The sequence below is a fragment of the Muntiacus reevesi genome, chromosome 2 (genome assembly GCF_963930625.1).
Source record: "Muntiacus reevesi chromosome 2, mMunRee1.1, whole genome shotgun sequence".
NCBI classification, from domain to species: Eukaryota; Metazoa; Chordata; class Mammalia; order Artiodactyla; family Cervidae; genus Muntiacus; species Muntiacus reevesi.
In genome coordinates, this window is record NC_089250.1 from 238,363,184 (window position 1) to 238,431,776 (window position 68,593).

Here is a 68,593-nt window from a genome sequence, read left to right on the forward strand (position 1 = left end):
AGAACTGCTGCTGCCACCTTGGGTGACTCGGGCGAGTTCCAGCCCCTCTTGGGGGCTTGGGTCCTGGTCATCACTGGGTGAGGCTGTGCCAGGACTCCAGAAGGCCTCCCTCGTGTTCTTCCTCCGTGTAGGCTGGTGACTCGCCATGGCAAAAACATTTGTGCAAACCCCAACGACAAAAATGTGAAGAGAGCAATGAAGTACTTCCAGAAACACAGGAAGTCACCTGATCTGGCCGTCTAGTAGCAATGACCTCTCCCTGGACTTCTTGTAGACCTCCTGCCTCAATGTTCATGACCCCAACCCCCAGCTGCTGGAGCCAGAGGAGGCCCTACAAGGACAAAGAGGCCCCTTGTCCCCTTTTCTGATTAAAATCTTTCTCCCCCAGTCTGGGTTCAGCGTGTTCTGTCCACCCTGGCCTGTTGCCCTGGAAGGGCCCTCCGAGAACTAGTCTCATCCTGTTCATATTAGAGGGGGAAGCTGAAGCTTCGAGTGCAGACCACCCTCAGGGAGAGAGATGCGGGCTGGGGTGGGGCTGAGGGATGTGAGATGAGCAGGGCAGGGGTGACAAGAGGCCGGTTGCCCCTCCCCTCTGCTGCATTTGAACAGGAAGAAGCCCTGCGAAGTGGCTTCCAGCTCACCTCCCATCTGATCGGCCCCTGGCATCCTCCCAGGCCCGCCTCATTCTCTTCCGTGACGCCACCTGCTGATGCGGAGCTGAGGACACACTTCCCCTTAAGCATTTGATCCCAGTTCCACGAATGTTTCCAGGATTCTTTCCAGGCAGGCTGGGGTTCTGCCAAGTACTGGGGAGCTCCCTGGGGCCAGGGACTCCTGCAACCCCTTTTCCATCTTGCCTACCTCTCAGCCCCCAACCACACACTGCAGCGCAGACAGTCCCAGAGGGTCTTTGTAAGCCCAGCTGCGCCCCCCTCTCCTGGCTCCAACTCCAGGCCAGCCGGCTCCCAAGGCTGGAGTTACTCCTCCTTGTCCCGAGTGCCCCGCCCCTGCCTCACCCTTGCACCCACTCATCCCCGTGGCCCCCAGCCCTCATCTCCCACCCCGATCAGGCTGCTTCCCGCATGGTCCCGTGATTCCTGCTGACCTGAAGGTGAGCCCCTCCCTACCAGGTGACATCGCACCCAGCCTCAGCCCAAGCCAGTCTGCGGGAAGCCATCCTGGCTGCCACCCCTCCCGCCTCTCCTGCTCTTAGGGACGGTAGGGCAGCCCACGGGGGTGGTTTTCCTGTTGACTCCTGTGAGGGTCTGTAGTCCTGATCCCTCCATCATATTGGGAGCTCAGTGAGTCCCCCTAGAGAATCCACATCCCATGTGCTCAGAAGGATGGAGAAGGATCCATCCCCAAACCCCTCTGTCCAGGCCCAGCTGAGGACTGGAGTCATGGGGAATGGACAGAAGTTAGGATCTTCAGATTCTAGATCTGTCTCACTCTCCGCACCAGCTGTGGGCCTGTGGCTTCTCTCTCTGGGGCAAAGTCTAGGGACAGGGGCAGTGCATCCTTCTCTCCTGGAATTGGCTTTATTTGGCTGGGCTGCAAATGAGAGTTCTTTTCAGGCAAAGTTTAAGCCTTCTGCTGTCCCCTTGTGGCCAGTTGTTTTATCAATGGGCAGATATCAGACCCAAGCCAACTTTGAGGATGGGCACCAATAAGTGATGATAATAATGAGGTTGATGATGGTGGTGAATTATCTTATCCGTGACCCCAGGGTCTTCTCAGCCACAGGTGGGCTCTTTCTCTGCCCCTGGTCCCAAAGAGTATCTTTCAAACAATCACCTCTGATCCAGAGTCTTTGGGGACAGCCCAGTCTGAGTCCTTTGTGGGAAAATGTCGTCTGGATCCACAGTGTAAGGAGTGGGGAAAAGATGACCTTGAAATGAGGGGAGGCAAAGAGGAGCCCCTGGGACAGCAAGGAAGAACAAGGGCTGAGCCTAGACCTCCTCATCCTGCAAGAAAGACACTCAGGGAATTCCTTGATGGTCCAGTGGTTAGCTCTTGGTGCTTTTGCTGCTGTGGGCCTGGGTTCAATGGTTGGTCAGAGAACTAAGATCTTGCTAAACCATGCAGCACAGCTGGAAAAAAAAAAAAAGAAGAAGAGAGAGGCACCCAGAGATCATGCATGTAATCCCAGTGCGTTGCAAACTCGCCTTAGAAGAATAAGAACTTTTCTTCCTAGTGAAATCTTCCTAGAGGCCCTTATTGTGAACGTGGATAAGTAGTGAACTGTGAACAGGTAAGGGGAGGGGCCTGAGGGTCACAGAGCAAGGGGTTGGGTGGCTTAAAGCTCCCTCAGTGGAGGAGGGGTGGAGACAGGACTGGCAACAACATGCAGGATTTGGAACCCAAGTGTTTATTAGCAGGGTCGGGTGCAAGATGGGTGGGGGAAGAGGCAGGAGATGGAGCCAGCCACCATGTCCCCACCCCCCCCCCACCCCCCGCCACCGGGAAGAAGCCGTTTTAAGGAATCATGACAGGGAGACTCGCCCAAAAGTAGGGAGGCAGGAAGCAAGAGGACAGGGCAGGGGCCAGAGAACACGGAACAGTTGGGAGGCGCAGTGGCCTCTCATTGTCCCTTCCACCTGGAAGGTGCTTCGTCTCTTCCACATCTGAAATCCAGCCCCCCTTCTGAGCTCAGCCCAAACGCTGCCTCCCTCAGGAAGCCCTCCCTGATCTCCTTGGTTGCAGTTGATGTACCACTCGGCGTCCTCCTCCAGCTTCTGTCTTTCGCTTTACCACACTGTCCCCTGTGTAGTTACTTGCTTGTTTGACTCCCTGATGAGCTCCTTGGGGCAGGTATTTCTGACAGGCAACCCGGTACTTCCTGATTCATTCATGAGAGGGGGGAAGTCCTTTGTGCGTAGTGGACATTTGAGATATATATTTTCACCAACAAGCCCCCATGTGAATCCCATGAGGAGCACGTCAAGAAAGAAGCTCCCAGAGGAACGGTGCCGGGATAAGGTAACTGCGCTTCAGTCTCGGCATTGACGTGGAATTCACAATTGCGCTGCTCTTCAGTTGCCCACCAGAGGGCGCTCCAGCTCTCAATAAAGATGGACGTGCCTGGTCACCAGGGCCCTGGCCTCAGCGCGGTCCCCAGGGGCTGAAGTCACCCACGTCGGATTATAGCTGCTATAGGCCTCGGGTCAGCGTGTCTGTGACTGGCCAGCTCTTCTCCTGAGAGTGCTGGGCAGGGAAACACTGCCAGGGGTTAACAGGATGAAAAGGAAGATGGAAAACCACTGCTAGGAATTGCAGGGCCACTAATTCCAGATGCAGCGTAGGCAGTGCTGAGAGCACTGAGCTAGGGGCTTTTTCACCGTGTTTTTTTAGATTCTGAATTTGTCTATTTGGCATACATTTGTCACAAGTTACACCTCGCCTGTGACCTGGCTCTCGAAGGGACGCAAAAATCATACTGCAAACTCTTCAACCAATCCCGAGTCCCCCCAGCCACCTCCTTTATATAACTCACTTCCTAAACCACTATTTCCCCAAATCACCAAGTGCTGGGTACCAGACCATGAGGTACAGCGCCCGCGCTCCAAAACCCGCTGTCACGACTCCCACAGTCCGGCCCTCAATCGGTGCCCCACCCCTGCCGTGCTTTTTCCATGGAAACCCAATAAGGGCTGTGGCCTCCGCATTCCCCACGCTTCTCCTTCGGCCCTGTGTGGGCTGGCATGGCCCCTCCTCTTGGGAGAGGTAAGTAATAATGACATTGAGTCACCTACAAACATTTAAATCCCGTGAGTACATTTTATTTATTTATTTTTATTGAAGTATAGTTGATTTATAATGTTGAGTTACTTTCCACTGTTCAGTAAAGTGACTGTTATTTATACATGTGTGTGTATATATATATATATATATATAATATACACATACATTCTTTTTTATTCCATTCTTTTCCATTATGGTTTATTCCAGGACAAGGAATACAGTTCCCTGTGCTGCACAGTAGGACCCTGTTATCCATCTATTTTATTTGTAACAATTTGCATCTACTAACCCCAAACTCCCAGCCCACTCCTTTCCCACCTCTTCTTCTCCTTGGCTACCACAAGTCTGTTCTCTGTGCTTGTTTCTGCCTCATAGATAGGTTTATTTTTGTCGTATTTTAGATTCCACATGTAAGTGATGTCGAATGGTCTTTGTCTTTCTCTTTCTGACTTACTTCACTTAGTATGATAATCTCTAGTTGTATCCATGTTGCTGCAAATGGCATTATTTTATTCTTTTTTATGGCTAAGTAACATTCCACTGTACATTTATAATCTTTATTCATTCCTCTGTTGATGGACATTTAGGTTCCTTCCATGTCTTGGCTATTGTGAATAATGCTGCTATAAACATAGGGGTGCATGTATCTTTTTGAATTTATAATTTTATCCAGATATATGGCCATCCTCCCATCAGCTTCCAGAGGTGTGTTTGTTCCTGAGTTTAGTGTTTATTATTCTCAATTTTGTTTCATTTGTCACATGTGTGTATATACATAATACACGTGCACATGTGTGTATTCTTAATGATATATTGATGTATCATGTATGTTTTTCAACTCCTGAACTTTATGTAAATGTAGCACATCTCACACCCGTGCTCCTCTGTGACTTGCTCATGGAGCTTCTGTGGCTGCATGTTCTCTTCCCACTGACATGCACGGACAGCTGTGACTCATCTTTTTCTCCCACGTGATGACCAACCCTTCACCCACTCGCTTGGTAACCACTTGGATTATTTCCAGGTTCTTGCTATTACAAATTGTACTGCTTTAAACCTTTTTTGGCTTGTGTTCTGGTACAGGTATCAAAGAATTTCTCTAGGGCGGTGGTTCTGGGGGACACTTGCCTGGGGAAGCTTGGCCAAAATGGACCGCCTACAGTCCTATTCCAAAAAGCTGACTTAATTAGTCTTTGGAAACAGAGGATTCCTGGCAATGGTGTTTTTGTTGTTTTTTGGAGGTGGAAGGCTACCCAGGTGATTCTAATATAGGGTCATTATTAAAACTGATAGGGCTTCCCAGGTGGCGCAGGTGGTAAGAATCCACCTACCGGTGCAGGAGACATAAGAGACTCTGGTTCGATCCCTGGGTCGGGAAGATCCCCTGGAATAGGAAATAGGAGCCTGGAGGGCTACAGCCCATGGGGTCGCAAAGAGTTGGACACGACAGAGCAACTGAGCACACACCTTGAAACTGACACTCTGGGGGTAATGGCCTAAACCAGCTCCAGCAGCCTTGGTGAAAAGTCCCCACCTGGCCGAGCCCTCGCCCATACTTGGAAGCGGATCCACATGTTGCTTCCCCCCCCCCCGCCACAGGAAGCAGGCGGCTGTAGGTGGATCGCAAAGCTAGGTCTCTGATCTCCTGCCAACAACCGGAGCTGGCCAGGGGTGCTCCGTGGGATGCTTGCTTGCACAGGAAAGCCCCTGCTTGATGTTGTAACTCAAGTGCAGCCTTCAGCTTGGAGCAGGTCTGGGCCCTCACTTCCTCTCTTCCTCCCACTCTCCAGCTCCAAAGGCCCTGCCTCCAGCGCCCTTCCGGCTCTCTTGTGGTTCCCCTTGGGGTTCCATTTCGGCTGTGTCTTAACCCCAAGGAAGGTGTGGTTTGCTCGGCTGCCCACACCACTAGGTGCTTTAAAGTTGACTTCAAAGAAAAGGGGAACGCCCCGACTGTTTGCTGTCAGATTTTGGAGATGACCTTAGAAGGAGTTCACTGAAAAATGATTCCCCAGCCCCACTCAGGTCCACTGACAAAATGTCCAAGGACCTGGGTCACCTGTACCTTTAAAGGTCATCAGGTGATTGATGGTTGTAGCTTATTCTCTGGGTCTCACCCAGTCTCCAAATGTAAATTGTAGTTTTCAATGATATCTGAGACTGTTTTGGCTCCAAAACCTCCCCTCAGAGTTGCTGTCTTCTAAAGTCCAGAGGTGTGAGGACCCGTGTACCTTCCATGGACTCACTGAGCCGAGTGGCATCTGGGCAGCAAGGCCACGTGTGCACTGCTGGCCAGCCAGGCCGCTCTGCAGCATGTTGGCCCCAACTCTGAGCCCTCATGTGGAGCGACCCAGCAGTGCTGGCCCGCGACTATTAATTGCCAGACAGGAGGTAGCCTCACCCACTTTGCCAGCAGTGGTGGAGACGCAGAACAAGAATCAGGTCAGCAAGAATTGGTGGCACTTGCCCAGGGTTCTGCTAAACCCAGCCCAGCTCTTTGGCTCAGGATCTTCTCTCTTCAACCTGCAGGTAGAGATTTTCCTCCTTCACTTTGGCAACTGCAGTGGGAGCCACTAACAGCATCCTGTCCCGTGGCTTGACTTGATAAATATCTGTTCACTTTAAGCCTAGTTGGGTGCTGGAGTGGGCACCATGGGTGTATGACAAACCACCCCAAATCTAGTGGCTTAACACCACACACATTTGTCATCTCAGATTCTGTGGCTTGGAAGTCCAGGCACCTAGAAGTTGGGCTCCCATGTAGAGTCCCACCAGCTGGGTCTCATCAGAAACCCGGGTCTTCTGAACTCTCCTGATTATTCAGATTTCTGTTTTCAGGTGTGATTGCAGGGCTGAGGGCCTGTTTTCTCTTTGACAGTCATTGGGTCCTGCTCCCTGGTCCCAGAAGTTGCTTGTGGTTCCTTGCCTGTGGATCCCTCATAACACGGCAACTCAAGGCCAGCAAGAGAAACTCGTTCTCCAGTTCTCATAAAGGATAAACTGACTAGGTCAGGCCCATGCAGAATAATCACCCTCTTAAAAGGCTGAAGGTCCATGGAGGATGTTTTCCCCATATTATTATTTTTATTGAAGTATAGTTGCTGTATAATACATTACAGGTGTACAATATAGTGATTCATGATTTTTCAAGGTTATACTCCATGTAGTTATTATAAAATATTGGCTATAGTCCCCATGTTGTACAATAATATATCTATGAAGTTATTTTATACCTAAGTTTATACCTCTTACTCCTCTACTCTTATAATGGCCCCCACCCCCTAAACTGAGTTTGTTCTCTGTGACTTCTGCTTTTTTGTTATATTCACTAGTTTGTTGTATTTTTTAATTTCATATATAACTGGTATCATTGTTTCTCATGTCAGCCTAATGCCCTCCAAGTCCATCCATGTTGTTGCAAATGGCAAAATTTCATTCCTCTTTATGGCTGAGTATTATTGCATTGTATATATATACCACCTTCAGTGTTGATGTTTATTATTCATCTGTTGATGGACATTAGGTTGCTTCCATTCTTGGCAACTGTAAATAGTACTGCTGTGAACACTGGGGTGCATATATCTTTTCAAATTAGCTTTTGGTTTTTTGGATATAAATCCAGGAGTAGATTTGCTGGGTCATATGGCAGTTTTATTTTTAGAGAAACCTCCATATTCACAGTGGCTGCACCAGGGTTGTACATTCCCACCAACAGTGTATGAGGGTTCCATGAGGGACTTTATCTGCAAATCCTTTCACATCCACCACACTATATAACCTAATCACAGCAGTGATGTCCTGTCATACTCACAGGCCCTGCTCGGCCCACCACTGGGGCTTCAGAGTCAAGCCACACCCACAACTAAAATCCATCAGAACAGACAAATACCAATGGGCACTTTTCTTTATTGTTGAAACAGAAAAACCTGGGTATCTTATAGCCACACAATCTCTCTTGCTATCTGGCAAGATCAATTCCATGTTTGTGTCGGCGGGGAACAAGAACAGAGGGGCTCCTACTCAGATTTACTGTTGGTTCCGCTTCTGTCCTGTTTCTCTATGAATGCTCACCAGCATGGACTCTTCTAAAGGCGATGGAGGTCGGTCCTGATCTCTAAGTGCAGGAATGGCTCCCTGTGGTGTGACTCAGTCTCTCCAAAAATGGTTGTGGTCCCAGGTGAGCTTAGAGGGCTGTGTCAGACATCACAGACACACACAGACAGACACACAGACAAAGCCCCTCTTCACAGTGAATATGCCTAAGTACATACATTTTAATACCTGCTGATGAACAGAAATGAAATAGGACACAGATGTAACACATTAACACTGGGATGAGGGGAGAGGAGTGGAGGGAGCAGGACACTGGATATGATCACAGCAACTCATGAGTGATTCCCTTGGCGCTCTGAGGTCACAAGACCCTCGCTTCATGTCACCAAAAACCACATGGTGAATAAACCACCAACTCTGGGAGATGAGCTGTGGGCGCCGCTGCGGAGCTTAGAATGAGACAGGGCCCTCCCTGTCACGGTGTCAATACTCAAGGGCGGCGGGATCCGAGAGTGTCACAGTCAGCACTGATGCAGGGAGCTCGGCCTCCTGGAGATGAGCACCGTTCGCCTAACTCTGGGTGAAGGAGGGCCCCACTCAGGTGGCGGGGCCCCAGGACACCTTGGTCTTGACCTATGGCAGCACTCCACACCACCGCACCCCGGCCAGATCCACTCTGCCCCGAGCACCCTCCCTGCCAGGGACCTAAGTCAGAGGAGATGGGGGGAACCATGTGGCGGGATGTGAGGGGCGGGAGCTGGGGGAGAAGCAGGCGTGTCCCAGGCCAGGCTCTCCTAGGCGTCGTGGAGGTTGCTGTCACTCAGGAGCACCTTCTCCCCAGGTTTGAAGGCCGGCATCCCAAGGTAGGGGCAGCTGGCACAGCGGAAAGCATCGCCCAGGTAGCACTGTTGAGAGAAGAGACCATCACCCATTAGCGAGAAGCCGAGTGTCAGCTCTCCCAGAGATATGGGCTGGAAGATAATATCATATATGGATGGCCACAGCAGCCTGAAGAGAATAAGCGCGAGAATCTGTAGGTCCAGTTGAGACCCACAGACTGAGTGTTTTTAAGATCTCTGATTTCATGAAAGACAAAGGTCTAGAGAAAGCTCCTTAGGTAGACATACTTCTGGATTCTCAGCAGTTCAAATCATAGCCACACATAGCAAATGGTTAGGTAGCTTCGGGCCCAGTATGAAGCACAAAGAAAGGGGCCAGAGATAAGAAACGACAGGCACCTGCCTCCCTATGGGCCTGAGCGTGCTACCCACTCTCAGGCGATAACCCGTCTTCCCACTACTACCTGGAGACACAGTCTCGCAGTCCACCTATTGTTACAGTACTTGGGCAGTAGCTTCTGTAAAGCTGAAGTTGGTCTGTGTATGCGTTAGTCCTTTGTGAATACTGAGTAACCATCCAGATACTCACATTTCCACAAGCCGACTTGGGCTGAGAGCTTATCTGGTCCCTCGACTTCTCTCTTTCCAGTTCTTCTGCGAGGCCACAGGTGCTGGGGGAAGTCAGGAGCTGATGAGTGAGATTTCCCACCACCCAAATCCTTGACAGACCTCCTTTCCCCTTGAGTCTTCACAGATGCAGACATGGACCTTTCCTGGCCTAGTCAGGTTTGGGCTTCACAACTCAATAAGGTATTGTTTGGAGATTCACACAGACATAGTAAACTATGGAAAAAGTCAGGAAGGAGGAACCCAAGCTAGGGAGAATGCAGACTCTTGGGAGGAGAGGGAGGGAGATGCGACTGAGGAAGCAGGCGGAGGCGACGTCTAAGGTTCCCGATTCTTAACCTGGGTGGTCAGTACCTTGGTGTTCGTTTTAGTATTCTTTAAAATGTACCTGTTTAGTAAACTCTTCTATACATCTGACACACTTTCCAATAAGATATGTTTAGTAGCAAGGTGACCCCGGCTCACCCCAAGGCTTACCAGTTCTTACAGGCTTTCCTCTTTTTACCTTCCCCACAGGAAGGGGCCCGCAAGGAAGCTGGGTCTGGCTTCTTCAGATCTTCCGCATCCAGCAGTTCATCTGAGTCGATAAGATCCTGGAGAGTGTTGGAGGCTATGAATGACACAGTCGTGCTCTCTGCTAATGAAGAGCTGACGTGGTCATGGGCCACGGCCGCAGTTTACCCTTGTGTGTCAGAAGGCGTCCACCGTCCTACCCAGGACTGGTCATCACACCCAAGCCACCCACACAGCAAGTAAACTACAGGCATGGAAGCTGTACTGGGTTGTGAGGGGCCTGGGAACTCATTTATGATGTGCAGAGAATATGTGTGTGGAGGGTGGGAGGGAGCAGGAAGAACAGGGAAGTGTTATACTTGAATATATAAGGGCTGTCACGTGAGAAAAGGGGATGGAATATTTTCTATATAATTTCAGGGGAAAAGGCAATAATAATATATACACTTTGTGTGAGGACAATTAATCTGTAAGTTCTATGAGGACACAAACCATCACCTATTTTGCTTACCACTAACCTCGATAGTTGCAGAAATGAAGCATTTTATTACAGAAAGCACAGATCTGAGATTTTAAGACAGTGAGCATTTGCTATCTTGTCCAGATGAAGAAACCAAAAAATATTTTATCTGACAAACTCTTTTTAGGTTTACACATGCCTACAAGAGTCTTCAGTATATCACATGAAGTGAGAACAGGAAAATCTGTGGGGAAAGATGCTGAAAAGGAAATGTAAGATGCCACCAATGTGGAGTTTCCTTCTGAGTCAAAAACATCAGTGTCAGGCACCACCACAAGGCTGGGTTTTAAATGCTTCCACACTTACAAATTCAGAGAGTCCATTCCAAACTATGACCACTCAACCCAACATGAACATGAAAGTCGCTCAGTCATGTCCGACTCTTTGCAACCCCATGGGCTATACAGTTCATGAAATTCTCCAGGCCAGAATACTGGAGTGGGTAGTCTTTCCCTTCTCCAGGGGATCTTCCCAACCCAGGGATCAAACCCAGGTCTCCCGCATTGCAGTAGGATTCTTTACCAGCTGAGCCACAAGGGAAGCCCAAGAATACTGGAGTGGGTAGCCTATCCCTTCTCCAGCAGATCCTCCCAACCCAGGAATCGAACCAGGGTCTCCTGCATTGCAGGCAGATTCTTTACCAACTGAGCTGAGGGAAGCCTAAAAGAAAGCAATCAGGTGACCACAGAGCTGACTCACCACGCTCTCATCCTCCATATCATTGGCCGAGAGGGTCCAGAGCTTGGCAGCTGCAGGGTCCACAGCAGGCTTCCCTGAGTTCAACCAATAAAAGAAAACGAGCTTCAGAAAAGCAGCCGGAAACAAGGTCCACACACACATAAGTGCTTTCCTTTGAGGCTGTGCAGGGAACACACTGGGCTGGGAGTCTAAAGACGGGCTCAAAGCCCGGCTCAACCACTCACGAAGGACCCATCGCTTCATGGTAGTAAAAGTCATCCTTTGTTAAGCACTTGTTTTGCGCCAGATATTAATACTACATATTAAACACTTTACATATGTTATCTGATTTAGTCTTGCTAACCACCTCATGAGGAAAGTTATCTGTCATCCTAATCTTATAAGGAAACAGATTTAGATACTTGGGCCAGTTCCATAAAGCCACAAATACACACAAATACAGACACAGTCTGCCTAACGCTTTAAGCTTTCACTCCAGCTTACGTTCTCCTCCTCCTCTTAGTTTCAGCACAGGGCTTAATAGTATTCCCTATACCCACAGCAAGAGATTTGCAGATTAAATGAGAAAGTGTGCCAAAAAGCATTGTGAATAGCAAAGCTTTGGTCTCATGTAAACCTGTTATAGACAAGAAAACGGCTCTGGAGCCGATGGTGGTAGTGTAAGAACGAATCAGTGACAATTACACCTGATTCCCTTTCCGGGGGCTTCAGTGTGGGCTGGCTCATGGAGGGGGCTTGGGGGTAAAGTGTACCCTCTGTGATCACTGTCACAACTGGATACTCAGACCCCCACAGGGCAGGTCATCTAAGCAGATCCTAGCTGCCCTGGAACTTTGAATCCAAAGGTTAGGGTGCCAAGGAATCTCTTAAAGATACAGGTTGGACAGCCAAAACAGCAGTGTGAATGCACCTGTAAACGTCTGTCTGCCTCACAGCTGGGACAGTTCTTCTCAACCTGGGCATTAAAAGACAGGGCTAGGAAGGGTGAGAAAGACATAAAGGACTGGGTGTAATCTTCTAAACAGAAGAGCTATTTCTGTAAGTGTCTTAAGATCCTCAAAGCAAGAAAAGCAGACTTCAGTGGCACAGAGAAAAGGACACACAGGAAGAGGAACAGGGCAGTCTTATCTGCCATGACCGCCCCTGGGAGGTCTTCACAGGGTAAGTGTCATGATTCTGGGGTCTGGAAGTTACAGGACTCAGGACTCTGGAACCTGGAGGCCTCAGCATCCTCTGGTGAAGAAGGAGGGGCTGAACTAGGTAATATCTATGTGTCACTTCAGTTTCAGATTTGAATATGCCCAGGAGAGCAGTACATTAAGCATCCTTCTATTTGGAAATGAGAGAAATTAAGGAAGGAGCTGATCCTATAAAGTTCTTACCACCTCACTCAGATCTCTGGCTCAGTTTCTAATAGGACCTCCTTTAGCCACTCAGACAGACACGTCCCTAGACCATCTCACCGGAAGATTTCTTGGCAGTAGAAAGCTTAAGTTGGCTAGAAGAACCCACTTCAAAGTTGGGCTTTTTGCCTGTGATCTGCACAGAGAGCAGGCTGTCGCTGTGGTAAGCCAGGTGTTCTCGGACAGACTGAATCTCCTCAGGGCTCAAGGTCTCGCGCTGCAGCTGGAATTCAAGACATCAGCGATTAGGGCACATCACAGTCCTTCCGACAGTGTGACACTGTACCATGTCCCCCCACGGATGTCACATGCTCGCGTCTGGAGGAAGCACGCGACAGAGGGAGATCACAGACAAGGCCTCATGCCTCCCGTTCTCCAGTGCGTAACTTCTGTCTACGTGTTTACAGTTAGCCCATTCCATGGAGAGTTTTAAAGTATTTATCAGATAGCTGTCTATTGGGTACAAGGTGCTGTGCTGTGCAAGGCATTGTGGGGACTGTAATGATTATAATTATCAAGATGAATTGGGCATGTTGAATAGGATCAAAGCCTATAGCGGGGAAGCATGCCCACATAAAGAGGCTAGAAATGAAATATGTAGTAGAGAAAGAGAACCAAGGGGGAGGGAAACGCTTTTTATGTTCCTTGAGACGAAGCAGCAGGCAGTAAAGGTAGGAAAAACGGTGGGAGGTGCTGCCTCTACATCCAAGAATTAAGGAATGGTCACAAAAATCACAGTCCATTTATACCACTGAATGTTGTTCCATCATTAATAACCAAGTGGGGAACACACTGATATGGATAAACGTTGAGCGTATCTAAAGGTGGGGAAAAGAGCTAGTGACTGAACAATGTATAGTGTGACTTGATTTACATTAAAAATGTGGAGACATACACACACAACACTCATAAATGCATAAAATGTCTGAACAGCTACACCAAAAAATGTATTGGTGGCTTCCTCTAGGGAGGGGAGTGTAAGCAAGGTCTGAGATGTCACTTTAAATTCTTTGGTCCTAATTGAAGTTTTATGAACATCCTGTATTTTAGAATAAAAAAAAAAAAAAGAACTTTAACTAAAAAGAAAAATAAAAAAGGGAAAGTATAAAGACACTGAGGCCCGAGGCCATGTACAGATCCAAGTATAACAACTACTGTGATATACCACCTACCTCTCACACAAGAACATCTGGGCATGGGAGAATGCAGAACCATGAATACCTCTATTTAACATTAATGTTTCTACTGAATTGTCAGAAAAGGATTTCCCCTCCAACCTATTCCAGCCTCCCACCAAAAAGCTGAGGAAAATAACTGTGTAAGATTTGTGTAATAATTGTGTAATAATTACAGGCGACTGCCTTCCACGGGGGCCTAAGACTTGTGTCCACTGAGATGTCTTGCTCCCTTTCTGCCTCGGGCGTCAGCAGCAGCACCGAGGACAGAAAACGGCCCCCACGTGGGCCCAAGCTGAGCCTCTCCAGAGGAGGCTGCTTTTAGAGGTCTCATCCTTCGAGGCATCAGGTATCTTCTCTACTTGCTTGCTAGTCTAAGTGACGCCGCTCACCTCACCTCAGGGTTGTTATTTCTCCCAGATTCTTTCTGTATCGTCTGACAAAGAGACACTGGGTTTAGTCACCCAAGGCTTAAATTCCTAGCGAAGAAGGTCATCTACAAACATACCTCTTTTACTTCCACAAGACCAGAAAGAGTCAGGGCTGAACACAGCTTAGATGCCGTCTTCACTTTGCTATTGTTAACTGCTAAGAGGAAAACCCCAATTAGTAGCTTTATAGGCCAGTGCAGGAAAAATTATAAAGGCTCTATTCTAGTCGAGTCAACAGGGCATTAAAATAATAACAACCTATTCTGTTCAATAGAATATAAATATATTTATATACAATATAAATATGTATATATATTTTAAATGATATTTTAATTAGAGAAATCCTTTTGGTTGTTCAAAGTGCTCTTATACAATAAATCCTTTATTATTGTTTCTTGTCACCCTCTGTTTCTGAGAAATACTTAACCTTACAGGGGCTGCTGGATAATGACTGAGAAAGAGGATTAGAAACTGTATTCAAGTATCTTTGTATGGTTCTGGTAAGACGCTGTGGTTAGCCACTCAAGGTTTACCTCCTGGCAAAGAAGGCTATATCTGCTCCTAACATCACAAGTTTGTGTTTCCACATAAACACCTCTATATGTTTCAAAATACTTTCATTTCTATTATCATAATTGATGAAATAATACATCACATTTTGATAGAAAGTCTAAGTTAAAATGCTAAAACTCTAGAATGACTCTGACAGCTTTACCACTAAGCAAAAAAAATTTAAAAAGGTTTTTATTTCTTGGATTCTATCTTTAGTTTCACATGAATCAATACTTACCTCATCACTCTAGGACTATATTTTAATTTTTGAGTTTGAAATACTATAGATGTACAGTAAATTTAAAAAAAGTTCAGGGAGGCTCGGAGGACCCTTCCCCTCACCTCCCCATGGTAATATCTTATACAATTGCTATACAGTAAGAAGGCTGGGAAACTGTCACTTATAGTCCACAGAGCTTATCCTGATTTCAGCAGTTTTACATACACTTGTGTGTGTGTAGTCTTCATCACCACAAGGAACCCTCGCACACCCCCTTTATAGCCTCATGAACACCCTTCCCTCCTGATCCTAACCGCTGACAGTGGCCACCCTGTTCCCTGTCACTTAAACTTTGTTTATTTCAAGAATGTTCTGTGAATGGAATCATACAGCATGTAAGCTTTGGAGACTGGATTTCTTTCACTCAGCATGATTCCCTTGAGATTCATCCAAACTGCTGCGTGTGGCAATCATTTGTTCCTTTTTTTTTTTTAACTGCTGCATAGTTTCCCATTGTGTGGATGTACCAGCTAAACCATTCACCTGTTGAAGGATCCAGCCATTTTCAGATGAGCAGTTTCCTTCTATTTTACTACCAAGCGGGTCAAAGATCACAATTTATTCAGATGTGTGGTTCAGAGTTTTACAATAACTTATCCCTAAGGATAAGGTTTAGTATAGGAATACTGATCTCCAAATGATACCTGCTACTCAGAGAGATGCAGCGAACATACCTAAGATTCAACCCTGTTAAATCTTAGGGTTTAAGTGGGTCTTTCAAGTGAAGATCTAGTCTTTTAAGTGAAGCTCTCCTTACCTACAGCTGTCTCTACCGGCTCCTTCAGAAAAAGACATCCACCAGGCCGAAGAATCCGGGCCATCTCAGCCAAAATCTCAGCACTGTGCAGAGTGGTGCTTCCAGGAATTACACCCGACAAAACAATGTCAAAGCTAGATTCTTTGTGGGCAGCTGAAAAGAAGGAAAACTCTAATTAGTGGTCACCTGGGCCCCAGAAGTCATCGACCAAGCCCCCACAAAAGCTACATGCATGGCCCCATAAAATAAACACCTACCTGTTCTGCAAATGCTATTATACCACTGTTACTACCAAGTGAGCTAAGGATGCTTGTTCTCCCGCAGTCTTACTAACTTCTTTTTTTACATGCTCAGGGGGAAAAGAAAAAAAGGAAGGTGGATGAAAAACAAGCTTTAAAAAAAAAGATGTGGAATGGGTTCAATGGGTAAAGAACCTGCCTGCAATGCAGGAGACATGGGTTCAATCCCTGGGTCATGAAGATCCCCTGGAGAAGGAAATGGCAACCCACTCCAGTATTCTTGCCTGGAGAATTCCATGGACAGAGGAGCCTGGCAGGCTACAGTCCAAAGGGTCACAAAAGTTGGATACGACTAAGCAGCTAAGCATGAAGTAATAAGAAATAAGAAGCTGATTACACAAATCATCAATAATATCTAAGTCCACTATACCTCAACCGAAACATACTATCATGTGGCACCTGAAACAAAAACCCAGCCGCCAAGGACGGCAGAAAAGCAGCACCCCCAGCATAACTGTCTGCCCTGAAAGGCAACCTGGGCAGGTACTTACATTGCAACAGCTGGTTGATATTTTCCACAGACACTCGGCCCTCATCGCCAGTTAAGGCTTGAAGCTTATCCACCAGATCTTTCAGAGCCTCCACCTGGGATGACTTATCCCAGATCACTGCCACAAACTGGCCAGTTGAGATCCCAAAATCTGCCATTCCCGCCGTGCTGTGGACCTAAAAGCTATGGGCCAAAAAAGAGTCAAAGCTGAGCAGAGGCAAACATGCAATGATTAGAATTACACCTAATTTTGACCTCCCATTAGAAAATCTCACTGTAGACAGCAGAGTGTGATTAAGTAAACCCATTATCCAAGGTTTCATAACCCCAACATTCCCAAACATGGTAGGTGGCTTCCTCGGTGAGAATCCTGACTGGGGAGTCAAGAAAGGAGGTTGAAGGCACAAAGATTATTTTCTCTTTGATATGAAAACTCAGCTTGAACAGAATATAAAACACACAGGACATTAATTAAGCAGAAGTAGGACTCAGCAAGGGAGGCAAATAAGTTGGTTGCCATATCCTAACCACAAGCTGAGATGTTTTTAAAAAGAGACAACATATGTAAGTTTAGTAAATTGAATAATGATATTTCCCCATTCATCAAGATATGAAAATTCAATTCCACTGAGTTTGCAGTGATCAATAATGGTATCTACCATGTCTTTAACAATACTAGCAAAACTTTTCAAAGCTTTTAATATACATTATCTCAACTGAACCCAAGTATAACCTTAAACTAGGTAATACTCCCACTTTACAGTCAGGACACAAGCTGTTGACTTTGCCCAGGTCACATAACTGGTAAGTGTTGTGTGGATACAGAAAGAGCTGGGATTTGAATCCCAGCCTGTATGACTGTAAAACCCATGCTATCAACCTACAGAAATTTCCTTCCACCGGAGTCAACTTTCTCTTTCACTTGATACTCAGACGGAGTATACAATGTCCTCACGATGCACTCAGGTCAGCAAGATAGCAGCCTACTTATTTCCCCTTTTCTTTCTTAAACATTAATGATGCTGAGTCCCTGCCTGCAGATAGCTCTACCAAATGACACGAAGATAGAAGCTGTAGGAGAGAGGTCATGCGTGGATCGGTCTTAAGCGGAACACTTCTGTCTTCTCAGAGGTGGCTAAGTGAAGTGAAGTTGCTCAGTCATGTCCGACTCTTTGCGACCCCATGGGCTGTAGCCCATCAGGCTCCTCGGTCCATGGGATTTTCCATGAATACTGGAGTGGGTTGCCATTTCCTTCTCCAGGGGGTCTTCCCCGACCCAGGGATTGAACCCAGGTCTCCCTCATTGTAGGCAGACACTTTACGGTCTGAGCTACCAGGGAAGCCCGAGAGGTGGCTAACCCAGTAACAATTATGTCACCACAAACATTCTGGGACTGACCTTAAGCCAGGCACACACACTCTTCCTTCTTTCAAAATGTTCCCTTCAAATGACTTGCCTTTCAGCCTATTAAAACATGCTGATGTTAGCCAGGCATCCTTAAATATGATAGTACTTTTGATTTGGCCGTTCATCTTCTAAAGGAGTTACTAAGGCTTTTATTTTCTAAAGCAAAGTCAAATCTCCTCAGTCTTCTGGATCCAGGTGCTCTGTAATCTCCTACCTCCCCTTGTTCAATGGAAAATCCTGGCATTTTTCACTCCATCATGCCTTTTATCTGATTCCTTCCTTGTGGAATACCTTTATTATCCCAACCTGCCTTCAAGGCACAGTAAAAGGATGCCAAGTGTTATTAGACAAACAGGACTCCTTATTCACTAAATTGTGGTTTTTAAATCCCTAAAAAGCACACAATCAAGAACTGAAACTTTAAGCTGTCAACTGTAACATGATGTTGAGGAAGAACCCTTACAAGTCTTTCAAGTGAACAACTTGGGATCTCACATTTAAGAACCAACTGCAAAAGACAGGAATATGGACTGCTGGGCATGAAGTTATAAGAAATAAACGACCTGTTTCTAGAATGATGTTGAAACAAGTTCTCCCTGGGGGCCATGGGAAAAGATCCTTTCCCATTACACCAACCTTACACTGTACTCACAGAAAACCCTCATGCAAGAACCAAGGGGCCTAAGGCTACTCATTAGCAAGAGAAATGCAAAAGGCCAGATCTCTAGACCTTTTCAGAAAACTTAATGGAGGCAGAGTTTTACAGAGCACAGGTTTCCAACAGAAATGAACTGGGTTCTGTCTAGCACTAGATTTTCTATTCATTGGCTACATAACCATGGATCTGTGATTAGCCTCTCTCTTTTCTCATTAATAAAGTAGGGATAATGATCTTATATTTTGCAAGGCGGTGGCAAGAAGTAAATAAGAAGATAAAAATATGCAAAGCACTCAGCAGGGCCTGGCACATAAAGCTCAATAAAATAATGTTCTCAGAGAATTCTGAGCTTCCACTTCTCTGGGGCCAGTCTATTTGCCTTTCCTTCAAACAGTCCTATAAAATCTTGTTCCTCCTCAGCCCTGCCAGTTGGGAGGGCTCCCCAGGGAGAGATGTGAAGCTGCTTTTTCATTGTTAAAATTACACAATATGAGAGTCACACTTTATGACATCTTATACAGTACTCCAGTGGGATTGTGTCCGTAAATTAGAAAACTGGAAAGTGCTCTGTGTTCCATATCCCCTGAAACTAATCTTCTATGGCAACAGAGAGCTCATAAAATACATTTATTAAACATTAACCCTCAAAAAACAAGACACTGCCACCATTTACGGTCAGCATTTTCCGAATAAAATGGGACACAGTGTTCTTTTAAACATCTAAAAGTGAAAGTGTGATGTTATTCATCATCAGAGTTTTATGTTGTTTTCAATGTTTTTTCTAAAAAGACATAAGGAAAAAAATGTCTGGCACCTAAGTCAACATACTTATTTAGAAGTGTCGCTCAGAGCCCCACTTTCATTAAAGTGGCAGAGTAGAAGTCATTGTCATGTCACTGCATTTATCTGAGATCAACTTCTGGAGATTCACTTGTTTATTTTTAAGACACCTGTAAACATCAAATCTTGAGGCATTTGGCTTCCTTTAAGGATGAAGGCGGGGGAAAGAATTTAAAAAAAAAAAGATTGACGTTTGGATTTCAGCTCAAACCAAGGATCAAATCCTTTTAAGTCAAATGTATAAAAAAACTTCTTAGAATACTAACAGTTATCAGGAAAATTTTAATTCAAATAAACTGAAACACACACACAGAGAAAAAAAGGTGATAATCTGTAAGGAAGTAGTAAACTCAAAGGAAAAGAAACGGACAACTTTGTCTCCAAGTAAATGCTAGATTTTCCACAAGAGAGAGAAGCTGGAAGATGAGTGGACAGAACTCAGAAAACAAAACCTCATGGAGATACTAGTAGGGATTTACCAAAATCGAGAAATATGGATTTGAAATTTTAAGAGAAGGCTTCCCCCACACTCACACAGGGGAGAAGTAATTGAAAAGACTAGAGTTGACAAGCTAACTGAAAAGATTAAAGTTGCAAAGATGCAAAAGAGAAAAAGGTCTAACTGCACAAAACTTACAGAATGGCATGCTTAGCTCCTGCCCTCCAGTATCTCTAACCCCCAAAATCATTTACTTCTTCCGACTATTATGAAGCCTTCCTTGTTGATTAATTCCCCAGTGAGGCACTCCGTATTTATATTTCTGTTCAGTGACTAGTCCATGACCTCCCTGAGTCATGCAGAGCTTGGCACTCAATGTGAGAATAAAGGCCACCAGCCTTTCCCAAACTCACAGATCATCGAAATCACCCGGAGGCACGTTAAAATAAGATTCCACGGGTACATTTAGAGGTATTGAATCGATTCTCCAGGAGAAAGATCTCCGGATCCAATTTACTAACAAGCATCCTGATGGCTTTTCCAACCTGGCAAGTTTGGGAATACTCAATTATACCAACTCAACACCTTGGAGGTTCGGGGAAGACACAGGTTCAAATTGACAAGCTGTCCCCTGGACCTCAGGCTAGGTCCGGCTGCGCGGGAGATAAGGCAGCCCGGGAAGGACCGAAGTCACCACTCCAGGGGCCCCAGGGGAGACAGGGCCAACGCGGCCCCTCACACCGGCTTCCTCCGGGCGAAACCCAGCTGTGGTCCTCAGGGAGGTGGCCACGGTCACGTTTCCGCCGAAGGACGGGGCTGGAAATGGGGAAAGAGCCGATGTAGAGGAGAGAATGGGTCGGGAGGGGACCGTTGGGGACGACCGAGCTCACGGACCATCAGAAGAGCGCTCACCTGCCGCCCTGAGCTCGCTCCGGGATTCTCCGCAACCGCCGGCTACACACCTCGCGCCTCTCGCGAGAGGAGAAAACTCCCACTGCGCGGGGGAAGGCGGAAATAGCCACTAAGCGCTGCCGTCGCCTCGCCGTAGGCCGCGTGCCCGCTTCCAAAATGGCGGCGACGGCGGCGTTTTCTGGAGCCCTACGCCGGGCGGGCTGGAAGCTCCTTCAGCTGCGGTGCCTGCCCGGTGAGGGGGCGGCCGAGCCCGGGAGAAGGGAGGGAAGTGGTTGTGGTGAGGGGAACCGACCTGGTCTGGGTGAGGGGCGGAAGAAGCCTCGGGGCGGCTCGAGAGCAAGGTGAGGTGAAGGGCATAATGGCTCGCGCCGGCGCCCCGGCCTTGAAGTGGTCGCTTGGCTGGCTTCTGACCACGTTCTCGATCTGTGAGGAACAAGAGCATCTGGGAAGGGCTTGTCATTCCCATTTCACGGAGTTGACGGAGCCTGAGAGAGGGCTGTAGGTGCCCCAGATCACACAGCTAGTCCGTTGCAGACTGGCACACTCGCCCTAGTCTCTTGACTCCGTTGTCAAATCCCTGGGCCCTGATCACAGGAAACAGCTACAGAGAGACCCTCGTCTATTAATACTTTTTCCTAAGTCAGTCATTTCCACACCACTTAAGTAATTCTTCAATATCTGCGTATCACCTTTGCCGCCATATAGTCACTAGTTTTGTTTATACATCTGATTTTATAAAAATATTGACCTTTATATCACTACCATTAATGGAAAACCAATGTCACCTCCCATAAGTAAATTATGCATTAACATATATAAGTATATAAATGATGAAATAATGTTCTTTTGTATTCCTCCTGTAGTCCACCTGAAATCTCGTGGACTGCAGTGATTCTGCAGTATTGCTTTGGGATCTCCCAGACCCTTTTCAAAGTTTTATGAATGTTTGCTTCATTTTTTTCTGTGCATATACTAAAATAATTGATATTTTCACCTGTCACGTGCTGTATTTCTTTTAAAAATCATTGTTTCCTGAGTTGATCCATAGACTCTTTTTTCCCTTAATGAGCTCTGTTTTATACATAATTCCAAACTATATTCAGTAGAAGTACAAATAATGCCTGTGAGCCAGCAAATCTAGGTATTTACCCAACAGAAATGAAGGCATATGTCCACAACAAGACTTGAACAAGTGTGTACATAGCACCTTTATTTATTATAGCCAACACTGAAACAGCCCAACATAGTAGTGTTTCTTAGTGGAATGCTACTGAACAGTGAAAAACTAACAACCAACTGACCTACGCAACAATATGAATTAATCTAAAAGATACTCTGGGCCAAAAAGTCTTGTACATACGCAGAACCCACAGTATGATTCTATATAGATGAAATTCTTGGACAGACAAGACTAGAGTGAAAAATTTGAAACAGGTGAATATAAATGTCACCTCAATAAAAGAAAAGCAAAAATTTTAACTCTGGTTAAGGATGTGTGTGCTAAAATGTTTAAAAATTAAGAATACTGAAGTCTGCGACAAATGCATCAAGAAATAGATTAATGTAGGAAGAGTGTGATGAATAGCTGTGTAAAACTTAGGTAGTGGATATACAGGCATCCATGCTACAGTTCTTTTCACTTGTCTATATGTTTGAATCTTTTTGTATAAATGCTGGGAAAGAAAAATGTAGTATTAGCCTTTCCTTAGGGAACACAATACTGTACTTTTCAAAAGCCTTTGCCTAAAGTAAATGGGGGTGTTGCAATATTGCAGATGAAAAAACAGACACCCCATAAACACTAGGGAGTTGGTACTCAGACCTGATTTCTAGTCCAGTGCTCTTGCTGTGACATATAAATATGTAACATTTTTAAGTCACTTTCATTTTTTGTTTGAGCCTCACAGCATTCTCATTGAGTAAATAGAGATTATTTCTTAATTTGCATATTTTAAGGTCATGCTCTTTGCCCATTAACCTAACAAACGATGGAAACATGCCTCGAAGACAGGTGTTCTTCTGGTTTATGCTTTTGCCAACACATCATGTCAAAAGGGAAGAAGGAAATGGCAACCCACTCCAGTATTCTTGCCTAGAGAATCCCATGGACAGAGGAACCTGGAGGGCTACAGTCCATAGGGTCGCAAGAGTCGGACACGATTTAGTGACTAAACACCGCCACTACCATGTCAAAAGGTTCGCAGTTTACCTCAGATTTTTGTCTAGGATCTAGCACTTGGTTCTGGCTTTCCTCTGCTTGTCTTGCATCCCTCCTACCACCCTGGGTCTCAAAGGGTCTGCTTTGGTGAGTGTCCTTGGCTGACCAGCTCAGCTTCTGTTTCAGTGTCCCGCTGCCGACCGGCCCTGGCACCATGTGCCTTCCACGCTTCAGCTATGCAGCTAAGGTCTTCGGATCAGCAGAAGCATCAACCTCCGCCCTCTTCTTCTCAGCAACAGTCTGAGGCACAGGGCGTAGAAGAACCCAATCCAGAGGCTCTGCGTTCACCCCCCAGGTAGGCATCAGAACACCTGTCCACCCATTTTGTCCACTTTAAGTGCCTGGGTGAATCTGTGCATCTCCTTCCTTTCTCATCTCCACCTTCTTCACACCTATCATCATTTTCAAAACCATCTTTGGAAAGAACTTGTTCTTTGTTTATTTTATGAAAATGGTGCCTATACATTCTAAAATGTTCTGAACATTATAAAGACGTTCACAAAAAGAAAGCAAAAAAAATTACCAGAAATCACAAACCAAGGAATAATTCTGCTAACGTTTTTGTGATTATCCTTTTAGATGTTTCTCTAAGCAACTTTCATATATAGCCCTGTGTATATTATAAATGATTAATTACAGTGTATGCTATACCTGTTGTTCCAGAGACTGTTTTTTCACTCAGCAGGACATCTTTAATGTCTTTTCAGAGATTGTATGATTTTAATGGTTGTGTAATATTCCAACAAATGGCAGTACCGGAATTTATTTGACCTTTTATTGATGGATATTTAGATTTCATTCACTTCATGAAAAATGGTGTGATAAAGTGTGTGATTTTATCAGCAGTGGGAGCACTGAGCCAAAGGTTACGCACCTTCTGAATTTTGTTCACCTCTGTGGGGCCAGATTGCCTGGCAGAAGGGAGATAATAATTTCCGTCTCCATTAGATATGTTCTGTTTACTTCATCCTGCCCCTGAGAAGCTCTGAAATGAGAGTGTCCCCAGTCAGTTTTCTGGTTTCTCAGTGAATGTCCTTTTCATTTCGATTCAGAGGGTCTTCTTTGTGCCAGGCCCTGTGAATAATGTCACCATTGTCCCTGTCCTCATGGATTGCAGTTTGGTACAAACCTGGGTAACGAAACAGTACGTGAGGCTATAAGGCTGTAGACTGGGATGTCCAGGGTGCTGTGAGAGCGTGTCCCTTCTGTTGGGTGACCTCCTTGCTCAGTGGTTCTTTCTCTCAGTGACTCTTTGGGAGGCGAAGGACGATGTGATTTTTGCTCTCTTGGCATTCACACACTGATGCTGACACGTAAGTAAATGTCCTCCCAACACGCGCTGAGAGGAGGCACAGTGCCTGTGGTTTCTGGCCAGGCATGTTTTGCGTTGCTCCGCGGGAGGCGGTGAGAGGAGGAGTCAGAACTCTGTCCCCATGTCTGTCTCAGGTACACCGACCAGGGCGGGGAGGAGGAGGAGGACTACGAGAGTGAGGAGCAGCTGCAGCACCGCATCCTGACAGCAGCCCTGGAGTTTGTGCCCGCCCATGGGTGGACGGCAGAGGCCATTGCAGAAGGAGCCCAGGTGTGTGTGGGTGTGGGCAGGGTGGCCTGACCAGGATCAGCCAGGAGAGAGTCATACTGGCCAGAGCAGAAGGCCTTACATTTTCTTCCAGCCCAACTCAGAGTCCCAGAACCCCTCACTGCTACCAGATATTCTGGTTTTGCTTGTTTTTCCTCTGTACAGTAGAAATGGCTTTAGTTTTAGATTATTTTTTAATATAAAAAGAATATACCATGCAATTGGATCTTGGGAGTTAGGTTCTAAAGGCAGATCATAGGTAGTGTGATGGAAGAGATCCGAGCTGCGTGAGGCTGGGGAAGGGTCAGTTGAGGCCAAGTCAGACAAGATCCAAAGGTCACGTTGAAGAGTTACACCTTCTTTTGTTCTAAGAATAATTGGAGATGAGTGCTCAGTCCAACTCTTTGCAACCCTATGGACTGTAGCCACCAGGCTTTTCTGTCCTTGCAATTTTCTAGGCAAGAATTCTGGACTGGGTTGCCATTTCCTGCTCCAGGGGCTCTTCCCAACACAGAGATCAAGCCTGCGTCTCCTGCATTGGCAGGTGGATTCTTTTCCACTAGCCCTACCTGGAGATACAGAAGATATGGGATTAAATTTGACATTTCAAAAACCATCATTTTGACTGCTGGATGAAAGAAGGATTAGAGGCAGAGCAAGTCACTGGGGCCTGCTGCCAGTCATTCAGGAGAGAGGAGGGCTTTCTGACCTAGAATAGTGCAGTGAACATGGAGACGGGTGGTAGAATGACATAGGAGGGTGTGACTGAGTTGCCTGTCGATTTGCGTGTGTGGGTACGTGGTGGTGCCGTTTTCTAAGATTAGGGCCCCTGAAGAGGTCCGAGTCTGAGGAAGGATCATGGGTACGGTCCTGAGCTTTGTTGTGTCTGAGGGATCTTTGGGTCACATACAGGCCTGAAACTGGAGGAGCTACCTGGACTAGAGTATTTGTATGTGATCATTAAACCAGGACGTGAGTGAGATTGCCTCGGGTGGCACGAGTGTGAGTGTGCCAGGAATGTCATGTGAAAAGAGAGAGGAGTCTAGGTTCTCGGGGACCACTGACATTGAAGGGTGGGTGAAGCAGGGTGGGGTGGCAAAGGAGACTGAGGTGGCGAAGCCTGGCTCTGGAGGCCAAGCAGCAGCATGTGGACGGAGCTACTAGACATCGGTGACTGCAGGATCAGCCATCGGAGGGGAGTACAGGTCAGAAGTAATGGGTGGGTTGAGGAGTGAGCGGAGGGTAAGGAAATGGAGAGGCATGTGGCTGGGAGGGGGCAGAGGAGAGCTAGTGTTCAAGCTAGCGTATGAGCGGGGGAAGTGGGATGGAAGTTGGAGCCGGAGGATGCAGAAACACAGGTGATGGTAAAGATACAGGAGAAACAGCAAAATTTAAAATGTGAGTTTCCTTGAAGGCAAGACTTACAAAGTCCAGAAAACAGGTGGAAAGACTGGCCTTCGATGTATTAGAGGCAAAGCTGGAGAAGACAGCTGCAGATTTAGTTTCTAGAAGAATCTTTTGAGTTCCCAGGGAATGGCTTCTGTTTTCTCTGAAGTAGGTGTGGTTGTCTCATGAACCTGAAGTTAGGAAAAAGTGGTAAGACACAAAGATTTGGAGGTGGCAGGGGAGGTTTGAGAGAATCATTAGAGAAAGGTGCGGCACCTGCAGAGAACAGAAATGTAACAGGATTGTTTGGGAAAATCTGATTCAGCGACATAATTAAGTACATTTCTGGTTGGTGTCTTCAGGACAGATTCTGAGAGGCGGAGTTGGTCTTTCAGGGAGTGCGTCAGTCAGAAGAAATCACCTGAATAGAGAGAATTTAACAGGAAGCGTTGTTAACTAGATGTGACATTGGTAACCAAGTAGCCGAAAAGATAAAGAGAGCATTAAGGTATCCTAAAGGTAGCAGCTACAGAGAGTAGCTCTCATCCTGTTCTCCTGCACTGGCAGGCAGATTCTTTACCATTGAGCCACCAAGGAAGCCCAAAAAGGCTGGGTACTTCCGCCAGAAGAGAATTCCTTCCTGACTCCCAGCGGTGGGGATTTGTAAAGTCTTTTTGTTTCTTTCTGTCCTCCGTCCCTGCTGTCATCAGGGTTCTTCCGACCGTAGCTGCTCAGTGACTGTTGTTTATCAGGATTAGTAAAAGATCTCTGTCGCTTTGTTAAATAACCCCTTGATAACTCAGTAAGAAAAGTTTGTGGGTTCTTTTTTTTTTTTTTAATAACCGAGAGACCTACTTTGCAAGAGATTTAGGTTAAGTGAGCTAGAGAGAAAGACAGAGCTTTTTCCAAGGCCCTTTTCACAACAGTTACAATTCTAGGTTACAAGTGTTAGAACTCAGCTCTGAACTGGCTCAAGCAAGACAGAGTGTTTCAGCTCATTTAATAACAGAAAAGGTTGAAAGTAGCTGTGGCTCAGCATTCTTATCTTGTGCTGCTGGGAGCTGTCTCCATGGCGTATCTGCTTTGCTATCCACTCCATGATCTTCATTCTCAGCAGGGGCTTCCCATGAGTTGAGAGAGTCAGCAGCCCCAGAGGAGAGAGTCCCTCTTCCCTGTCGGTACTAGCGGAATTCCGGAGACAGCCTCGTAGTCACGTGCGTGTCCCAGAACTAGGCGCTGTGAACTCCACACATGCAGGCTTGGATCCCCTGTTTTGCATCACACCCGGGGGCCTGAGGGAGTGTGGAGGGACTAGTGCTCAGCTTCTCCCAGATCGCGTGGACCAAGAATGAGGAGTGGGGGTGTCTCACTGAAAGCCAAGCTGCTGGTGCCAGGAGCAAAGGTGCTGGTGATGAGCAGGCAGCCCGCGGCCACTGCACCTGCCCACCACTTCCGTTTCCCTCTCGCCCTCTGCAGTCCCTGGGCCTCTCCAGCGCAGCTGCCAGCATGTTTGGGAATGACGGCAGCGAGCTGATCCTGCATTTCGTGACCCAGTGCAATGCTCGGCTCACCCGTGTCCTGGAGGAGGAGCAGAAGCTGGTACAGCTGGGCCAGGCAGAGTAAGTCCCACGGCGTCATTGCTCGGGGTAGCAGCTGAGGATGGGGGGGACTCAGGCCCCACCAGCTGTCCCCAGGAGGCCAGTCCAAGCAGAGCCTGCAGAGTAGCACCGAGCACCCTAGCTGCTCCGATGGGACGGAAATGTAGCTGCCTGTCTCGTTCTAGCTGGTGGAACCCTCTCCGCTAGAACTGAATAGACGGGGTAGCACTGATCCCATGCCTTTGACCCAGAGACACTCAGTTTTCTTTTTTTTCTCTTCCAGGAAGAAGAAGACAGACAAGTTCCTGAGGGATGCTGTGGAAACCAGACTGAGAATGTTGATCCCATACATTGAGCATTGGCCCCGGGTACATGGTCCACCCACATCCAGGCCCCAGGATGACAGTGTGTTCATGTTTATGATTCTTAGCACCTTCACGCGGAAGGTCTGGCACGATGTTCAGAAGTTAGCTTGTTAGCCTCCACAGACCCAGGGATGTGCAGTGTACTTGATACTCTAGGTGTCAAATTGAGGAGAGCCAAAGAGAGAGCCCTCTGAGCCGTCTGTGTCTCAGTTCTTGGAGATGTGAGTGGCCTGGTCCTAGATCACGTCGTGGTGGGCTGCTAGTGGCCCGAGTGTGTCACTTGGTTTTTGGTGAGGAGGGCTCCATGAAGGAGATGAGAAAAGTCAGAAGATTTTACTGACCATCATCATTAACAGGCCTTTTGCATTCTAGATCTCAGGGGAGTGGGACTTCTTTTCAGTCTGTCAGTGTGATGCTTAGAGAATTGGAGTGTTCATTCCAAGGGCTTTCCCCAACTTTCCTAAAGCTCCATTTTTCCTCCTCCTCTTTTCAAAGTGTCACAATGTGGGCTATTCTCGGTTAAGAAAGTCAAGATATATCAACTGAGAGGACTCACAGATCAACTGGTATCTGCTGCCCAGCTTGGAGATGGTTGGATATTTATTTATTTATTTATTTTTTGGTTGATAAATTTTATTTAAGAACTTATACAAATATTCCCGTTTGAGTTTTAATCCTCATCTTCCTCCTCTTCTTCATCTTGATTAATCTGGAAGTAATGCAATTCATGACTTTCTTTGCTGTTAGCGACTATGCGTAACCAATCTCGTAGATTATTCTTCTTCAAATATTTTTTGGTAAGATATTTCACATACCTTTTGGAAAAGGGCACCTCGGAAGTTACAGTAATCTTGCTATTGCTTCTTTCGATTGTTACAACGCCGCCACCCAGGTTGCCAGCTTTTCCATTCCCCTTAATCCTCTCCTGAAGAAACTGCTCAAAATTGGCGGCATCCATGATTCCATCTTCTACAGGGTGGGTACAGTCCAGAGTGAATTTTAGGACTTGCTTCTTTTTTTTGCCCCCCTTCGCCACAAGCTTTTTCACAGGCGCCATGGCGGCAGCGGAGGCAGAAAGGCGATGGTTGGATATTTCATTTCAGCTGTGGGCCGGGTGTGAGGGAGTTCAGCCCAGAGTCAAGGCCCGCTCCCTGCCCGTGCTCGCATACTCGATTTCTTGGACTGACTCATTCCACCTTGCATGTAAAGCCTCACAAGTGCATGAAGTAGGCCCTGGTTGCCTTCTTATTCAGCACGTTTCCTCCTGGGCTATTTCAAGATAACTTTCCAGCCGATTGGGGACATCTCTCACCAACTCCTACAGGCCACAGCCAGTGGGTTTCAGAGTTGGTAAAGTGACAACCCTTGGATTGTCTGGTGTTGATATCTGCTAATGGAGGCATCTCTGGGTTGTGTCACTGCTTATATGAAAGGATTTTGAGGTCTCAGGTAACAGAAATCAATTTGAGTTAGGGGGAAAAAAAAAACTGGAAGGAGTTTATCATGAGCTGCAGCAGAGCATCAAGGGCAGGAATGCTGTTGGGCTCCAGGATGGCTTAGAATCGGGGCCTAGAAACCTCCCCCAGACTCCCCTCCTATCCCTGCTTCTTTCTCCATGTTACAGAATGGGGGTACCCTCCTCCATCCTTACTCGAAAGATACCAGGCTAGACCTGGCTGTCTGCATTCCCAAGTTCACATGCCAGGGATTGAGGGTCTGACTTGGCAGTGGAGGGTACTCTGCCTCAGCTCCCATAAGCCGTAGTTGGGAGGGAGCCTTAGACGCCAGGAGCTCACAGCAGTGGGTGGAGATGGTGCATCTCAGAAGGAAGGCTAGGCAGGCCCCTTACTACCTCTACTGAGCAGTGAGGCATTGTCTCATGTGCAAGTATCCCTTTTTGTGTCATCTCTCCCCAGGCCCTCAGCATCCTTATGCTCCCTCACAACATCCCACCCAGCCTGAACCTGCTGACCAGCATGGTGGATGACATGTGGCATTACGCCGGGGACCAGTCCACTGACGTGAGTCTCTCCTCACTCCCGCAGAGGGTGGGGATGGCTGGGTTAAGCATTTCCTCCCGAAGTCTGTGAAATTTCTTTGGTCACACATCCCTTCAGGGGGACTCCAGAGTCATTCCAATGCTGGAAGGAGAGGTTAACGTTTGAAGAGGGTCCCTCTTTAAGCCACAGTAGCCTCTAGGTCATCTTCATTCAGGGACCAGTGCTATAGCCACGCATCAGTGCTCCTTCCCCCTAGAGTGTGATACACGGCATCAGAGGGCTGAGGCTACCGTTTTATAATCATTTTCCCCTCAGTCTCTTAAGATTTAGATTCTGTGGCAGACTTCCTCAGTGTATGTCTTTTATGAGACTGATTTAAAAAAAAAAAAAAGAATGCCACAGACACCCTCTAAGACATTTTTTTAAGACATTGCTTTAAAAAGAAACTCCCTTCCTGCAGCCCATCTTGGCCTGCTTTGCTCAGAAATCAATAAGCCTCTAAACAGGGAGCCGGAAAGATTCTGACTTATTAATACTATCATATTTCTGGTAGAAAATTAAAAATGTATATACACATGTATATATCTACACCTTCATAAAAGAAATTAATATGCGATGGTACTTTGTGGGATCCAGGATCGAAGGCAGGGAGATGCTTCCACCACAGTTCTAACAAAGTGCTTTAATAAACTTCCCTCATATGGGACTATACCACCAACAGAGATGGTTGGAAAATGAAATTAGAAAGCCCAGAAATCAGGGAGGTAAAACAGGAAGCAGCCAAGCTAGCGCTCTGAAGAGCGATTGGCCAGGATAGCCACAGCCAGAAGTTGCGGAAGGACCTGAACTCTCAGCTTCTCCTAGGTGTCGCGGTCTGTGCCTGACGCTGCCTCAAGCCCTCACATCACTGATGGGTGATACAAGGTTTGGTCATAACTGCCTGATCACAGAGCCTCCCTGGAACTTAGATCCCATGGACTGTTGCCCGCCAGGGTCCTCTGTCCATGGAATTCTCTAGGCAAGAATACTGGAGTGGATAGCCATTCCTTTCTGCAGGGAATCTTCCCTACCCAGGGATCCAATCTGGGTCTCCTGCATTGCAGGCAGATTCTTTACCATCTGAGCCACCAGGGAAACCTGAAAATTACATGAGATCTTTGTGACCCAGCGGACTGTAGCCCTCCAGGCTCCTGTGTCCACAGAATTCTCCAGGCAAGAATACTGAAGGGGGTAGCCTTAACCCTTCTCCAGGGGATCTTTCCAACCTAAGAATTGAACCTGGGTCTCCTGCACTGTAGGCAGATTCTTTACTATCTGAGCCACTAGGGAGATCCCTAGATGTCCGGAGACTTGCACTTTTCACTGGTGGGTTCAAAGCTGAGCAGATCTAGCAAAGTCATGTGGGATGCTTAATAAACATCCAGATTCTGGCACTTAACTTCAGACCTGCTGACTCTGAGCTCTAAGAGGTTGGGCCCAGGAGCCTGCATTTTCAACCTCCCAGGTGATTCTGACACCCAGCCTAGTTTGGAAACAGCCACGTTGTCCAGAGGGCCACGTGTATCCGTGAGGGAAAGAGGAAATCAGGAGGGAGCCCAGGAGTGCCAGGGGCTTTGGGTAGCAACCACTCAGACTTCCCCCAGCCTGCAGCAACAGTGGTGACCTATCTATCCCCCTGGATGGGTTTCTTTGCAGTTTAACTGGTACACCCGCCGAGCAGTATTGGCTGGCATCTACAACACCACTGAGCTGGTGATGATGCAGGACTCCTCCCCAGATTTTGAGGACACCTGGCGCTTTCTGGAAAACCGAATCAGCGATGCAATGAACATGGGCCACACTGCCAAGCAGGTAGCTCGGGGCTTGACATCTGGGAAGCCTCCTCACTAGGCGCTCTGTCCTCTTGGGCCAGACTCATCACCTGTCTGTTCTTTTGCTCCCCTTGGGCCTCAGTTGGCAGTCACCAGGGCCTTCACAGGTAGCCTGACTGGTTCTTCCTCACCCAGCCCTTCCCTAAGAGCCACATGTGGTCCCTCTGTTACTCTGTTAGCTGTAGAGTCTTCTTCCAGGACACAGGGCCCTGTTGATTCTACCTGTAGGGACTAGTAAGCCTACTGATCAGACCTCCCTGTCTCACATCTGAGCAGTGGTGGGGGCCTGAGAGAACCTGACTCTGACTCCTTCTAGGTCAAGTCCACCGGAGAGGCCTTGGTGCAAGGACTCATGGGCGCAGCAGTGACGGTGAGTACCTCCCAGCCCGTCCCTACCCAGCTGGCTCCAGTCCCGTGACTCCTCACGCATTTCACTCACCCCAAGTAGTTTTGTAGTGAGTGGTTAAATTGGGGAAGCTAATCTTATGTCTGGCAGTGGTTCAGTCCCAATCTCTAGATCCCAAATATCCCACCTCTGTTTGTTACTGGCATGAAGACAAAACTTACACCCAGGACCCTGGTACATCAGATCTCCGCATCATAGCCACACGGGCTGCCTCGGAAATCTCAGTCTTTGCCCTTGGAGTCCTGGGGGCAGGGCCAGGTCTCATCACTCTCTGTTTCCATCCTGTTGTCAGCTCAAGAACCTGACAGGCCTAAACCAGCGCCGGTGAGCAAGAAGGGCTGTAAGCTAGAGTACCCAGAAGAAAACCGGATATATTTAAAGGGCTTTGAAACGTACAAGGCGCCACCCATGGAATAGGGTGTCAACGAGAAAGCGCCAAGGGACTCTGCAGCACTACCACAGCCACCTGGAAACCACAGGGCCCTGGACAACACAGGCGTAGCCCAGGGTTGGGCCACGTCTTCAGTTCCTAGTGCCAGGACAGACCTCCTGATGCCTTTTGGCATCATGGCTATGCGACCGAAAAACGCGGCACTCAACCCAGCATTCACGTCATGGAAACTCCCCACATCCCTCTCATGGTCTCTCAGGCACTTCGACCATGTCTTAACCTGCCTGCGGGGCTCCCAAGTCAGGGGCCGGGTCTGAGGCCACCGCAGGTGGCAGCCCCCACAGCACAGCGCAGGCCGTGGGCTCCATGCTCCAGTGTCCTAGTCCTTGCGCCGGGAAACCCCCTGGGCAGGCCGCCTCACCTGAGACCGGTGCTCAGCATGGCCAGAGGTGTGGTCCCAGGCCCTGTGTTGTGTTAAAACAGCACTTGTTGCAGGATTATTAGTGAATTTAGAGTCTGTAAACAATTATAATAAATATCTTTGAAGCAGTTTCCTGTTGTGTAGGAGATTTTCATACAGATCATGCCAGCTGTCCAAGACCCCAGAAGCAGAGAGCAGGGTGGCGGAGAAGGCTTGCAACTGGCAGCCAAGAGACCTGAGTTAGGGTCCCGGTGCCATGTAATGCTCCTGGGCAGTGAGAGTTCTGCACCCGTGGGCCTGGGCCTCCCTTCAGTACAATGTGGGTGACAGGGGTCTTTCCCTCTCCTGGTTAGCTTCTTTGGCTCCTCCTGTCCATCAATGACTATTTCCTTGACACAGTATTTTGCTTTACAAATTCTCTTTGCCTCTGTGCTGGCTGGGCCCCCTATTTAAGTCCAGTTAACTTTGTTGTATAAGTCTGTTCAGGCTGCTGTGGTGAAATGTCTCACAGTTCTAGAAGCTAGAAGTCCACAGTCAAGGTGCCAGCTAACTTGATTCTTAGAGCTTTCTTCTGACTCACACATGGCCCCCTTCTCCCTGCATTCTCACACAACAGAGAGCGTGCAAGTGTGCTCCGTTGTCTCTTCCTGTTTTTGTTAGGGCACTAATCTCCTGAGAGTTCTATCCTCAGGACCTCATAAAGACCCCCATTTCCAAATATCCTTACATTAGGAGTTGGGGCTTAAACATTTTGGTACACACAGGATCTAGCAGCCATCTGTCTTCTACTTTGCTATGTCCTACCCAAGTAGACTGAATGATGGTGGGAGTAACAGCTAGTAGGAATTTCCTGTCTCTTGTGCACTTTCCTCTGGGCCCTTTCTGCACCTGATTCTTTTATCTTGACATCCTGTCAAGTTGCCTGCAGTAGCTGTCCCATATTTTGTTCCATTCCCTCTTTTATCCTTTATAGCATCCATCTTACACTCAACAGACAACCTTAATTATTAATTTACTGAGATGATACAGGCTTTAGTGCAAGGGTGCCCTGTCTCAAATGTCACTCCTTGCTAAGGCAAGCGCCTCTTTATTCCCTCATTATTCTTCCTCTGCCCCCTACATGTTGTCCCCTGCCAAGTTCTATTTTAGGACTTCTCTGTATAATCTGCTGCCGCCTGGGAATTCCCTGGCGGTCCAATGGTTAAAACTCTACTTCATTTCAGGGGACATGGATGTGGCACAACCAAAAGCAAAAAAAGACCTATCAAACCTCTTTCCAGGCTGTTTAAGGCGCTGCGTACTATGTGCATGTAGCCTACATGTGCCCTCGCATACAATCTAAAGTATCTTTCGGTTACTTACAGTACCTAATACAATGTTTGCTAGTGCTAAGTCGCTTCAGTCGTGTCCAACTCTGTGCGACCCCAGAGACAGCAGCCCACCAGGCTCCCCTGTCCCTGGGATTCTCCAGGCAAGAACACTGGAGTGGGTTGCCATTTCCTTCTCCAATGCATGAAAGTGAAAAGTCAAAGTGAAGTCGCTCAGTTGTGTCCGACTCTTTGTGACCCCATGGACTGCAGCCTACCAGGCTCCTCCGTCCATGGGATTTTCCAGGCAAGAGTACTGGAGTGGGTTGCCATTGCCTTCTCCGAATACAATGTTTAATCTTATGGTAAATAGTTGTAAATGCTGTATAAATAGTTGCTGGTCATGCAACAAATTTGTTTTTGAAACTTTGTGGAACTTTATCTTCAGTTGGTTGGATTTAAAACCCTTGCATATGGAGGACCAACTATACTTTCGTTCATCCATAAATTTACACACTTCATTCTTTTTAAAAAGTTAACAGTATTCCTGTGTTTGTGTATTTAACCACGTCTCTGTCAATGGGCAAATTTTATTTATTTTTTGCTACAGACTGCTGCAGTGAACGTGCCTGTACATGTATCTTTGCTTACAACTGCAAATGCTTCTACGGTATGGATTCCTAGAAGTGTTCCTGTGGAATCAAGGGCGTGTGCATGCTTTGCCAGATCGCCCTCCAAATGGTTGAACCTGGTGCCTCTTCAAGAAGGTGGGAGGGGTGGGTAGAAAACTTCGGGCCTCCGCGCAGCAGGCGGCGCTGTGAGCGCCCCTCCGCCCCCGTGGCGAGGCCCCGCTGACGGACTTCCGCTGGTGCGGTTGGCGCAGGCCCGGCAGAGCTGACGCCGGAGGCCGAGCGAGCGGCGGGGCGCGATGCCGTACGCCAACCAGCCCACCGTGCGGATCACGGAGCTCACCGACGAGAATGTCAAGTTCATCATCGAGAACACGGACCTGGCGTAAGGCTTGGGGGAGAGGCTTACGGTTCTGGAGAGCCGGGGCCCCAGCCTGCGGGACGTCGTGTCTTTTCAGAACCGGCTCCCAGGCCAGGGCTTCCGCTTTGGGCACGGTAGGGCGCGGGCCCGGCCTGCCGAGGCTGCGGTGCCCTCACGCCGCTTGGTTTTCATTCCTCAGGGTGGCAAATTCTATCCGGAGGGTCTTCATCGCTGAGGTGCCCATAATAGGTAAGCGACTCCAGTCTCGTTGCCTGGGCTACCAGGCCTCTCTCCCTTCCATCCCACCACTCCCCTTACCTTGCAGCTCCTACCTCCAGCCTTGGTTTGGGCGAGGGATTGGGGGCGCTAAGAGAACAGTCATGCTGGAGACTTGATCGGGCCCTTGGCTCAGGGCTACTCTGGCCACCTCTCCGGCTCTCACGGGCTATTTACTTAGTTCCATTCTTTTCCGTGCGTTGGTGACGCGCATGGTTTCATGAGTCTGTGGCCTGGGACTCAGAAACTGTTTTCACTTACTATCGCTGCGAAACTTGGGCAAGCTATTAAACTCAGTTGCAGCCCCCTCTCTAATGTTCGGACGCTAATAGCAGTTGTCAGGGCGACGTCAACGATTAAGGGGAATAATCTCTGTGCCTTGTGTTCAGTGAGGGTCCAGTGCTGGTAGATATGAATCTGTTCCATCACCTGCATTTTGGGAGCATATAAGCTCCAGGCAGTGGTGCTAGGCACTGGAAACGCAGACCTGTAAAATACAGGGTTCTTCAGGAGTTCATCTTCAGTTGCTCAGTTGTGTTCGACTCTTTGCGACCCCATTGACTGTAGCCCACCAGGCTCCTCTGTCCGTGGGATTCTCCAGGCAAGAATACTGGAGTGGGTGGCCATTTCCTTCTCCAGGGGATCTTCCCAACCCAGGGATCAGACCCTGTTCTCCTGCATTTGCAGGCAGATTCTTTTAGGGTTTAAGGAGAACCATAGCTACAGTGGCTTTGACGCTTAGAGGAAAAAGGATCTGTTTCTGCTTTGGTTCCAGCCACTCTTCTCTGAGTGTTCTGCCTGTCTACAGATATACTACAAATATTTTCTGAGTGTCAATTCAGAGTTTGGTTTAGGAAAAAGAGATGTAAGCCATAGTTACCACATCAAGTGTGCAAGTTCCTAAGGAGATAAACAGGCCAACTGGTTGGTAAGCAAGAGAACATTGTAGTTTTTCCACTGTTACCACTCCCCGGAGACTTTTTCAACTCAGAGCTTGGATTGCTGGTTCTCCTTCTCTGCTTGATCACCCCGTGGGGTCTCAGGACCTTAGTTTCATCATGAGTGAAATGAGGCAGCTGTGCTTTAGGATGCAGCCCTGACATTCCAAGCGCCACTTTCCCACAAGTAGCATGAAGCACCTCCTGCAATCCAGACCCCAGCTAGGAATACAGAAATTAGAACATCTGAAGACCCAAAGAATTTTTGAAGCTTGAGATGGAAGCAAGATGCACACAAATATAATGCAGTTTGACGAGTGTCTTAAGAGAAGTCTGGACAGAGTTCTAGGAGAGAGTAGCTTCTTCCAGGGAGAGAGTGTTCATCTCTGTATCAGAGGGTGGGCAAGGCCTGGTTTATAGGAAGCTCACAGGATTTTAAACTGCACGGGAGATGTTAAAGGCAGGCCAGTGGGAAGAAAGGCAGAGACAGAAAAGCTTGGCTCTTAGTCCTTACTTGGCTCAGGTTTAGGAAGCAGAAGGACAAGCAGATGGGGGTCTGGTGGTGTCTTGTCCTCTATTCCTAGTGTCTGCACCCCTCATTGGACAGTTGGTCTCCACTGCCCTTTGACTTTTGAATTTATTTGTTTATATACAGATATTTATGAATGAATGAGTAAATGTGTGTTTAAGTCAACTATGTGTGACTCTACAGTTCTCCTCCCTCATGGCTGGTAGGGATTAGTATGCCGTGCCCATTAAAGGAATTGTGTAAACATTATTTGGTTGAATGATAATAAAGTATTAATTTGGATAATCTAGTCATTATATCACAAAAGGAGATGTGGATCATAAGTCTATGTTACTTCTCTGAGGTTTGTCTAGCTTTCAAGTGCCCAAATAGTTTGTGTTCTTACTGGTGTTGGCATGAGTAGCATGTTTAAGTGCTTCCCACAGAAATATTCAGCTCTAAGAAACACATTCCCATTCTCGTGGTATCTTTAGGTCAGTGTTTTTAGGGTAATATAGGGAACTCTCTGCATCATAACTGCCTGAGCAGGGGAGTGCGATGCGGTGTGTGTGGTTCTTATTAAAATGCATTTTCCTGGGCCCCACTCCAGAGCTGTGGAATCACAGTCTCTGGAAGCCTGACTCAGCCTCTGCAATTCAGTAAGCACTAGATGATTTGGAGGGGCTCAGATGGTAAAGAATCTGCCTCAGTGCAGGAAGCCCCCAGGGATTGATCCCTGGGTCGGGAAGATTCCCTGGAGAAGAGCATGGCAACATACTCCAGTATTCTCGCCTGGAGAATCCCATGGACTGAGGAGCCTGGCATTGTGAAGAGTCAGACACGACTGAGCAACTAACACTTTCAGATGATTTTTAAATCTGGAAAACCAGTACTAAGTCTTTAGGTGAATTTGGTGGCTAATCTGCCTGTCTGCTTTTTCTGCTTCCTTCATTCTTTAGCAATTGACTGGGTTCAGATTGATGCCAATTCCTCCGTCCTTCATGACGAGTTCATTGCTCACAGACTTGGTGAGTGCTGGGTTTGGAGGGTTACAGGGAGGGGCTGTGCCAGTGTCAGAGGAAGAAGTATCCTCACTCCCAAGGGGACTTCTGGACTCTCCTTCCATCTTGGCCCCTTGGCCTTCAGTGTGCTTTTCTGTCTTCCAGGATTAATCCCTCTCACCAGTGATGACATTGTGGACAAGCTGCAGTACTCCCGGGTATGCTGTGTGCTTGGGGAGCTCGGGGGAGGCAGGGAACTCAGTTCCCAAGGAGATTTTTTCTTACCATCTCGATTTCAGCTTTTAGAAAGACAGTGTGGAGATGTTGTTTGGAGCCCAAGGTAGGCATCGGTCTTTGGTTTTGATGGGACCACAGATTGATGAGGCTCAAGGGGCATCAGAGAGTCTCATTAGCCAGAGAAGACATACACCTGGATGCTCATTTATACCGAATGGGTGGAGCTGTTTCTCTTCAGCATCCGATGTGCAGTGTTTTCCAGGGCATCTCTTCCCAGGGACAGGGGCCTAGGAGGCTAAAGGGAGTCAACAGAAGGATAGCAGGTGAGGACAGGGAGCAGAGGGAGTGAGAACTGTTCTGCAGAGCAGCAGCTGTCTGCCAGCTTTATGCCTCACCCTGTAGGTTGTCTTACTGAAACATGACTCCATTCCTCTGGGGTGATGTTTGCCGCTTCCATGATATGGTAACAGACTCAGAACTAGGGAGCGTGTAGGATAGGATTAGGTTACCTGCATTCTTTCACCAGAGCTTTGTTAGTTGACAGCTTGAGAGTATTCCTTCTTGATGGCTTTAGGTGGTCCTGAATCAACCCCTTTTCTGGTATTCCCAGGGGCACATCATTTTGGTGTGCTAATGGCTAATTTGATATATTTTGTAAATGTATATGTGTTGCTGTTTGTTTTATTAATTTTTTATTTTTGGCTGTGCTGGGTCTTTGTTGCTGCTCGAGCCGTTTCCAGTCGCATTGAGCAGGGATACTCCTGGTTGCAGCGTGCAGGCTTCTCTCTGTGATGGCTTCTTGTTGCGGAGCACTGGCCCCAGGCTCACGGGCTTTAGTAGCTGTGTCTCAGACCTGGTAGTTGATGCTTGCTGGCTCAGTAGTAGTTGTGGTGCACAGGCTTAGTTGCTCCACAGAATGTGGATCTTCCTGGACCAGGGATTGAACCTGTGTCCCCTGCATTGACAGGTGGATTCTTATCCACTGTGCCACTAGGGAAGTCCATATATGTGTTTTTTTTTTTTTTAATATTCAAGCACACAGCAAACTGTGGAGCTAATAAAACAAATAGGCTTGCTGCTGCCAAACCACCTGTCACATTTTGACATTTCATCATATTTGCTTCATGTCCCCAGAGTCTGTTTTTAAGAAATAAAACATCACATATATTGGTAAAGACAGTTGTACCACCGATTGAAGAGCAGTTAGTCCATATCTTACATAAAGATATGCATCCCCTGTGACCTAACAGTTCTTCCATTAAATTTTTTTCTAGTATTGCATTTACTGAATAAAGATGGTGTGGATTTTTCATTTGTGTTTTCTTAAAATTTGCAGAAAAGTTAAAAATAGAATACATACTCATTCTCATTTCACTTTTAATTTCCAGTTGTTGATACTTTGCTATATTTGCTTTATGGTTCATATAGATGTTGTGATTTTTGCTAAACCATCTGAAAAAATGTTACAGAAATCATGATACTTCTCCCCTAACTACATCAGCATGCCTGTCCTAAAAATACAGATATTCTTACCTAACCACAATATTATGCCTAAGAAAATTAGTATGGATTTGTACTATGTGTATACAGTCTAAATTCAGATTTTCCTAGTTATCCTCAAAATACCCTTAATTGTTTTTTGGTTTGGCTGAACTGCTTGGCTTACCAGATCTTAGTTCCCCAACCAGGGTTTGGACCCCACACCCTCAACAGAGAAAGGGCAGAGTCCTAACCACTGGATTGCCGAGGAATTCCCCCTAGTTGGCTTTTTGTTTGTGGATCTGTGATGCGTGCATTGCCTTTGGTTGCTAGTGTCTCTTTAGTGTCTTGATCTCTTGAATAGACTCTTCTCTTTTCATTGTACTTTTTTTTTTAGGTTGAGTACCTTTTTATATTTTTGTCTTCCATTACATTTTGATTCTTTAATTTCATATTTCTAAGAGTGATTCCATCTCAAGGGTCTAGGTTGCCTTTCTGTCCCACCTGTGTGTGATTACAGGCTGGCCGGGTATGGCCCATAGATTTCCTTCATCCTCTTGAAAACGTCAAAAGTAGCTTGGATTTTCCTCACTAATGTGAAGGGAGAACAGTTTGCTTGACTACATTCTAGTAACTCTCTTCTTGCCTGAAGTTAAATGGTAGCAGCTAGTCTCTTGAGACGGGAGTGTTTCAAGAATCAGGTTAAAGAATGGCAAACTTGAGAATTATTAAAGCTGAGTTATACTTACATGGTGGCAGTCTGTTATACGCTTCTCTGCTTTTGTGAATGTATGAAACTTTTTTAGAAAAGGTCAGTAGTCTGGAGCTTAAAAGGTACTTTTTTCTCTTGTCCACTAGATTGTTTTAAGTGGTCATTGCACTCCCAAGCTAGTTCCAGCTCATGGATACTGAACTAAGTGGGATGAAAGCCTTCTCTGTTAGTGCCTTGGTTCTCTGAGGAAGAGCCGTTTAGCAGCCCAAGAGTGGTGTGTAGATGGACACAGCTGACCAGAGGCTGGCGGCTGTGGTCCACCCTTTCATCAGATGAAGAACCTTCAGGGACAGGGTATTAGAAGCAAGGAGCCAAGCCAGACTTCACCGTCTCTCCACAGCCTCACTGCTGTCTCTTTCCCACCTCAGGACTGCACGTGTGAAGAGTTCTGCCCCGAGTGCTCGGTGGAGTTCACCCTGGATGTGCGGTGCAACGAAGACCAGACGCGTCACGTCACGTCTCGAGACCTCATCTCCAACAGCCCCCGGGTCATTCCGGTCAGGAAGGCCTCCCTGTTGGGACCTTGACTGTTCTCCTGGCTCCAGTGGGCCAAATTGGGGTGGATTCTTAGAAGATGCCAACTTCCCTGTGTTACCCTCTGCCTTAACGTGAGCCTGATGCTTCGAAGTGCTAATGATTCTGCCAGGATGGGCAGAAACATTGGTTCTGTGGGCCCTCTGCCCCCTAGGACCTTTCTGAAGACCGTGCTACTGTTTTGACTGAGGAGGTTGTCACAGCCATGAGATAGGGGTTAGAGGCCAGTCACCAGCACAGACGGGATCCCTGGAGGTGCTGGAAGATTTCCGGGTGAGATGAGCAGCTGCTAATAAATGCCTCTGTTTGGACCCCCTGCAGGTGACATCTAGGAACCGAGATAATGACCCCAACGACTATGTGGAGCAGGACGGTAAGGCGCCCCGAGAGAGGCAGAGACCAGAGCCAGCCTCTCGTGTTGTCTGGTCTTCCAGGGGCTGCAGGTCAGACCCGGAGAACTGTGCCTCTGCCGCCCCTCAACTGACTCTCACCTGTCCCCACAGACATTCTCATCGTCAAGCTGAGAAAGGGCCAGGAGCTGAGACTGCGCGCCTACGCCAAAAAAGGTTTTGGCAAGGAACACGCCAAGTGGAACCCGACTGCAGGAGTGGCTTTTGAGTATGACCCTGACAATGCCCTGAGGCACACAGTGTACCCCAAGCCGGAGGAGTGGTACGTTCCTGGTGGGAGCGACGGCCGGATGGGTGGGCGGGTGTGGCAGTGGCTCCTAGTGACCCAGATGGGGCAGCCTGAACATGAGACACGGTCCCCTGAAAGCGGCCTTAGCAACGCTTTGCTGACCTCTGTTTGACCTCAGGCCAAAGAGTGAGTACTCGGAGCTGGATGAGGATGAGTCGCAGGCCCCCTACGACCCAAACGGCAAGCCAGAGAGGTAAGACCCTGGTTTGGCACTCAAAGGTCGCATGTGTAAGAACATACAGGTCTGGTGCAGCCTCTGAGTTAGGAGCCCCTTTCCCTCCCATCCAGTTCCCCTCAGCTGAGGAGGGGCTGGTAACTGCTGAGCCCCCCATAAGTCCCCTTTTGGTCACTGGGAGAAGGGGGCCCTCCAGTTATCCAGACTGTTCCTGTGGTGATTATTCAGCCCCCAAAGAAAGATCAACATAAGATCAAACCTAGGGCCCCAAACTGTCCAAAGCCTTCTAGTGACAAACATGAAAATGCTGGAGCAGGTGGCACTGCTTATTTCTTTCTTCCCCTCTGGACTGTGTCTATGCACAAGTGTTCTGAGGTTTTCACACGGTATCTTTTGGAGGCAGCTATGGCCCTCCTGAGGTCCTACACAGTGCACTGGGACCACTGTTTTTAAGAAGCTGGATGGAGGTCAACCCTAGGACAAGGTCAAATTCATAGGGAGAAAGGAGTCAGGACCTAGAAGGGAGGGAGGCCCTTGGCAAAGCTGGGGCCCGCTGGCCTGAATGCTTCGTGGAGGGCTCTCACTGGACTCTTGCCTCTCAGGTTTTACTACAATGTGGAGTCTTGTGGCTCTCTGCGCCCCGAGACCATCGTCCTTTCAGCCCTCTCTGGATTAAAGAAGAAGCTGAGTGATTTACAGACCCAGTTAAGCCACGAGATCCAGAGTGACGTCCTCACCATAAACTAGCTGCAGCTCACCTGTTTGAGGAAAACAGTTGGATTTCAGGTCTCTTCTGAGACTGTTTAGCTCCTGGGACTGGACAGCTATTGCTCAAGTTTCTTGGCAAGCCTTCAGTGCCAGTTAGCAGGGCGGCAGCGGGGCGGGGTAGGTCCATCCCGGCCTCGCTCAGTTACAGATCACCGGGGGCGCCACTGCCGCTGCAGGCAGGACAGCTTTCCCCCTTCACTGAGCATCCCTGGGCCTGCCTGTGGGTCGGCAGTATGCTCCCTGAAACACTGCTTCCGCCCTGTCTCCCAGTGTGCCTCGGGGGCCATAGGGCTCCCCTGTTGACCGCCACTGGGCTGGACTCTCATCTTTGGGTTATTTCAGCTCTTTACTTCAAACCCTTTCTGTTCACAAGTTGGAGTGCTCACCGTTGTAGGCTTGTGTGTAGGGACTGACTCTGGAATCCTCACTCGGGCTGCTGAGAGCCCTTTCAGTCCCTGCCTTGGCCATCCTATTGGTCCTTCACTCAGATTCTCAAGTGTCCTGAATTTGAGTACCTCTTAAGAGTAGTGTTAGGCCCAGGCTATCCCCCTCTTCCCGCCAGTAAACCTTGTATTTTGTTCTCTACCTGTCAAGTTTCAATCTTCACCAGCAATGGCCAGATGATTTGATTTGTGTGTGTGGTGAGGGGCGGGGAAGAGGACAAGGACCCTAATGAAGATCTGGCCTTGACCCCTTAGCCCTGTAGGTAGGCACACACCCAACACAGTTAATTAGGCAGCCAGGCAGGAGAAGCCTGGAGAAAACCGGAAATCTAGTACAGAAAGGAAGGGTTATTTATTAACAGTAGTTGTCTTTTGAAAGTTTTTATTTTTGGCAATAAAGAGCACAACGTACGTAATCTCCTTCATGCGTCATCGAGCCACGAACCGAGCCAGCCAGCTCCGCCTCCCTCCCCGTGGCCTCTGGGTGCCCTTCTTCAGGCTAGCTTACTCCTGGGGTGGTCATTTCCTGGGTCAGGTTCAGAGCTGAGCGGGCCGTGGCCCCTCCCTGGCTCCAGGGCTCTGTCAGGAGGGGCCTCTTGCTTTACCATCCTCCTGCCACGACTCGAATAGTGGTTATTTACAACAGGGTCTGTTCCCACAGATCAGAGCCCTAAAATAGTAAAAACAAAAAAACCCAACACACATACAGCCAAACGTTTGATGTGAGTAGAAAGATAGCCCTTCTGCACGGTAGTCAATAAATACCAGCACTAGAAAATCAATTGCTTTAATTGCATTTCAGCAGGGAGCCTCAGCACCAAGTGGGAAGGAGGAAGTGGGGAGGTCTCATTTCTGAGTCCTTTTGGCCAGAGGGAGGCCGCACAGGGCAGGGGGCACCCTCCACTGGAGCACTGCCCACCTGGTTAGTGAGGGGGCGGCAGGGTGCTCCCCCCCACCCCGCAGTGCTCCTGGGGGCCGGCCTGGCCCTGGAGCAGGAAAGAGCTTGGGACAGGCCACCCTCCCTGGGCTGAGGTAACCAGCACCCTGCCCCCAGGGCATCTTCCCAGCCTACGAAGCAGGAAGAGCCTGGGTAGAAACCACTTTAAAACCAGATTTTTCACCTGAGGTGTCAACCAGATGTCACCTCTGTGTAAAACTGCCTAAGTGCAGGGCTGCCGAGTGGCACAGTGTAAGCTCGGATCCTTCCTGTGCCACCAGGCCCAGAGGAACCGAGAAGCCACCTGCCGTCTCCACGGGCCCTGGGCTTTGTGGGAAAGCCAGCAGCCAGAGCAGACGCCGGGATTGCAGACTGTCTCCCTCCTCGGGCCCGAAGCAGGAGGGCTGGTACCCCTTGGGGGACAGGAAAAACCACCGCCCTCACATTCAGAAACAGCCCTGACTGTGGCCTGGTCATGGGGATAAAAAATGTGTATGTGGTGGCAGGGAGGGACAGAGGGGGAAATGTTATTAATATAGAAGAACGTCATAAGCCATATATATTAAAATCATTAACCGTATATAGTCCTATGGTAGCTCCAGCCCCTCACACATGCTCAGGTGGCATGGCCAGCCCTTTGCCTTGGTCCAGTCTCACCCTTGGGGGCAGAGAAGGGACGGCTTGCTCCCTTTCTCTGGGCTTCTGGCCCACAGCCCCTGCAGGCCGTCCACGATACGCTGCAGGCAGCCCCAGCGGTCGTCCGGGCACGCTAGCTCTGCCGTCACTGGGAAGGGGCCTTGGCCTCGCTGCTGTCCCCCTGGCTGGGCTTTGGCTTTAGCAGGATGAATCTGTTGAGGAGGTCCGTTTCTGAGCTGGCCTGGGCTGTCGCATACCCCTCACCTGTGGACACAGACGCAGGCTGAGGACCTGGGCCCAGGACAGAAGAGCCCTGCCCAGCACGCCTTGTCCCCCACAGAGCCTCCTGGCTGGCGGGGGTGACGCCCAGCAGTGACTCACCGGCGAAGCTGGAGGACTCCGCGATGTTCTGGGAACCCGTGATGTGGTGCCAGTAGGCACTGCGGGGCAGCATGGTAGTGGGCGTGCAGGGGTATGAGTAATGTTCTGTGCCCTTGTTCAGCAGCTGTGGGGCAGAGAGGGGTCAGCGGCTCAGCCCAGGGGCGGCCAGCCCAAGACCCAGCCTGCCTTTGCCATACACACGAGCTGGAGACGGCTGGCACTCTCCCGGTCCTCCGACTGCCCGCCCGCCGCCCCCTACCCTGGACTGAGATGCGTGGCCTCACCCTCACGTTCTTCTCCATCTCTAGTAGGACTCGTTTGTGCTGCTCGGCGATGGCCAGGGTGGCACTGTGGACCCGCTGGTAAATCTGTTCCCCTTCCTGTGTCTGGAAGGTGTAGAGCCCTTCTCCAGCGTCACACATCCTGGGGACACGGGGAGCACAGAGAGCAAGGTGGCGGGTGCGTCCCACGTGTGTGCACAGGCTCAGTCAGGCTCTCCTTTGGGAACACGCAGGCCTGTTACCTGAGGGCCCGACCACCCAGCTCAAACGTGCTGAACATTTTCCATGTGCCAGGTGGAGGTCTAAATGCTTTACAAGAATTAATCCGTTTGTTTTCTCCACCACCTGGTCTGTGTTCAGTTAGTTTCCTCATTACTACAGTTTTTCTCAAACTATATTATAGATGAGAAAACAGGCATTCAGAAGCTAAGTAACAGCCAAAGTGGAGTACACAGAACCAGAGCCCAGGCAGGCCGCTCCAGAGTTCAAGCTATACCCAGTCCTCACCACCATCACCCAGTATGTGAGGCCAGGCACTTTTATCATTCCATACGACAGATAAGAAAACCGAGATGCAGGTCTGCCATCACAGAGCTGGTCAGTGCCAGCATCTGATTTGAGCCTTGGACATACTTGCTGGGAGCCTCGATTTCTTCATCTGTAAAATGGGAATACTATGTTCCCCTTCAGCATGCTATGCTGATAAAATGAGCTTTCAGCACAAGGCCCGACACAAGTGAATGGCAGCCACCATCGAGACCATGGCTGGAGGGTGGGGAGGCGAGTGGGTCCTACCGGCCAGCCTCGAAGGTGAAGCGGGTGGCGTCCCGGCCGTAGCGGCGCAGTGAGCAGAGGGGCCACGAGACGAGCTTCACGCGGGGGTTGTGTATGTCCCAGAGGTAGATGTTCTCGTGGGTGATCTGCAGCTTGCACTCGCCGTACACGTCCAGGTTGGGACAGGGCAGCAGGAAGACGTTGAAGCGATCTGGAGGGGAGAGGACAAGAGGGCCTGGAGCTTTCAGGGGGTGGGGGGAGAGGTCCCCCCACCCCCACCCTGTGCCAGCACCAGGCCTCACCTGTCTGCTCACACTGCACTCCTGGGGCCAGGAGGTCTGGCTCTCCCAGACTGATGTCGTTGAGCCTCGACCCCAGACACTCCACAGAGAGTGTCTTGTACCACTCCTCTGCCTCCAGTTCTGGAGAAAACAGTATCTCATCATGCTGCCAGCTCAGGGTCCCTCGGCAGCCCACCCCACCTGCTTCAGCCAGAGTAGTCCCCGCATGCAAGGCAGAGAGGGCGAGGCCAGTGGACTCTGCCTGCCTGCCCACCTCATCCTGGAGGGCGGCTTCCTCAAAGGCGCCCTCCTGCCCCACACCTCCCATCCCATCAGGAGGGCTAGCCTGGCTCTGCCCCCTGCTGACTGGACCTTGACCAGCATGCCGCCTACAGCCCCATCCCCTCACCTGAGTCGCAGGTGAAGGTCCGTGCTGAGTCGTCCGTGAATATGATGGCCACTGCCTGCCTCTTGGTCTCCTTGGGGAGCCGTGTGACACATTTGACGTTGCTGATCTCTGTCACCTGGCACAGCATCCACAAGGGACTCAGCCAGGGCGAAGCACCTCCCTCTGCGTCCCCCCCAGCTATGCCACCCCCAGCAGGGTCCTGTTGACCCTCAGGACTCTGAACACATCACTGCTTACAGGTTGGGGAGCTAGGGCCCAGGTCCCCTAACCTTGGGGCAGCCTCGGAGGCACACAGACTTCTCATCTGGATACTTCTCCAGCCGCTGGGGCCCCTTGCTGGAAGACTTCCGGAACACCAGCCAGCACCTCCGGTAGATCTGTGGGGCGAGATGGCAGGGGGATGGGCCCTGGACCACTCCCAACACAGCCAAAGTGACCCTGCAGTTTTCCCTGCCTACCAAGGGGCAGTGCCACAGAGCCTTCTAGGGGGCTCAGGCCCAGGAGACCTGGGACAGCGGACACCAGTGTGACACCCCACCCTGGGGAAGAGACCCCGCCCCAAATTGAAAAGGCAGTCATTTCTTGGCTGGCTCCATAAAAGGTGCTCCTGAGCTACTGTTTACTATGAGTTCAGCTCTGGGTTTAATCTAAGTAGCCAACATTTATTGAGTGCTTCCTATTTGTGCTTTTTGTTATTAGCACTCCTCACATTTAATCTCAGGGTCACTCTTGAGGTCAGTTCTATTATCATCTCCACTTTACAGATGCAATCTGAGGCACCCAAGAGTTGAGTAACAGCTTTATGAATGGCAGAGCTGGTATTTAAAACGGGCTGCCTGAAACCACTGCGCTAAGGTTCTGCCCAGGAGCACCGGCCAGGACAGAGGCAATGTCATGCGGACAGGAATCAGGCCTGAGCCCCCTCCCCGTCTGCACATCACCACAGTCCTTGTTCTTAGAGCCAGGGGACAGCTCTTGATATAGGTAACACCCCCTCTTGCCTCTACCACCTCTTCATTCACTGACTATCCTGGGAATAAAGGGAACCAGGGTTAGTTTCCTGCCCCAGCTGGTAAACCAGACGCGCTCAGAGGTCAAGGAGCAGAGCCAGGAACCTGGAATCACCCCAGAGCACAGTGCCTTCCCCATTAAGGTTCATCACTCCTTGTCCCAACCACTGCCAATGACCCTCGCCTAAATCTACCTGAATTCTCTATAGCTTTCCGGACTCCATCCGAGGGGCAAGGGAGCCAGGGAGTGGGGAGTCAACCACTCTCCAGGGCTACAGGGGCAAACTGGCTTGTCAGACCCCTGCCACATTGGTGGCCCTCACCACTTGCCACTAGACTCTTCCTCCTATGGCTCTTTTCCAGCCCCAAGTCCAGCTGGGATGTACCTATTCTTTCAGAAAGCACTCCAGGAGGCTGGCAGAGCCATTCCCTGAGAATCTCCAGTGCTCCTCTCACTGGCAAACAGCGTGGAGACGGAGGGGCCCTCCTCTTTGCCCTGCTATGTGGGCACCAGGTCCTCGGCAGGCAGGTTCCCAGGGTGCGGTGGGCCAAGGCAGTCTCCATCCTGAGAAGCTACTCACACCCGGCTATTTCTGGCTCCGGAGACTCTAGGAGACGTGTCTGTCCCTGCCCCCCTGACCCTGGCTCAGCCCTCGGCCTGTCCAGATAAATCCCAGCCGGCCTCAGCTCTAAGCTGAGCAGCTCAGCTCTTTTAGGGAGAGACTGTATTTTATTCTCAGAATCCTCACATCCCAGTAGCCTCGTGAACGGAGCCTGCTGAACAAGTGAATGATCATGTGTAGGGAGCGTGAATGGATGGATGAATGAATGAATGCATGAATGCTGCCAACCCAGTTATGCCCTGCCAGGCTGGGCTCTGTGCAGCCTGCAGGGGCAGAAGGCCTGGGGGCCTGAGCACTCTGGTTGCCTGGTTACAAGATACACACACACATGCACACACACGCACACACACACACTTGCACGAACACAGAGCCCCAGGGAGCCACTGTGCTCAAGAGCCCTCCTTCCCCACTTCTCACAGGTCTTTGATCAGCGCTTCAGAAACGCTCTGCCACAGCTCTGCCTTGGGAGGAAAGCCCTGGCAGGTAGGAGGGCCCGCTCCTGATCTCTTCCAGCCCTTCCCCCTCACCTCTGTGGGCTGAGACAAGAATGGCCGGGTGGCCCCAGCCCCTCACAGCAGATCTGCAGGGGGAAGTCGAGTTCCCTGAGTGGGGGTGACTCCAGACGGGGCCTAGCCACACCCCGGCTCCTAAACCCTGCCCTTGACAGTGCCCACGGTAGGCTCCTGGGCCTCCCCCTGAAGCAGGCTGGGCTCTGAGCCCAAGTGGCCAGCTCAAGTGGCTTGGCTTCCTGGGAAACTCTGCTCTGGACAGGCCCTCAGCCCGGCTGGCCCCCGGAGACCTGAAGGACCTAACAGGTCTGGGCCCTGGGGAAGGAGGAGCCACACCAGAAGCTGGGCCCCTGCCCCCTGCCTCCCCACCTCAGCCTTAGCTTTGCTCCTCGTTCTGTGCTCCAAGCGGGCTCCATCCTTCTCTCGGGGCAAGAACACAGTGGCCGATGGCCACCAGGGCCCGGGCTGGGACACAGTCCAAATCCAGGTAAGACCCCAGCATGCCCACCAGCTAAGTGGCTGCCCCCTGCCTGGACAGAAGAGCCCCCAACAGGGGTCCGGGGGTGGGGGCCACAGGAGTGGAAGGGGGCTCAAGAACCATCCTGCTCCAAGGCCAGTCCCGTTCTGTCTGGTACCCCTGTCTCACACAGGGGCCCCTGAGTATCAGAGGCCAGCTCCTCTGCCAGCCCACTCTGCTGAGCCAGAAAGCCTTGAGAGTCAGATCGCACCCCCACTCCCACCAAGGCCATGGGGGAGGGGAGGGGAGGGAAGGGCCAGCAGGGGGCCCAGGTAAACCCAAGACTTGGGCCATCTCAGGCACCAGGGTTTCCTTCTTACTGGGGAGACCCCTCAATGGAGAGAGCAGGGAGGGTCAGGGAATAAAGGCAGCTCTTGGGACAACCTCACCAAGATTATTAAGTTGGTCCCTGGGGCCCCTGCTCATGCCTTTTGGGGGGATTTCACCAGTAGGGGGTGGGAGAGGGTGAGCACCCAGGAAAGGTACATCTGAGGCCTCATCTCCATAGGCCCTCCAAGACCCCAGCCCCCTCCAAAACCAGGGAGGAAAGCAGCCGGTCCCAGTGCCACGGGCCATCCCACCCAGGTTCTCATTCATAAGCCACATAAATGCCAGCTTCTGTGCCCCTCGTACCACCGACCTACCCCCAACAACCAACCACTCTCCTTGGCCAATACTTCATTAACCGTAGAAGCAACAACCAAAGATAAAACAAATAAACGCCTGTACACAGCAAGCCTCGGGAAGCAGGGGAGACGAGGTACTTTAAAGAAAAGAGGCCAGGAGAGGGGAGGGGGAGACGAGGAGGTGATGGCAAGGGGAAGTGACAAGCTGGTCTCAGCTCAGATACAGCCCGGCATTTCCAGCCGCTGCCCGGGCGACAACTTCAACAATAGCAGGGGAGCCGGCTGCCCATCGGCCACCACCGCTGGCCCAGCCACCGGGACTCCAGCCAGCCGGGCTGGGGCGGGGGCTGCGGTGGGCAGAGCCGGGCCCAGGCACATGCCAGGCAGCCCGCCGGCCAGAAACCTCGAGAGACCGGCAATGCACGATGGCCGGCCGGGAGCCGGCGGGTGGCCGTGCACCCCCGACATCCCAGATGCCAGACCACGGGCCCCTTGGAAGGTGGCTCACCCCGAGCTTCCTGCTCTTCATCTTCACGTAGCCTTGCTTGACGATGTCGTTGAAATTGGTCGCCATGGTTTCTCCACCGTGTCTTTGAGGTTCGTCTCTCTCGGGCGCCGAGGGGAGGGATGCCCAGGTGGCCTCGGTTTCCCCACTCCTCCGACGGGGCTGCTGCGGAGCTGCTCCTCACCTCGCCCGCCTCAGCATTGTTCTAGCAGCTCCTTTGCCCGGCGCCTGCTGGAAATAAAAATGACAGGGAGATTAGACAGTGACATCTTTCTCTTCCCCTGGCTGTCTCCGCTCTTTTTTCCCTTCCTCTACCCACACTCGTCCCCTCCCTTCCTCCCTCAGCCCGCCCTTCTTCCTTCCCTTCCCTCCCCACCCCAGGATGGCAGAACCATTCAGGAAAACCCGAGGTAGAGGCCTCTACGAGGAAAATGGTCTAGCCCAGTCCCCTCCCTCACATGGTTAACCCTTTCCTGGGAGGATGGGCTCCGGCTCCTGCTGCAGCTGAGGGGCAGGCCTCCAGCAAGCCCCCCTCCTGCGCGGGTACCTCCCTGCAGGAAGCCTTCCAGGAGATGAGGCTCCTGGGAGAAGACACAGATTCTGGGACCGTGCTCCCCGAGGTTAGATGATCCACCCCTTAGGTCTCAGCAGACAGCCCCCACCCCCACCCCAGGCCCTCTGACCCACTTGGTTCTATACCTGGATCTCCCCAGCTCCAGGCAAGAGTCTGAGAACCGTCCCCTCAAACCCTGCTCTCCCCGCCCCCTGGAACTCTTCAGCAGCCCGTCTGGGTGCTGCTTCCTGGGTGGGAGGGCAGAGTCCAGTGGGGCGGGCCTGCAGATAAGCCTGAGGAATGTGCTGGGCAGGCTGGTGGTGGCCACTGTCGAAGCGGTTGCCTCGCCCTGGCGCTGGAAAGGCCAGGCTGGTCTGTGAGGGCACAGGGTCTGGACAGGACTCTCGGTGTCCCGTGTCCTGGACCCGGGCAGGAGTTAATTACACGGAGAACTAGCAAACACCTGGGCTGGGAGCAGAGGACACAGCTGGACCACATTGAGGGGGACCAAGGGGCAGTCCATATGCAGTGGGGAAAGGGGGGCCACCGGGGGCTCTTGGAATCAGGCGGGTTGGCAGATAACAAAGACTCAGACTTGGCGGAGGGAGGTGTCTCAGTGATGACCCAGCCCTCCATTTCAGATCATTTAAGTAAGCTGCCCAGAGAGGGGAGGTGGCACGGCCAAGGTCACATAGCAAGCCCAGGCTTCAGCCAGAGACAAATAAGTTCCGGAGTGGGTGATGGAGGCGGGCCTGGGGATGGGATGGATGCTCTGCCACCTGGCTCTGGCCACTCGCCACCGCCTTATCCTTCTCTGCCACCCAGGCTCGGGGGGCAGGGCTGTGTCCGCAACATGGCCCCCCACGTCTCCAGGATCACTGGATGAGAATGTGGTAGCACTGCTGGGGTCAGCTGGGCATCTGTGCTGCCAGGACAGGACCCTGGGGCAAGCGTCCTGCCGGAGCTGCCAGCAGCTTGGCATTAATCAATCTTCTGGAGGCCTGTCTGTCGAGTCCCTAACAAGGAACAGATGTGACTACCCCAGTGCGCACATGCAAACAGGCGAAGGGACATAGAGGGTAGTGCTCTCTGTGCCCCGTGTACCCCGAGAGCCCCTTCAGCACCCCTCAGCGGCCTCCGTGCCCATCCACGCCCTCTCTCCCAGCTCCCTGGGGGCCAAGACTCTGCCTCACCCAAGTGATCTGTTTTCCTCCTATAAGGTTGGCTGGGGGGTCCCTCCCTGGTACTGACCCCCTCAACAGCCTTGCCAGACCCAGGCACTGGCCCTCAGGGATGAGCAAGCTTTCCTAGTTCTGTCTCCACCATGTGGGGCTTACTTGGCCCCCCAGCAAGGACTAGCTCTGTAAAAGTCCCCTCTGAGATGATGGCCAGCCGGCCACTGGCTGAGGGTCCATAGCAAGGAAGGCCTCTTTCAGAACATAATGACTAACACGCACGGGGCCCCTGGGTTCATCCAGGGCAGCTCGGGATGTGGCCCAGCCAGGAACATGCATTTAACGGCAAGAGGTCCTAGGCAAGCCGCTTAACATCTCAGCGCCTCAATTTCCCCATCAGTAAAATTAAAAAAAAAAAAGAAGAAGAAGATAAATCAGCCCATTTTAAATGAGGAAATGAATCCTTGAGGCACCTGCCTGCCCACGCAGGACCAAGAGCATCTGCCTTGAAAACCCAAAGGGCTGTTTGTATTTCGAAAGCTGCTGCCCAGCCAAGGGCTGTGAGATCACCCTAACTCAGCCTTCCACCTGCCCAACACAGGCCTGCTCCTTCCTGCCTCTCCCCCTTACCTTCCCCGCCGTACCCCTTGAGTGACTGCAGCTGCCAAGCTCTCAGGCATACCCCTTGCATGTCTGTCCAGAGGTCCACACCCCGCCCTAGGCCCCAGGCCCTAGAAATAAACCCACAGAAATAAACCAGCGGGAAGAGTGACCTTCCAGGGAGAGCCTGGGTGGCAAGGTACCTGGCAGCTCACGCTGGCCTGGAGTCACAGGCGGTGCTGACCTTACTCGATTCCTAATAAATATGCAAGAGCAAGACCCAAGCTGGGGCCCAGAGTGGTACAGCACAGGGGAGCTGGGGAGGCGGGGAGAGAGGGGGAAGGGTCAATAGGTAGACACACATTTGATGGGTAATGGGATCAAGGTGAGGGGGGTACGCAGAACCAATCAATCCCCCAAAGGACATGGCCCCTGGCTGAGCCTGTGCAGACCCAATCAGGCATCAAGAGACGGCGGGCAGCTAAGCATAGCAGGCAGGAACCAGGAAGGCGCCCCCCGCAGCCCCCCTCACCTTGCCGCACCTGGGGCCACTTTCCCCATCACTCCTGAAGCCCCAGCAGCTCTGGCACTCACAAGCCTGCAGCAGGGAAAGCTGCCCTGCTAACTGTGGTCTCAGGTGTGTAAGGTCAGCTCTGAGCACTCTGAGAGGCTAACAGGGTGTCAACACAGATCCTCAATGGGAGAGGAGTAAGGACCCCCATTCCTCCTCCCAGCCTAGCGTCAATGTGGTTGCTCAGCCACAAATGGTACCTGCCCCCGACCAGGACACCACCGGCTCCTCCAGAGAGAGCTGGACTCTGAAATGTATCCCCTCTCTCAGAAAGAGCAGGCGTCCTGTGCGGAGGGGGTAGGAGACTCCCTGGTGCCCAGCAGAGGGGTGGGGTGGGGCCACTGCCCACCTGCCCGGTGGGACAGTCTAAGCACTCCCTCCCTGCACCCGGATTCTGCCTGGAGGCTTGGCTCCAGAACAAACGCTACTTGCTGCTGCTAGCAACCAATGGCTGAGCCTGAGCGGCTGTCAGCCTGGCTGGGCCTCCCCACCCCGAGACAGATCGGATCTTATCAGGGCTTGGGGACAGCCCTGCCTGGACCCCAGCTCACTGACGGCTCGCTGTCTCCACCCGCTGGCAAAGATCCTATCGACCGGATTCTCTACAACACCAGGGACATTTCCCATTCCCCACCCCCACCCGGTCCTCTCTACCCCCACGTGATGGTTATCAGGGGCCAGGAGGAGGTCCTCCCTTCCCTGGAGGGCCCCACCCCTGATCTCCTCCACCCCTGCAAATCCTCACAAGCAACCACCACCTGAAACACTGCAGGTCTGAAAGTGGGTGGCAAAGTCAGATCCAAAACCAATGGGGAAGAGAAGACTGGCAGAAGAAGACATCAGAACAGTCACTGTCTTCTGGGCCCTCCAGCCAGGAAGGTGGTACTATGTCTCCAGACCACTGGTCTCCCTCCCGTCCCCCGCCCACCCTTCCGGCCTCATCTCCCCCCTGCCAGGGGGCAGGGGGGGTGATGTTCCTCAACATGCCTAACTCCTGCCCACGCGGTATCACTGCACTTGCTGTTCCCTGCCTATATAACACCGTTCCCTTAGATGGTCCAAGGTTCATTCTACTGCATCAGTTTAAAGACCATCACTTTAGAGAGGCCTTCCCTGACCACCCTGGCCAAAGGGAGCCTCCAGTCAGCCTCTACCACCACACCCAGTTTCCACTGTCCCCACATAGGATTTACCTCTTCATCTGCTGGTTTGCTACTTGGCCACTATCTCCAACAATATCCTAGAATGTCAGCTCCCTGATGGCTAAGCCTCCTCTAATTAACAGCTCCATCCTAGCACCTAGAATGGTGCCCAGTGCAGAGTGTTGTTTAGTCACTCAGACATGTCCGACTCTTGCGACCCCATGGACTGTAGCCCGCTGGGCTCCTCTGTCCATGAGATTTCCCAGGCAAGAATACCGGAGTGGGTAGCCATTCCCTTTTCCAGGGAATCTTCCCAACCCAGGGATCAAACCCACATCTCCTGCATTGCAGGTGGATTTTTTACTGCTGAGTGCAGAGTAGGTACTCAGTACATGGGGGCTGAAAACGTAATTATCTCCAGGATTTGTTTTGTCCTCTTCATCCTTTCTCCCACCACCACCACCAATAGCCTGGTCAGGCCCAGCTCAGCTTCCAAAGACACGTGGGCAGCGGTGGGTTCCCATTTCCCTGGGCCCCAGACCCACAGTTTGGTTCAGAGCTGACCCAGGGGGAGGCAGTACTGCTGACCCCGTGTCCGGGTCTGGCTGGGTGGCCCCACCTCGGCCCTGATTGTTGGGAGACATCATGCCCAGCTCTGCTGCCCTGCCTGGGAGAGAGAGCTAGAAGTAGCCACTGCTCAGGCTCAGAAGGGCAGACAACTGGGGGCACAGCTCCTGAGACCCATCCCAGCTGGGGGACAGGACTGGCCTGCACTGGAGCCACATCTCTTGAAAGGGGCAAGAAGGCACTCTGCACTAAATAAGCCCAGCCTCAAATTGCTGCTGTGGATCCTGCCCGCCCATCACTGCCTTTGACTCTCAGACCCCTACACCCGAAACCCTCCATCTGAGTCTCCTGGCAACAGCCACACAGCCACGGCTTGGGACATGGCCCAGGTGCCGGCCTCCGCTCCTACCCCTCTGCAGTGACAGCAAGCATTTAACGGGAAGCCGGACTTTGGGAGTCCTGGGGGAGAGAGTGAACAGGACCCCAGGAACAGGCAGAAAGAATCAAGGAAGGCGGGCAGCTGGCTGAAAGTTTAAGCTGCTGGGCAGGAATCATCTGCAGGTGGGGTGGATGGTGGGGGCAGTTGGAGAGTCTCTAGGAATTTTGGGACGGGGGGACTGGGAGAGTAGGAGGCCATGAGAGCAGAAAGGGTGCGAGGAGGCACGCTACGATGAGCTGCGCTGTGCCCCTTCGAGACGGCAGGGCCAGGGAGCATAAGGGCCTGGGCTCCTCCGATGGGTAGGTGTGGGGTGGGTGTGAGGTCAAGCCCTGACCTGGGGTCCCCTGGAGAAGAGAGCTGGGGGCAGGTGGGGCCCAAGGGGTAGTTCGGGGGCAGGGACTGGCTTTTGGAAGTGGACTCCTGAGGACCCCCACAGGGTAGGAAGGTCCCACGGGCTTGGAGAGTCCTCACGGGGGTAGTCGCCGCGGGTCTGGAGGGCTCCTGCGCGGCCCGAGGCCCTCCTCCCCGCCTCGCGCCCCCTTAGTTACCTGGGCGCTGCGGCCCCTGCCGGGGGCGCTGGCTCAGCGGACGGCGGGCCAGGCTCATGCCCGCGTCACGGCGCGGCCAGCGGGGGCGGCGGGGCGGCGGGGCAGCGGCGGCGCCGGGCTCCGGGCGGGGACGGTGAGGGAGGCGCGGCCGTCCAGCTTGGCTCCGGCTGCGACTCCGCGGAGCCGCCCGCCGCCCGGCTCAGCCTCGCCGCTCGGCTCCGCCCTGTCCCCCCTGGCGGCCCGCCCCCGCCGTATTCCTCCGAGCTGAGGGACACCAACTTCTGCCCCGGCTTCCCTGCCCTCCCCGCCTCCTCCCACCTCCACCCCCGCCGCCATTCCCTGCTTGCCTCCGCGGGCCCCATCAGGTGGCCCTCCTCACTCCCGGCTCAGCCTCACCTTCCTTTCCTGCGCCCCCGGTCGTAGTCTCACATCGCCTCTCAGCCCCTGAAATCTGAACTCCACATCAGCTCCCAGTCCCCAAATCTCTACCACCCTCTCTCCATTTCTATAGGAATCATACACACATCCCTTGCTCCCCTGTCCCCTAGAGGACTCCTTTGGCCCTTCTCAGTCTAGGCTTCCTGAGGACCCCAACCCCCAGGGACCCCCTATCGCCCCTCTCCAGCACCCCCCACCGCACCCTGCACAATCGAGTAGCTGCATCAGCGCCTCTCTCCCAGATTGTCAGCTCCCCTGGCAGTTGGCCAGCCTCTCCTTTTACTCCCATCCTGCAACCCCCTGAGACTTTTCCAAATCCCGTGGCCCACCATCACCCCCCAGCACTCACCTCACAGCTCGTAAGTCTTATCACTGCCCTGTTGGAGTCACAAACCACAGGCCTCCATAAGCTGTGCCAGGCAAGCATGCGGAGGTTGTCTCGGGCCTCCCCACGGGTGGGACTCTGTCACCCCTCTGGTTTTCTGGTCTGCACCCTTTAACACCAGTGGTTTGCAGAGTGAAGGGTCAGCATCAGCATCACTTTGAAACTTGTTAGAAAAGCAAATTCCCTACCCCAGCCCAGACCTGTGAAATCAGGATCTCTAGGCTTAGTGCCCAGAAATCTGCGTTTTAACAAGCCCCTAGGTGACTCTGATGCACGTTAAACACTGCTTTACACCAAGTACACAGAACAAAACAAGAGGCCACACCTGAACAGCTGAAATCCTTAAACATGAAAATGCTTCCCAGTCTAACCCTTGACCAGGTTTTCTCTGAGCGGGGAGCCCAAGGCACTGAATGTCCAAGAACCACAGCACTCACTCATGGATCCCATGCCCCTGCCTTCTAATCACTGGGCCTCAGTCTAAATCTGGCCCACGGGACTTCTTAGGGGGCTGCTTCCCTTCCCCTGAATACTTCCTAGGGTGGTCACTGTCATGCCAGTGGCCACCAAGGGGGCCCCAAGGGCTCCTAGCAGCCTCCACCCTGATCCTGAGCTAACCAGTCCCACGCTGCCAGGGGGAGGAGGGGACCACGCTAATCTTGTCCTTGCCAGCTAAGCTGGCCTGGGTTTTGACCTCCTGACCTCCCTATGCATCTTTCAAACTTGACCCCACCTGCTTTGCTTCAAACCACAGCTCATAAAGCTTCCAGCACTTGATTGATCACAGCAAACTCTTTTTACCACCAGTAACCTTTGGAGGGGCCTTCCCTGGTGGCTCAGTGGTTAAGAACCTGCCAGTGCAAGAGATGCGGGTTCCACCCCTGGGTTGGAAGATCCCCTGGAGAAGGAAATGGCAACCCACTCCAGTATTCTTGCCTGGGAAATCCCATGGACAGAGGAGACTGGAGGAGTCCATGGGGTCACAAGAGTCAAATACAACTGAGCGAGTAAACAACAAAAAACTCTGGAGGAGTTTTGGCCAACAATAACCACCAAGAGAGTTTTCATAATAAAAAACTTTTCTAGAGTAGGGTTTCTTAAACTTCTTCCTTCTCTCATTCTCTTAATTTTTCCCCAATCCGCTCTCTGTCTGCAGTACTGTCACCTAATTTTTTTAATTAAACTTTTTTCTTTTGAGATATTTGAAGATTCACATGCAGTTATAAGTTATGGAGAGAATCCATGTGCCTTTACCTAGTTTCATGATATCTTGCAAAACTGAGAACAGTATCACAACTAGCATGTTCAAGGTACAGAACATTCCATCACACAAGATCCCCCCTGTTGGACTTTTATAGCCATATCCACTTCCCTCCCCACCTTACCCCCTTTAACCCTGGCAACCACTATTTCTATACTTTGGTCATTTCCAGAATGTTTTAAAATCAGAATTGTAAGTATGTAATCTTTGGAGACTGGCTTTTTTTTTTTTAAACTCAGTGTAATTCTTTGGGGAACCATCCAGGCTGTTTCCTGCATTACTACTTTGTCTTTTTCATCGCCAAATAATAGTCCACGGTATGGATGTTTTACAGTTCCTTTGTCTGCACACCCATTGAAGGATGTCTGGTCCAGTTTTTGACTGTGATTAATAAAGCTGCTATAATTATTCATGTATAGGTTTTTGTGTGAATATAAATCTTTACTGCTCTGGGACAAATGCCTAGGAGCTCAACTACTGGGTCTTATGTTTTCCAGAGTGGTTGCACCATTTTACATCCCCACTAGCAATGTATAATTTGATGACCTCATCTCTTCACATCCTTGCCAGCATTTATTGTTATCACTTTTTTCCTTTTCAAGTCATTCTGGTAAGTGTATAGGGATATCTCGTTGTGGTTTTAATTTGCATTTCTCTACTGACTAATGCTGAAAATATTTTCATGTGCTTATTTGCCATCCGTATATCTTCTTCAGTGAAATCTTCCTTCATGTCTTTCACCCATGTTCTAATTTGAAAATTTGCTTTTTTAATGTTGAGTTCTGAGAGTTCTTTATATATTCTAGATACTAGTCCTTGTTCACATTTTTGTAAATATGTGGTCTACAAGTGTTTTCTCCCAGTCTGTAGCTTGTCTTTTCATCCACTTAAAATGGTCTTTCACAAAGTAAAATTTAATTTCAATGATGTCCATATTATCAGTTTTTCCTTTTATAAATTGTGCTTTCAGTGCCAAGTCAAAGAACTTTTCCCTTAGCCCTTGATCATAAAGACTTTTTCCTACATTTTACTCTAAAAGTTCCATCATTTTATGTTTTACCTTTAAGTCTATGATCCATTTTGAGTTAAATTTTGTAGAACATATGAGACTTGGGTTGATGTGGTGTTTCCCCACCCCCTTTGACCCATGGATGTTCAGTTGTTCCAGTACCATTTGTGGAAAAGTCTCCTTCTCTTTATGCCATTGAATTCTTTTTACAACTTTATAAAAAATCAGTTGGATCCATTGTGAGTTCTCTGTTCTGTTGATTTATGTGTCTATTTCTTGGCTACTAGCATACAGGCTTGATTATTGAAGCTACACAATAAGTCTTGAGAATCAGGTAAACTGAGTTCTTTCACTTTATTCTTTTTGAAAACTGTTTTAGCTATTTTATCTCCTTTGCCTTTATATATATATATTTTAGAATAATCTTATCTGTGAAAGTGAAAGCGTTAGTTGCTCAGTCATGTCCGACTCTTTGTGACCCCATGGACTGTAGCCCCGTAGGCTCCTCTGTTCGTGGGATTTCCCAGGCAAGAATACTGGAGTGGGTAGTTGTTCCCTTCTCCAGGGGATCTTCCCGACCCAGAGAATGAACCTGGATCTCCTGCACTGGCAGGCAGATTCTTTACTATCTGAGCCACCAGGGAAGCTCAATCTTGTCTATAGCTACAGAAAATCTTGCTAGGACTCTGATAGAAATTGCCTTCAAACTTGTTGATCAGTTTGGGGAGAACTGACATTTTTACTATGTTGAGTCTTCTAATCCATATTTAAAATGTACAGTGTGGGACTTCCTTGGTGGTTCAGTGGGTAGGAGTCTCCCTGCCAGTGCAGGGGACACAGCTTAGATCCCTGGTGGGGAGGATCCCTGGTGAGGAGGATCCCTGGTTGGGGAAGATCCCTGGTTGGGGAAGATCTCTGGTGGGGAGGATCCCTGGTTGGGGAGGATCACTGGTGGGGAGGATCCCTGGTTGGGGAGGATCCCTGGTTGGGGAGGATCCCTGGTGGGGAGGATCCCTGGTTGGGGAAGATCCCTGGTTGGGGAAGATCCCTGGTGGGGAGGATCCCTGGTTGGGGAGGATCACTGGTGGGGAGGATCCCTGGTTGGGGAGGATCCCTGGTTGGGGAGGATCCCTGGTGGGGAGGATCCCTGGTTGGGGAGGATCCCTGGCGGGGAGGATCCCTGGTTGGGGAAGATCTCTGGTTGGGGAAGATCCCACGTTTCACACAGAGTTATTAAGCCCTTGTGCCGCAAGTATTGCGCCTGTGCCCTAGAGCCCGTGCTCTGCAACAAGAGAAGCCACCCCAGTAAAAAGCCTACGCACGACAACTAGATAGCAGGCCTGCTTGCCACAAGGACAGAAAAGCCCATGCAGCAAAGAAGACCCAGCACAGCCCAAAATAAATAAATAATACGATTATTTTAAAAACGTACAGTGTGACAAGGGTTTATGTAGGTACACCTATCAGTACAACCCTGATAGTGAACATCCTCATCATTCCACAGTTCCTTCCTTCCCTCTCAAGTCTCCTTTACCCCTCCCCCACCCTCTTCAGTCCCTGGACAATCACTGCTTTGATTTCTTTTACTATATATTAGTTTGCATTTTTTTTACTAATTGTACAGATAAAAACATACAGCGAAATACAACAATTAAAACAAAGAAATATTCTATATGCAACAACATGGATGAATCTCAAAATAATTACACTGAGTGAAAATGAATTAAGGAGTACATATTATGTGATTTCATACACATACACTTCCCCCACAATATAACATATTTTATACATACATATACACTATATCTTAAAGCATGGAACCATTTCATTCATGTGCTACCTAAAATCAAGTATGCATAAAACACTACTCTGAAAAGTCTTCCTAAGAGCCAGTTTCCAAATTTGAACTCAGAGGTTGCGCAGAGTATGTCTTCATTCAACTCCTGGGTATAACTGGGGATAGGGGAAGTTAGGGCTTTCCTGGTAGCTCAGCTGGCAAAGAATTTGCCTGCAATGCAGGAGAGCCTGGTTCGATTCCTGGGTTGGGAAGCTCCCCTGCAGAAGGGGTAGGCTACCTACTCTAGTATTGTTGGGCTTCCCTGGTGGCTCAGATGGGAAAGAATCTGCCTGCAATTCGGGAGACCTGGGCTTGATCCCTGGGTTGGAAAGATCCCCAGGAAGAGGGCATGGCAACCAATTTCAGTATTCTTGCCTGGAGAATCCCATGGACAGAGGAGCCTGGCGGGCCATAGTCCATGGACCTGCAAAAGAGTCAGATATGACTAAGTGACTAAACACACACCAGATATATATTGCCTCCTGGGTGCAGCCCAGACTTCGGGACCTCACCCAAGCATGCCGCTGGGAGCCAGTACTTGAAAATCCTCACTCAGGACAGTGACTGGGAAGCCTGGGAGATCCTAGCTATGCTGCAAGACCCTTCATGATTTGGAGCCTCAATTTCCTCCCCTGGAAGTGGGAACAATGAGAGTTAGCTAAAACCACATCAGTGGAAACATCTTCCTCAGTGCTTGGGGTACATAGTGGAGGAGGGCCACACGCCCCTGTTTCTGAATCAGTAATAATATACTCAGGCCTGAGATTTATTCCCAGGAAACTGAAAGCCCTTCTCTGGTGTTGACCCTTCTGGTCCCTCGCCCACACCCCTTGTTTGTGTATCACTTGAGAGTTTTTGAAGCATTTTCACCTAAAGTGCGTTCACCCTGCTAGAACAGTGTTTCCCAAACCCCAGCCACTCCAGCCACTTTGGATGTTTCCCAGATTCAAGTGTCTCCTGTGCTATTATTTTTTCAATGCCTTTCTATCAATCACCTCACAATTTTCTCTTTGCTTCAAGAGCAAACTACATAAATGAAATACCTGGAAAATAAAACAAATGCATTCAATGTGTGCTGGCTAACCTCACCTGCCTGGAAAGCTAGCTCCAAGGCTTTTGTTAAAGAAGGAGTTTAGCAAGTGTGAAAGAAGTGCTAACCCTCGCTACCACCTGTCTGAGACCTCCTCCTTGAAACTGACAGAAGATGGAAAAAAAAAAACATACAACAAAATGAACCGAGAATCGTTTCTGTTGTAGCATGATCCCAGGGTGGTTAGGGGTGTTTTGTGGGGTGTCACTGCCATCATTCTATTTACCGTGGTGGTGTGAGTCCACACCGGGAGGTTGTTGAACCTCACTGCAACAATTCTGAGTAGATATCGCAGTCCCCATTTCACAGGTAGAAAAACTGAGACCCAAATGGATTTGTCTAAGATGACATGGCCATGGCAGGACTTGAACGAGAGACCGTGTATTCTCTGTGTCTTGGGGCTTTGACATAACCTAGAAGGATGGGGATCCTTGTCCATGCTGGTTTCCCGGGGAACCGCTGGCAAAATTTTCACTCCTCCCACACCCCCGGTTCTGCTCCTGGGAAAAGGACAGGTTTGACAGAGCCAAAGGCAGAGCCAGAGGAGAAGGAATCTGAAGCTGGGAGGAGGCCCCAGAACCTCAGGCAACCTCATGGCAGCCATCAGATTGGTGAGTTCTTTTCAGATGTTGTTGGTGAGTGGCTGGCGTCTATAAGAGTCCCAGGCCCCTCTGCTGGCCGGAGCACTGAGGTTTGGGCCAGTTCGCCACTCAAGACAAGGCCCTGAACGGTCTCCCTCCCCCTTGCTAGTCAGTGACACAAACCAGCCTCCCCAGGAACCTTCACATCAAAGGGGACAAGCCAGGAGGGGGTGGAGAGGAAGGAGATGGGGCCCCCCTGCTCCCTCTGCTTCCTTCCAAGGAGACTGGGCCAGGGGCCATTTCCGATGGATGCGGAGCGCCGCATCTCCGGAAGGAGATGACATTCCAGCCCCACCTCCCAGTGCAAGGCCCTCTCCAAGACAGCTCTCTCTGGGCTGCCTTCCTGAGCACACGTGTCATATGCTACTATCAGGACTGACACGCTATACCCCAGACAGGCATGCCAGCCAGCAGTAAAAGGAGGTTGCAGGCTCAGCCCAGCTTCCCCTCCCTCACTGATTCACTGATTCATTCAACAAACATCTGAGCACTTAACTCTGTGCCAGGCGCTGGGCACTGGGAAACTGTGGTCAACAAGAACAGCCTGCCTCTGAGGAGTTCATAGTCAAGGAAAAGTGACAGGAGCTGGGACTTCCTTGGTGGTCCAGTGGCTAAGACTCTGCACTCCTGATGTAGGGGGCCTGAGTTCAATCCCTGATTGGGGAACTACAGCCTGCATGCTGCAACTAACTAAGAGTTATGTGTTGCAACTAAAGAATCCCGCATGTCACAACCAAGACCATGTGCAGCCAAATGAATTAATTTTTTTTTTTAAGTGGTAGGCATTGATCTAAGAACTCCACAGTTGCAGGTGCAACTTACAAGGAGAAAGCAGGAAAGAAAGGGACTATAACATGCTGGAAGACCTATCGTGAGCTCCTGACCTGCCTGGGGGGGCTTTTAACAGATGAAGCGATCCTTAAGGTGAAACCAAAAGGGTGAGTTCTCTAGGTGGAGAGGGATGACAGGGTTCTGAGTTGGGGGAATGGCATGTGCAAAGGCCCTGTGGCAGAAGAAAGCCTGCCCTGTATAGGTGTGTGGGAGGACGCCTGGGAGGCTGGAATGCCTAGGGAGATGGGGACACACGCTGCTCAGTGAGGCTGGTTGTGTGCCGAGTCTTGACGGCCAGTTCAAGGGTTTGGTCTTCATTTTAAGACTAATGGGGAAAGACTTCCCTGGCGGTCCAGTGGTTAAGACTCTGCTTTTCAATGCCAGGGGTGTGGGTTCGATCCCTAGTGGGGGAACTAAGATCCCACATGCTATAGGGTGCAGTCCAAAATTAATTTAAAAAAAAAGAACAAACATTATTAAAGTCAAAAGAAAACAAGTGTCAGCAAGAATGGGAAGAAAAAAACCCCTGTACATCACTGGCAGGAGTGTAAGATGATATAGTTACTATGGAAAACGGGGCTTCCCAAGTGGCACTAGTGGTGAAGAATCTGCTTGCAATGCAGGAGACTTGGGTTTGATCCCTGGGTTGGGAAGATCCCCTGGAGGAGGGCATGGTAACCCTCTCCAGTATTCTTGCCTGGAAAATTCCATGGACAGAGGAGCCTGGTGGGCTATGGTACATGGGGTTGAAAAGAGTTAGACATGACTGATGCGACTTAGTTCACACACATCTGGAAAACAGTATTGAGGTTCCTCAAAAATAACAGTAACGCAGGAGATAGTCAAAAGTTTTAAACAGGGAACAGGATAGGATCCAATTTTCATTTTGGAAAAGTCCTGATTGCCCTTAGAGAAATCATGGAGGGGAGTCAAAGGAATTGTGGGGAGCAGGACAGAAAGTGAAGGTAAGTTGTGCAGGAGAAAGGTGGTCTAGCTTGGGTAGTGAGAGGTGGTGGCAAGGGACCGGCCCAAGACATCCTCAGAAAGTCCAAGATAATCTGATTCCTTGGTGATTGGCCACCAGAAGCCAGGAGAATCAGGGATAAAAAAGGAAAACAACGGCACTAACGTTGTGGTGTTGATTCTTCTACACAAACAAAGAGAAAACCAAGACCTCATTGTATTTTGCTGCTGTTCTTGTTTAGTCGCCCAGTCGAGTCTGACTCTGCGACCCCGTGGACTGCAGCATGCCAGGCTTTCCTGTCCTTCATCATCTCCTGGAGTTTGCTCAGATTCATGTCCATTGAGTCCGTGATGCTACCTAACCATCTCATCCTCTGTCGTCCTCTTCTGCTCCTGCCTTCAATGTTTCCCAGAATCAGGGTCTTCATATCTGATTTTTTACTCACTCTCTCTTCTTTAACAAGCTTCACCTTGCTGACTGTCTAGCATGCCCCTGGAGAAAAGGACCATCATTTACTTCCCCAGCCCCTGACCGTCTGGCTGTTTAGTTGTCTATTTTTGCTTTTGTAAACAATGCCACAATGAGTGCTCTGTGGCTAAGTATTTGTACCCATGCTTCTATATTACACATACTTACAGCCTTCCTTAGGCGAGGTTTCTAAAAACGACCTGTCTTTGTTTTAGCAGCATTTGGCCAGTTTGCTCTGCGGGGGTTTCTACCCTTTGACCATCTGAGGTTGCACACTGCTGGAGGAAACCTCACCGATGCCTAGAAGGTCAAAGCAGTTGCACCTTTAATATCCGCTGCCTGGGGAAAAAAAGAAGACCATATTGAGTGAAGGCTATTATGAATTCCACAGATCGTTGAAATGAATTTGTGTCTCATCTGTCCTGTGGCCTCCGCGCTTCCACTTGAAAGTGGTTCCAGTCTGTGGGGGCAGGGAACATAAGGATTTGAGGACGACTTTGCTTTCTGCCAAGACCCCTCTCAAGAGTCCTCGCCCAGAGAGATGGCTGGAGAAGTCATTCCCTATTCAGAACCCCTGCAGTGAGGAGATGGGAGCCGCTGAGCTAGAGGATGTAGGGAAAGTGGGGAGGGGAAGATGAGGGGGTGCTGGGGATGGCTAGAGGCAGGGGCTCTTCCTTGAGGACCCACCCTCTGGCTATTTCCTGAAGCAGGTCTGAGCCTTGACAGCAACGCTGGCTACATAACTTTGGGGCCTGGTGCAAAATGAAAATGTGGGACTCCTTGCAAAATTATGAGTAATTTCAAGACAGTGACAACAGATTATTAAACCAAGCATGGGGTCCTTCAAAGTGTGGGGCCCTGTGTGACTACACAGGCCACACGCCCAGGAGTCTGACCCTACGTGGCCAGCCTCTCTTTTCCAGAAGAGGCGCCAGGGGCATGGAGCAGCAGAGAGGAAGTGAGGGAGGCCGTCTTGTGGGTAGAGCAGTTAAGAAAGGGCCAGGGGCCAGCCCAGCCCAGCCCAGCCTTGGCTTGTGGCCTTTCCAGCCGGGGGTCCCCTGGGACTTCATTGAGGTTGCCTGTCAGACTGAGGGAGTGGATGGATGGGGTCCGGAGAGGAACAGACGCGGCCAGAGGCCTGGTAGACAGGCGTGCACAGAACACTTCTGCAGCCTCAAGCCTCGCAGCAGAGCAGGGAGGCTGATTCAAAGCCATCCCAGGGGGAGGAGGAAGGAGGTGGGCAAGGTCACCCTCGGGGATGAAGGGCACGGATTTGAGGGGCCAGGAGAAGGATGCTGAGATTAACAACAGGGACTTCCCTGGTGGTCCAGTGGCTAAGACTCTGTGCTCCCAATGCAAGGGTCCCAGGTTTGATCCCTGGTCAGGGAACTAGATCCCACATGCTGCAACTAAAGACTCGGTGTGCAGCAACTAAGACCTGGCATAATAAAAATAATTAAAAAAAAATTTTTTTAAGAGAGAGATATTAACAACAATGTGAGCACCAGTGGCCCTTCCCCATTGTCCCTATCTCAAACCTGGTGCCAGCAACACCTATACTGGACAGATGAGGAAACAGAGGCCAGAGATATTAAGCAGCAGAAGTGAGAGGTTCCAACTTCCACTCACCTGCCCTTGCTTGTCCTGCAAGGGACAGATGGGGGAACAGAGGCCTGGGATGGTAGGGAACTGGCCACCCACTAAGGGTCCCAACTCCCAGAGCAAGGCTTCCCCTCACCGCCATTGCCCCTGCCCTTGGGGTCCTCACCTCTGGTTCCTCCTCCCTCCACTTAGCCTGTCTACTGGGACTGGGGGCCGGGCAGGTGTCTATGTGTGTGTGCATGTGTGTTTCTATGTACCAGACATGCAGGAGCTTTAGCCCCCACCCCCACCACAAATCTAGAACCAAGGCCAGCTCCATGGCCACGTTGCCTCTCCCGGTTGACCTCCAGATGTGTGTCCCTGGTACCTTGGTTACTGTTTCTGAATCAGCTATGTGGTGGCCCTTCCACTGTATCCGGGTTTGATCGTCCATAAAAAAATTAATGGTCCCTGCAAATAAAGAAGCACAACAACAGAGGAAGGCTTTTTAGACAATCAATTAAAAGCCTAAGAGAGGGATTATCTCATTGAAATATCAATTTTTAATAGCACTGCATCTCTGAGTTTCCTCTCAAAAACTTTGCACAGCTCATTTGCCAGCCCTGGTTTATAACTTCATCTCTTTGCTGCTTTTGACCGATCTGTACCTCTGGGGCTGGCCTTGGGGAGCCCAGAGCAGGGGCCTGGGAGGGAGCATGGATGGCCATTCATTCATTTGTTCACCCATTCACTCATTCATTCATTCACCAAAGGCTCAGCGAGCTCCTGCTCTGTGGCAGGCATAGATGCTGGGGGAAACCAAAGTGACTCATAAGAACCAGATCCTAGCCCTTAGGGAACTCACAAGCTAGCAAGTCAGCACCAGCCAGGTGAGTAAATCGGTAATTACAGAAGGAGAAGCCATCTGGAAAAATCAATGTCCTGGGACTGAGAAGGAGGTTAATGGGCACAGAGCAGGGACTATCTGTGTAGCTAGTGAAGCCAGGGGAGGACGTGAAGGCAGAAAGAAGAGCACAGCTGGAGGCCCCGGGGCAGGCACGAACTTGGGGTTTTGGAGGAGTTGAAAGGAGACTAGTGGGGGCTGGGATGGTGAGCGAGGGGGAGAGGGTGGTGGAGGAAGCTGGGCAGACAGACACCATTCTGACTTGCAGGGGCCCTGGAAGCCAGGGAAGGGGCCTGGGCTATATTTAAAGTACACCAGCAGCCACTGGCGCAGTGGTAAGTGGCATCCTTGCTAGGCAGCGGTGGCCTGGATTCAGGAAGCCACCAGGGGTCTCAACCTGTATTTCTCACCTGTAAGGTGGGATGATACTGGTGGTCCCCTCACGGGGTTGTCACAAGCGTCGAAAGAAGTAATAGAGGCAGAATGCCTGGTGTGGCTTCTCTTTTTTCTAACCCTTCCCCTTAGCTTGATAGCTTCCTCAGTTTTCCCCTTGGGGATTGGGGGATTGGGCGATCAGATTAATTTTGTCTGATAAAGGACTCCCACCAGACAAACTCCTGAGGGATTTTGTTACACGCCTAACTCCAGTTTATCAACCCAGGGAGTGGGTTGGTGGGGAGTGGGTGGTGGTCCAAGAGCAGACAAAGGTGCCTTTGTCCTCTCAGCACGACTGCTCAAAACCCATTCCATCCTGGAATTAAGATACCTTGGGCAACAGGGCAACTGGGCGGGTGATCAGGTGGAGGTTTTTGAGATGCGATGGGGAGCAGAGACAACTGAGTGTGGCTGGGTGGTGTGGTGCAGAAAGGCAGAGGTGGGCCTTAGACAGAGACTCCCACCCCAGTGTGCACAAGAGCATTCACCCTTCCTACCAAGACAACTGGTCTCCCACACAGACACAGTGGTGGGAGTCCTTGGACAAAGATGAACAAACAGCAGTATCGCTGGATCCCAAAGCCCATGCTGGGGCTTGACAAGTGTCCTTTCTAACCACTATAGCACCCTGTGTGACATATGTGGAAACTGAGGCTCAGGTAGGTGGTGC

General features: G+C 50.1%; 5 protein-coding genes and 1 pseudogene across 8 annotated transcripts in view; 3 read left to right on the forward strand and 3 right to left on the reverse strand.

Annotated features, from left to right (window-relative positions):
• CCL17 (C-C motif chemokine ligand 17) overlaps positions 1-371 on the forward strand; it is a 2,958-nt gene extending 2,587 nt beyond the window's left edge. Inside the window, exon 3 of the mRNA XM_065920505.1 lies at positions 132-371. Coding sequence (XP_065776577.1) covers positions 132-243 — 112 coding nt within the window. The 3' untranslated portion in view covers positions 244-371. The remainder of the gene's footprint in view (positions 1-131) is intronic.
• Positions 372-8,448: 8,077 nt separating this feature from the next.
• Positions 8,449-20,770, reverse strand: CIAPIN1 (cytokine induced apoptosis inhibitor 1). 2 transcript variants are annotated; one of them, XM_065925400.1, is made up of 9 exons: positions 20,634-20,770; positions 16,378-16,559; positions 15,588-15,740; positions 14,076-14,152; positions 12,453-12,615; positions 10,990-11,063; positions 9,735-9,850; positions 9,220-9,301; positions 8,449-8,696 (listed from the first exon to the last, which is right to left on the reverse strand). In XM_065925400.1, exons 2-9 carry the CDS (start codon positions 16,532-16,534, stop codon positions 8,586-8,588), a joined length of 933 nt encoding a protein of 310 aa, XP_065781472.1. In that variant the 5' UTR covers positions 16,535-16,559; positions 20,634-20,770; the 3' UTR covers positions 8,449-8,585. The 2 variants fall into 2 exon arrangements, with proteins under 2 accessions (XP_065781472.1, XP_065781471.1); XM_065925399.1 differs by having other exon boundaries at positions 14,076-14,155.
• COQ9 (coenzyme Q9) lies at positions 20,705-32,999 on the forward strand. The gene is made up of 9 exons (XM_065925398.1): positions 20,705-20,865; positions 22,978-23,146; positions 24,298-24,433; positions 27,293-27,435; positions 27,698-27,782; positions 29,696-29,800; positions 31,475-31,630; positions 31,967-32,020; positions 32,349-32,999. The coding sequence occupies exons 1-9, from the start codon at positions 20,790-20,792 to the stop codon at positions 32,382-32,384; spliced, it is 960 nt and encodes a 319-aa protein (XP_065781470.1). The 5' UTR covers positions 20,705-20,789; the 3' UTR covers positions 32,385-32,999.
• On the reverse strand, positions 28,450-28,836 carry LOC136161014 (large ribosomal subunit protein eL22 pseudogene; annotated as a pseudogene).
• Positions 33,000-34,870: 1,871 nt separating the features above from the next.
• On the forward strand, positions 34,871-43,411 carry POLR2C (RNA polymerase II subunit C). The gene is made up of 9 exons (XM_065925401.1): positions 34,871-35,189; positions 35,365-35,414; positions 37,847-37,915; positions 38,054-38,106; positions 40,745-40,873; positions 41,232-41,283; positions 41,414-41,582; positions 41,728-41,802; positions 42,387-43,411. Exons 1-9 carry the CDS (start codon positions 35,104-35,106, stop codon positions 42,529-42,531), a joined length of 828 nt encoding a protein of 275 aa, XP_065781473.1. The 5' UTR covers positions 34,871-35,103; the 3' UTR covers positions 42,532-43,411.
• A 156-nt stretch (positions 43,412-43,567) lies between these two features.
• DOK4 (docking protein 4) lies at positions 43,568-56,220 on the reverse strand. Of its 3 annotated transcripts, XM_065925397.1 has the most exons (9): positions 56,080-56,220; positions 50,488-50,715; positions 46,964-47,071; positions 46,695-46,809; positions 46,307-46,426; positions 46,026-46,215; positions 45,234-45,372; positions 44,950-45,073; positions 43,568-44,832 (listed from the first exon to the last, which is right to left on the reverse strand). In XM_065925397.1, exons 2-9 carry the CDS (start codon positions 50,551-50,553, stop codon positions 44,714-44,716), a joined length of 981 nt encoding a protein of 326 aa, XP_065781469.1. In that variant the 5' UTR covers positions 50,554-50,715; positions 56,080-56,220; the 3' UTR covers positions 43,568-44,713. The 3 variants fall into 3 exon arrangements, with proteins under 3 accessions (XP_065781469.1, XP_065781467.1, XP_065781468.1); XM_065925395.1 differs by having other exon boundaries at positions 43,568-45,073; XM_065925396.1 differs by lacking the exon at positions 56,080-56,220 and adding an exon at positions 51,184-51,302 and having other exon boundaries at positions 43,568-45,073.
• Between the last annotated feature and the right edge of the window lie 12,373 nt (positions 56,221-68,593).

Excerpts from the sequence above, each read along its gene's own strand:
- CIAPIN1 (XM_065925399.1), bottom strand. The coding sequence starts at position 16,534 with ATGGCAGATTTTGGGATCTCAACTGGCCAGTTTGTGGCAGTGATCTGG. Across the intron at positions 12,616-14,075 it reads GTCTTGTGGAAGTAAAAGAG|CTGCAGCGCGAGACCTTGAG; the intron begins GTATGTTTGTAG and ends CTTGAATTCCAG. Across the intron at positions 11,064-12,452 it reads TACTGCCAAGAAATCTTCCG|GGAAGCCTGCTGTGGACCCT; the intron begins GTGAGATGGTCT and ends GGTTGAACTCAG.
- COQ9 (XM_065925398.1), top strand. The coding sequence starts at position 20,790 with ATGGCGGCGACGGCGGCGTTTTCTGGAGCCCTACGCCGGGCGGGCTGG. Across the intron at positions 23,147-24,297 it reads GCTCTGCGTTCACCCCCCAG|GTACACCGACCAGGGCGGGG; the intron begins GTAGGCATCAGA and ends TGTCTGTCTCAG. Across the intron at positions 24,434-27,292 it reads CCATTGCAGAAGGAGCCCAG|TCCCTGGGCCTCTCCAGCGC; the intron begins GTGTGTGTGGGT and ends CGCCCTCTGCAG.
- POLR2C (XM_065925401.1), top strand. The coding sequence starts at position 35,104 with ATGCCGTACGCCAACCAGCCCACCGTGCGGATCACGGAGCTCACCGAC. Across the intron at positions 40,874-41,231 it reads ACAGCCCCCGGGTCATTCCG|GTGACATCTAGGAACCGAGA; the intron begins GTCAGGAAGGCC and ends GACCCCCTGCAG. Across the intron at positions 41,583-41,727 it reads TACCCCAAGCCGGAGGAGTG|GCCAAAGAGTGAGTACTCGG; the intron begins GTACGTTCCTGG and ends GTTTGACCTCAG.
- DOK4 (XM_065925395.1), bottom strand. The coding sequence starts at position 50,553 with ATGGCGACCAATTTCAACGACATCGTCAAGCAAGGCTACGTGAAGATG. Across the intron at positions 46,427-46,694 it reads GACCTTCACCTGCGACTCAG|AACTGGAGGCAGAGGAGTGG; the intron begins GTGAGGGGATGG and ends TGTTTTCTCCAG. Across the intron at positions 45,373-46,025 it reads TTCACCTTCGAGGCTGGCCG|GATGTGTGACGCTGGAGAAG; the intron begins GTAGGACCCACT and ends CCGTGTCCCCAG.